The 60816-nt window shown below is 58.3% G+C and overlaps 5 protein-coding genes across 20 annotated transcripts; 3 read left to right on the top strand and 2 right to left on the bottom strand.

Moving 5' to 3' along the window:
* Nucleotides 1–472: 472 nt before the first annotated feature.
* Nucleotides 473–14988, top strand: Kif18b (kinesin family member 18B). Of its 3 annotated transcripts, none has more exons than XM_004859186.3 (16): nt 473–596; nt 7809–8135; nt 8241–8398; nt 8538–8642; nt 8720–8830; nt 8912–9109; nt 9220–9396; nt 9819–9893; nt 9991–10049; nt 10583–10757; nt 10938–11065; nt 12468–12673; nt 12785–13259; nt 13920–14009; nt 14272–14357; nt 14467–14988. In XM_004859186.3, the coding sequence occupies exons 2-16, from the start codon at nt 7817–7819 to the stop codon at nt 14535–14537; spliced, it is 2433 nt and encodes an 810-aa protein (XP_004859243.1). In that variant the 5' UTR covers nt 473–596; nt 7809–7816; the 3' UTR covers nt 14538–14988. The 3 variants fall into 3 exon arrangements, with proteins under 3 accessions (XP_004859243.1, XP_012933053.1, XP_087058595.1); XM_013077599.3 differs by having other exon boundaries at nt 13923–14009; nt 14467–14693; XM_087202469.1 differs by lacking the exon at nt 473–596 and adding an exon at nt 820–1034.
* A 2860-nt stretch (nt 14989–17848) lies between these two features.
* On the top strand, nt 17849–25114 carry Gfap (glial fibrillary acidic protein). Of its 11 annotated transcripts, none has more exons than XR_002387686.2 (10): nt 17849–19759; nt 20248–20308; nt 20393–20488; nt 21199–21360; nt 21924–22049; nt 22142–22362; nt 22611–22654; nt 22883–23000; nt 23912–24045; nt 24339–24525. XR_002387686.2 is itself a non-coding variant. In XM_021240220.2 (10 exons), the coding sequence occupies exons 1-9, from the start codon at nt 19299–19301 to the stop codon at nt 23988–23990; spliced, it is 1368 nt and encodes a 455-aa protein (XP_021095879.2). In that variant the 5' UTR covers nt 17849–19298; the 3' UTR covers nt 23991–23997; nt 24339–25111. The 11 variants fall into 11 exon arrangements, 7 of the variants coding, with proteins under 7 accessions (XP_021095879.2, XP_087058597.1, XP_087058596.1 ...); XM_021240220.2 differs by having other exon boundaries at nt 23912–23997; nt 24339–25111; XR_015447798.1 differs by having other exon boundaries at nt 22211–22362; nt 22883–23997; nt 24339–25114.
* Nucleotides 25115–25438: 324 nt separating this feature from the next.
* On the bottom strand, nt 25439–26987 carry Fam187a (family with sequence similarity 187 member A). Its single transcript, XM_004859819.3, has one exon. It carries the CDS (start codon nt 26844–26846, stop codon nt 25602–25604), a length of 1245 nt encoding a protein of 414 aa, XP_004859876.1. The 5' UTR covers nt 26847–26987; the 3' UTR covers nt 25439–25601.
* Nucleotides 26988–27918: 931 nt separating this feature from the next.
* On the bottom strand, nt 27919–30828 carry Dnaaf19 (dynein axonemal assembly factor 19). The gene is made up of 4 exons (XM_004859190.3): nt 30709–30828; nt 29581–29732; nt 29091–29226; nt 27919–28477 (listed from the first exon to the last, which is right to left on the bottom strand). Exons 2-4 carry the CDS (start codon nt 29721–29723, stop codon nt 28046–28048), a joined length of 711 nt encoding a protein of 236 aa, XP_004859247.1. The 5' UTR covers nt 29724–29732; nt 30709–30828; the 3' UTR covers nt 27919–28045.
* A 210-nt stretch (nt 30829–31038) lies between these two features.
* Nucleotides 31039–59297, top strand: Eftud2 (elongation factor Tu GTP binding domain containing 2). Of its 4 annotated transcripts, none has more exons than XM_021240200.2 (29): nt 31065–31164; nt 31414–31545; nt 33433–33541; nt 35310–35475; nt 35957–36035; nt 38183–38258; nt 38605–38670; nt 39310–39345; nt 42397–42487; nt 42869–42951; nt 45101–45267; nt 47355–47479; nt 49123–49186; nt 49449–49539; nt 50818–50953; nt 52245–52372; nt 53045–53238; nt 54164–54275; nt 54516–54656; nt 55282–55383; nt 55864–55946; nt 56587–56673; nt 56785–56911; nt 57052–57139; nt 57727–57845; nt 57937–58031; nt 58503–58656; nt 58744–58851; nt 59041–59297. In XM_021240200.2, exons 3-29 carry the CDS (start codon nt 33437–33439, stop codon nt 59134–59136), a joined length of 2919 nt encoding a protein of 972 aa, XP_021095859.1. In that variant the 5' UTR covers nt 31065–31164; nt 31414–31545; nt 33433–33436; the 3' UTR covers nt 59137–59297. The 4 variants fall into 4 exon arrangements, with proteins under 4 accessions (XP_004859249.1, XP_004859250.1, XP_021095859.1 ...); XM_021240201.2 differs by having other exon boundaries at nt 31070–31158; XM_004859192.3 differs by lacking the exon at nt 31414–31545 and having other exon boundaries at nt 31039–31164.
* The last annotated feature ends 1519 nt before the right edge of the window (nt 59298–60816 follow it).

Here is a 60816-nt window from a genome sequence, read left to right as displayed (position 1 = left end):
AGCCTAAACTGGTCTTGAACTTGCAGCATCCTCCTGCCTCACCCTCCTGAGTGCTGGGATTACAGGCGTGCACCACCACACCCAGCTTGGGCCTCGACATTCTCACTGGGCAATTCCAGAGCAGGTCTGCTGGGTCCTGGCCTCTGTCTAGGGTAGGGACAGGACGGGGTCCCTGCTCTTCGGGACCGACCCAGGCCCCGGCGTCTCCTCTGACCCGCCGTCCGGCACTGCAGGCCCACACGGGGAGGCTAGCGTGCTTCGGCCACCGCCACCGCGTCCACAGGGAGGCTCGGACGGCGCCCGAGTTCGCTTGGCACAAGCGGACTATAGAGCCAGCCGCGTCCGCCCGCCCTGGGGAACAGGGGAGGCCACACCCCCAGCCACCCTCAGTGCGCACGCGCTTGCACGTCCGTCTGGGCCGCAGCCAATCCGCGCGCCAGACGGCGACCAATGGGGCTTGCGCGCGGGAGGAGCGCCGAGTTTGAACCAGGGGCGCCGGTGAGGGTGTCGTGGGGTTGGGGGAGCGCGCGGAAACGCGCTTCCGGGCCCTGAACCCACGAGCCAGCGGCGACACCGGCAGCGGGGACCGACGGAGGGTGAGTTCACTCTCCGCGGGGCCCTGACGCGCGGCCGGGGCCTGCGCCCTCCCCGTCTGAGCGGACCCCGAGCTCTCGGCCTGGTTTGGGGCCCTGGGGCGGGCAGGGAGCCCGGCGCGCCCTCGCGGGGGCGGGGGGCTCTCTGGAACCGCTGCTTGCCCGCGTGGGAGAGTCGGTCCTGCTAGACACCGGGCTGGAGGCCCGGGGCCTCCTGGACACCAGGGGAGGCGGGACCCGCTGCTCCAGAGAGTCGGCAGCTAAGCCCTCTCCCTCTCCGCACGTCCCGCCGACAAGGGCTGGCCCTGCGTGTGCCGGGGACTGCGACACTTGAGTGCAAACGGGGATGGAAACATCTGTATGACAGAAAACCTGGCCTCTTACTGCTAGGACTCTCCTCTTGGCTCCAAACCTTGAGGGCAGTGAAGAGACAGAGAAAAGGTAAAGCCTAAGGACTTGGGTTTTACAAAACTGTTGCCGGCTCTGTATGTCATATAATGTCGCTGGGCTCGGTGACACACGCCTGTCATCCCAGCACTGGGGAGGGTGAGGCAGGAGGATGGCCAAGGGTTTGAGGCCAGCCTGGGCTACACAGCGAGACCCTGTCTCAAAAAAACAAAATAAAACAAGAGTGGCTAATACTGAGCCAGAGGACCTGGGGACAGGTTGGAATGAACTGGTTTAGTCCTCACAATAGCCTTGTGGGATAAGGGCTAAGATTCACAGCTGCCAGGCTTGGAAGGGAGGGACAGAGAAGTCAGCCCAACCAGAGAACAGCACCTGCATTTTCCCAGTGAGACTCAGTGCTGTGCTTCTTCCAGTCCGTTTTCTCTTCCTGTCACCACATCCCATGCTCAACAGCGTCACCCATTCAGTCCTTCTCTGCTTGTTACTGAGTCTCTCCACCCCAGAGAGATATTTGTCTCTCTGTCTTTGTAACCAAAGCAATTTAAGCAATCATCAGAGTACTGTACAAACCACATTCCTTTTCCACAATTAAATTATAAGTACAAATGGAAAAGAAATCTACATGTGGAAATTTTAAAAATACACTTAACTCAGACAAATAGGGCATCATAATTATAATTAAAAGATAATAGGGCCGGGGATTTAGCTCAGTGGTTCTACCACCTACCTCGCAAGCACAAGGTCCCAACTTCGATCCCTAGTACCAAAAAAAGATAAGCCAGAAGAGGTGGGGCACATCTATAATCCCAGCATTTGGGAGGCTGAAACAAAAAGGCTCACAAATTTGAGGTCAGCCTGAGCTACATAGTGAGACCTTGTTTCAAAAAAACAACAGGAAACAAAAACAAAAGCTTTGGGGGCCAGGGGTGTTGTTCAGGGATAGGACACTTGCTTAGCACACAGGATACCCTGGGTCTGGCCCTCTCCCATGTGAGTGTGCACACACACACACAAGCTTTTGGACAGGGCTGGGGATGTAGCTCAATGGTTCTGCTTTCTGCCTCACAAGCACAAGATCCTGAGTTCGATCCCCAGTACCTAGGGGGGAAAAATAAATAAAATCTACCTTAAGGGCTAGGGATACAGCTCAGTAGTAGAGCATGTGCTTAGCGTATGTGAAGCCCTGGGTTCAATCCCTAACACCACAATAAATAAACAAACAAACTACCTTCATACACATTAAAAACTCCACCAGAAATTTATAGGCAATTGGAAAAACAATTCTATTATACAGACCTTTCTTTTCTTTTCTTTTTTTGGTACCGGGGTTCGAACTCAGGTCCTTGCGCTTGCCAGGCAGGAGGCAGAACCACTGAGCTAAATCCCCGGCCCTATACAGACCCTTCACAGAACACTTCAGTCTATTTTATGATTCCAGAAATGAGATAAAAAAATTACAAGTCAATCTCTTTTATAAATGTAGTTGTAAGAAAAATCTTAATATTAGCTATCAGAGGTCAGCAATGTATAAAATAATGTTATAACCATGTGAAGTCTACCCCAGGAATGCAAGAATGGTTTAACATTAGAAAATCTATCAGTGGCCAGGTATGATGACACACATTTGTAATCCCAGGGACTCTGGAGGCTGAGGCAGGAGAATAGTGAGTTCAAGGCCAACCTGGGCAATTTAGACTCTGTCTCAAAGTAAAAAATAAAAAGGGCTGGGGATGTAGTCCACCACAGTGCTTGTGTCGCAGGCAGAAGGCCCTGGGTGCAATCCCCAGCTCTAAAAAAATGAACAAAAGAGCTGAGGATTTAGAGTGCAAGGTCCTGAGTTCGATCTTTGGTGGGGGGTCAACCCAAACCAAAGAATGCAGTTCCTCCTCTGCACCACCAGCCCAGGAGGGGGCGTGGTGGGCGTCAAGGTGAGGGAAGCTGGACATCTGGAGACACAGTGGCGCCTCTGGTGACAGAGCTGGTCAAGTCCCCTGGGCTTGCCTTCTCACCACCTGTGTGATGGGCTGAGTTCCTTCCTGTGTCCCTTTACCTTCGAAGAATAGAGCTGTAACAGTTATTCAGTGCTCATATAGCGAGGTTGCTGTGCAAGCTAAACACCATTTGTGAAGCACTTAGTCCAGAGTACTTAGCACCCAGGCACCTGGGCCCAGCATGCAGCCGATGGTGCATAATATTTGTCCTACGAAGGAGTTCTTTTTTTGGTACTGGGGATGGAACTCGGGACCTTGTGCTTTCGAGGCAGGTGGTGGAACCACTGAGCTAAATCCCCAGTCCTGTCCTACGAATGAATCAGAGCCAGGGAAGAGTCTGAATCCAAGAGTAGAAGAATTATTACCAATGCAGCAAATCCTCACCCAGCTCTTTAAGTGCCCCACACTATGGGACAGACCGTCAGAGCAGGGTTCTGCTGTCCAGGGCCTAAGGACAAGAACCAAGTGAAGGGGCTGTGGTGAGACTTGCAACAGCAGCATGACCCAGGGCCAGGTCCCTGCCCTGCCCTTCCCAGCTCCTGAAGTTGCAGGGGGGCCCCCAAGTCCTAGAAATCCCTCTGACCCTCAAGGAACTGTTGTTTGTTGGGCCTGTCCCCACCCAGGTGGGCAGAAGTGGCCACCCTGACAACAGCCTAGCCTGGGCAGTGCTCTTGCCTGTGGGTTTTAATGAGCTGCCCTGGGTTAGAACTAGGACGGGACTGCGCTGGCTGAGAACCCTGAAGATCTTATTAAAGGATCATCTTCCTTGTACTTTGGGCTGAAATGCTCTTTCCAAGTGAGGATCAAAGCAAACTTGACAAAGGTTCTTTCATTAATCTCCCATTCCCCGGGGCGGGAGCTGTTCCCTCCTTGACGTTGATGCAAAACCTCCCTCCGAGGCAGGCAGAGCGGAGACCTGGACCCTGGTGACCCAGGGCACCTGTGCGAGTGTCACCTGCATCCCGACCCCGTGGCCCCAGCACTGGCTCAGAAGAAGGGGGTCATCTCAGGCAAACACGCTCCCCCCTGGCCCTCAGCAGGCAGGGAGGAGGGAGTGTAAAGGTTAGGCAGCTCTTCTGCCGGTGCCCTTTTTAATTTCCTGCTTAGAATGTTAGGCTGCTCTGTGGCTCCGCCACTGCACTGCCCAGCGGCCTTAGCTCTCGCTGTGGTGCTGGGATGGGGGTGGCCAGGCAGTGCAGACCCAGCCACCTTTGCCTTCACTTCCCCCGGCCGGAAAGCAGGCTTCCCGGGTTGAGAACAGGGGGTGGAACATTAGGCCAGGCCCACACATCTGCAAGTGCTAGCGTATCCCTGAGGCCAGCAGGCGAAAGGGACTGTAAGCATCAGAGGGTGTTACTACAACCGCCCACCCGCCGTCAGGCTTCACTGGCAGCGGACTGGACTGGGGCAAGGTGAGCCCTCTGTGTCTCAGGTTCCTCACTGAGAAATGAGGATAATCACCCAGTCTGTGCACGGGATTGCGATGGGGTGGAAGATGATGAGTGTAAGGTACTAGAGTGATCCCTGCTGGAGTCTGTTATGCCAATCCGATTGCCAGGACGAAAATGGAATTATTCAGATGTACAAGCATTATTGTGGGGTGATGTTTTTCCCTCTTTTTGTATGCAGAAGTTAAGTTTAGAGGTGAGGGGGCAGGAATTTCAAATTAGCTCAGTTCTGGCTGTTTCCCAAGGAGAACCTGAGCACTTGTTGGAGTGCTGGGTAGAAAGCCCACTTTTCTTAGCTGGATGACCTCGGAGTTTGTGACCCATGGCAGCATGCAGCCTTCTGGGGGAAAGCTTGGGTCGGTTCTCAGCCTGGGAGCAGCTCCGCTTCTTAACCCTGTTGACCGATCCCTGGAGTTGGGCTAAAGTTCCCCAGGGGACCTGTGACTCCTGCATTCCAAAAATGTTGAAGGTGGCTGGAAGGAGGAGGAAGAGGCAGGGGAAGAAGGCTGGGGACCACAGGAGAGAGGGGGATGGGGAGCTTTTGGAATTATTACTGGGTCAACCCAGGGAACTCTTTTGTCACCCTCTAGGTAAATGGATGAAAGGAGAAATACAATGCGCTCATTTCATCAAGTGCCAAAAGTGTTTGATAAAATTCAACCCTTGGGCCGGGGATGTAGCTCAGTGGTGCTGCTGCCTGCCTCGCCAGCACAAGGTCCTGAGTTTGATCCCCAGTTCCAAAACAAAAAACAAAATTCAACCCTTGTTTCTCCACCCTTAGTGGACCTTGGAGGGTGGGGAAGTAAATAAGGAAAAGCTGGCCGTGGAAAGTGCAAGTGATATTATAGTCTGATGAAGAGGCTGGCAGAGGCGATGGCAATCCATTAGCACTAACAGGGAGTGTGGCCCCATGGCCTCACCAGGTCCTCATGCAGAAATCGCAAGCTTCCTGTATCCTGGCAAAAAACGAATTTGAAAATGTAGTTTTAACAGGAGCCTGTTCGTAGTAAACAAAGACTGTGCAATAATGAGTAATAAACCTATTGAGAAATATACGATACTCAGGTGAGGAAGATTATAGAGTTTCACTGAGGATTATAAAGTTGTGCATAAATGGAAAGTGTAGGCCTTCCATGGGCAGACTGGATGCCATAAAGATGTGGAGTCTGTGCATATTAACCCATGAATTCGGGATAATCCAGATTAAAATCTTAGCAGGATTTCTCATAGAACTCCACAGCTGACTCTAAAATCAGGAAGGAAGACAAGGAGCCTAGAGAGAGCACTGCGGTGATGCCTTGTAGAAGCTCAGGAGGCACAGGAGCTGCTCGGAAAGCAGGGCCCAGGGACCCACAAGTGTGTGAGGACCAGCTGCTTCCTGGGGCACTGCATGCTGCCGGGGGGAGTGCCCGCTTCCACAGCAATCTCCAGATAGTCAGTTCCGATTGAAAGGAAAGTTTAGAAAGCTCACATCATTTCAAAATAAATTCATCTCCGTAAAAAGCTAAATGTAAGAATAAAAGGTATTAGGCAGAAATAATAAAAGCATTTATTACCTTGGCAAAGGGATGTCTTAAATATGACATAAAAGCTGGACATATTTGACTATTTAATTATCGAAAGCTTCCCTGTAGGAGGGTAGGGTTTTTCCAGAAATGCATGGTTGGTTTAATACCAGGAAAATATCCAGTGATGTACCATTGTAGACATCAGGAGCTGCTCAAAGAGTACTGAGATAAAACTCTGGACTTTCCTAATAACAACTATATAAAATAACAGTAGGAGAAATTACTGATATGATGAAGACTATCTGTCTCGAACTCATTTATTCCTTTCTTTCTTGTTTTTTTCTGAGACAGGGTGTTGCTATGCGATCCAAACAAGCCTCAAACTCACTACCTAGCCCAGGCTGGTCTCCAGCACTCAGTCCTCCTGCCTGAGCCTCCTGAGTGCTGGGATTACCAGCATGTGCTCCCAGCTTCCAAACTGATTTCTCCACACTTGATCTTAGCCAAAAGGCCAAGAAGCAATCCAAACTGATTTCTCAATAGTGAAGTGCTAATGCCATTTCCTGTAAGATCAGAAGCAAATCAGCATCCCCATTTTCATTATTTTTCAACATTGTTTTAGAAGTTCTAGAGCCTGTAATATGTTAGACATAAAAGAACTGGTATGAATATGAATAAAACCAGGCATAGGGCAGGGATTTAGCTCAGTGGTTTTGCCGCCTGCTGCGCAAGTGCAAGGACCCGAGTTCAATTCCTGGTACCAAAAAAAAAGTAAATAAAAATAAATAAATAAAAATAAAACCAGGCATGGTGGCACACACCCATCATCCCAGCACTCTGGAAGGGTGAGGCAGGAGGATCACAAGTTCAAGCCCAGCCTGGGCAATTTAGCAGTTTAGTGAGACTATCTCCAAAAACATTTTTAAAGGCCTGGGCATGTAGCTCAGTATGAAGACCCTGGATTCAATCCCCAGTACTGCAACAATAACAAATTACATATATATAGATATATTTTTATATGTAGATATATGGAAAGGTAAATAAATATTTTTCTTTTTTCTAATATATAATTGTATACTTAGAAAATCTAAGAAGCCCTAATTTTAAAAAGTTGGAATTAAGTAGGGGTTAGAGTGATAGATACAAGGCACATACCTAAAACTCAGTGCACTTCTCCACACTGGCAGTTAGCAGCCAGAGGGGGAGATAGGGAAGGTGTTCCATTCATAAGAGCAATTAAATCCATAAAATACTTGGGAATTACATTAAAAGAACAATTAGGGAATCTACTCGAAAAGATAGAAAACTATAAAATCTTGAGGGACATAAAAAAATCTGAACAAATAGGCAATAGTCGAGCTCTTGCTGGAAGGTTTAATGTAATAAAATAAATGTAAATCAACTGCCTTTCCAGCTATAATCTCAATGCAGCTTTTTTCAGGGGGCTGATTTCCAGTGCTGCAGCCAACAAAGAGCATGACCGGCCCGGCCCGGCCTGGCCTGGCAGCTCTGGACCATAGGCAGGGTAGACAGGTGCTGCTGGGCTGTCCCTAGCCCTGCACGGGCTCCGAAGGTTGGGGCGGGGAATGTGGGAGTGGCTGGGTCCATGGTGGGACCAGCTGTGGATCAGGCTGTAAGGTGACCCCGAGGACCATGAGGCCTTGGCCGGCAGCAGGCCCAGCTCCGAGGGACACCGTGGAGCCCAGGACCGCACTGATCTGAACAGGATGCGCTGGTCTCCAGCGAGGCGGTGTCAGTGAGGGGGCTGGTGCTCAGACTCTTAGTCCCGTGGGAAGGGCCAGAGCAGACCTTGGGTGCCAGGCCCGGTCCCTCGGACTTATCTCCATCCCATCTCTGCAGGCGTTGCCATGGTGATGGCGGCCGAGGACAGCGTGGTCCGGGTGGTGGTGCGGGTGCGGCCCCCCACCCCTCGGGAGCTGGAGAGCCAGCGGCCGCCTGTGGTCCAAGTGGTGGACGACCAGGTGCTGGTGTTCGACCCTGAAGCGCCTGCCGGGGGCCTCCCTGCCCTCGAGTGGGGCGGTGCCCAAGAGGGCCCGAGGAGGAAGGGCAAAGACCTGACGTTTGTCTTTGATCGGGTGTTCGGGGAGGGGGCCACGCAGCAGGACGTCTTCCAGCACACCACCCGCGGCGTCCTGGACAGCTTCCTGCAGGGCTACAACTGCTCAGGTGAGAGAGGAGGGGCAGGCCTGGGATGGAGGCGCATGGGCTGGCACAGGCCGGGCGGGGCAGGAGGGCTGAGGGCCCACTGCCACCTGCACCCATGTCCTCTAGTGTTTGCATACGGGGCCACTGGGGCCGGGAAGACACACACCATGGTAGGGCAGAACGGGGACCCTGGCATCATGTACCTGACCACCATGGAGCTGTACCGGCGCCTGGACGCCCTGCGGGAGGAGAAGCGATTCGAGGTGCTGGTCAGCTACCTGGAGGTGAGGCTGAGCCAGGGCGGAACGGGTGGGACTGAAGCGGGACCTGCCCTCTCCGCTCCTGCCACCAGGGCCTGGGCCTGGCACGCACACCCCCAGCTAGTGCCAGGCGACCCCAGGCCACTCCTGCCCCTCTCCCCAGGTCTACAATGAACACATCCAGGACCTGCTGGAGCCGAAGGGGCCCCTCAACATCCGCGAGGACCCCAGCAAGGGCGTGGTGGTGCAGGGCCTGTCCTTCCACCAGGTGCGGGCGGGGACAGCCTCGGGTTGCGGGCTGCGTGGCGGTGGCCCTGACCAGCCGGGCCCTGGCCATCCCCACAGCCTGCCTCGGCCGAGCAGCTGCTGGAGATGCTGAGCCGGGGGAACCGAAGCCGCACGCAGCACCCCACCGATGCCAACGCCACGTCGTCCCGCTCCCACGCCATCTTCCAAGTGAGCAGGGCACGGGGACCCGGGTATAGTGCCCACGGCCCCGCCCCGCTGCCCACCTCACCCTGCCCGCTGCCTGCCCAGGTCCTTGTGAGGCAGCAGGACCGTGTGCCGGGGCTGGAACAGACCCTCCGGGTGGCCAAGATGAGTCTGATTGACCTGGCGGGCTCCGAGCGGGCATCCAGCACCCACGCCCAGGGCGAGCGGCTGCGGGAGGGGGCCAACATCAACCGCTCCCTGCTGGCCCTCATCAGCGTCCTCAACGCCCTGGCCGACACCAAGGTGAGGCAGCGCGGGCAGCAACCCCACCATGAAACCACCCAGACTCCGGACGAGCGCCCGGACCCTTGAGCGGGACCCTGTCCACCGCCCTAGCCCTACTTCCTTCCCAGGGCCGCAGGCCGCACGTCCCCTACCGGGACAGCAAGCTGACCCGCCTGCTGAAGGACTCCCTCGGGGGCAACTGCCGCACCGTGATGATCGCCAACATCAGCCCCGCAGGCCTGGCCTACGAGGACACGTACAACACCCTCAAGTACGCCGACCGGGCCAAGGAGATCCGGCTCACGGTGCGTGACGGCTGGGGACGGCAGTCTGGGCAGGGCCATAGCCCAGGAGGGGAGAGGCAGGGCCAAGACAGCACCCCAGATCCCACCCAGCGTCCCAGACAGAGGCAAGACGCAGCCTGGAGTCCCTCTTCAGGTGTGACACTGCCCTGCCTCGGAAGAGTCGGGGTGGACAGAAGCAGGGCAGTCTCCACAGAGGGAGACCTGGAGTGGTGGCCAGCAGCGGCCCAGGGTTCAGGCTTGCTCGAGGCAGCAGGACATGTTCCTCGGTGCCTCATTTTCCTGAGCACCCATGCGCTCCCTGAGGACAGCGCGGCCGTGGGTGGGACCTCCCTCCTCCCCGGGAGCCCGGCCAGTGTGCCCTGCCAGGCTCGGGCCTCCCAGGCCGTCCTCTGCTGGACGCTGCTGTCCCCGACCCCACACAGCTGAAGAGCAACGTGGTCGCCCTGGATTGTCACATCAGCCACTACACCACCGTCTGCCAGCAGCTGCAGGCTGAGGTGAGTGGCTGCTCCCTGGACCGAGGGCCAGCAGGGCCTGTGCCCCGTGCCACCTGCTCACCGCCCGCCCTGCGGGGGCTGCGCTCTGCTGTTGCAGGTGACCGCCCTGAGGACAAAGCTGCAGGAGTACGAGGCCAGAGCACAGGCCCCGGGGCGGTGAGTCCTGCCGCCGACCAGGCTGGGAAGCCGGGCCCCACTCTGCTCCTGCAGCCAGGGCTGGGGTCGCACCGGGAGGCCCTGTGTCCCATGAGGAAAGGGTCCCTAGGCCACTCACCACGTGGGTGTCACTGCTGCTTTCTTTTCCTTTTTTTTTTTTGGTACTGGGGATTGAACTCGGGACCTTCCGCTTGTGAGGCAGGTGGCAGAACCACTGAGCTACATCCCTGGCCCTGTTTTCTTTTTCTTTATGGCATCAGGGATTAAACCCAGAGCCTTTGCCCTGAGCTTCAGGCCTCCCTCTTTCACGTCTCGCTCAGAGACAGGGTCTTGCCGAGTGCTAACTCGCCCAGTCTGAGCTTGGACTTGTGATCCTCCTGCCTCAGCTTCCCAGCTCGGCTCAGGGCCATTTGTGACTCCTCAGCCCCTGGCCACTGCCCTTTGTCGCTCTGTGCTGTGGGCTCTGCTGCCCAGGGCCACAGAGAGCCCACCCCCCACATCCTGTCTCCAGCTCCTCCCCTCCACCTTCCCAGCTCCCTCTCGCTGCTCGGCGCCCCCAGTCAGCCCTGCACCCCAGGGCTCCCCCCGGAGTCTGGAACCCAACAGGACCAGAGCCCAGAGGCAGAGGCCCAGGAGCTATGGGCCCTGGAAGGGAGCTGTGCAGACCAGGGGCAGCCCCAACGCAGTTGGGACGGAGGCCCAGCCCAGGTAGGACTGGGGCAGGCAGGGCCTGGGCTGGGTGGGCTTGAGGGCTGGAGCTCTGGAAGAAACAGACGCCCCTCCCTGTGCCCGCCGCCCACCTCTGCCTTCTGTGCATGTGGTCACTCAGGGAGGGCCTCAGGAGGTCATCCTGCCTCTGCCACCCACCTGTACCTCCTCCCTCCTCAGACTCCAGCCCAGGTGCCAGAGCTGAGCCCCAGACCCTCAGTTTCCAGGATGCCCGGCCTGATCCTGCCGCCCTCGCCGGCCTCGGGGCCCAGGTCACTGCAGAGACCTCGAAGGGACCACTCTGGGCGGTGGGTATCTTCTCTGCCCGCTGGGCCGCTGTGGGAGGCAGGGGCTCTGCTCCTGGAGAGGGAGCTGGGCTTGGGGCTGTGGACGCTGCTTCCCGCTTAGCGTCCGACCCCACGTGGCGCGTTCCTCACCCGCCTCCCACCAGGTCCTCGCTGAGTCACCCGTGGTCCCCCATGTGCATGAGTGTCCGCACCAGTGCAGCACTGCATTAGGTGCAGGCCAGGCTGTACCCCCTCTGCTCCCACCTGCTCCGGGCACGGCTGGGCCTCCTCCTGGGCTGTCGCGCTCCAAGCAGTGTATTTAAAGCTCCTGGACAGAAGGCCGGTTTAATTTTATTTCTTGTCGGGAGTGTCTGTTCCCGACTCAGCAGAAATGCTGTGGCCTGAATAATCAGCGCTCATTATGTCTTCCGCGCCCGAGGGCCCAGGGGCAGCACACCAGCTGCGAGCCCTGCAGAACCCAGGCGCCGGCTCCCCTGCAGATACTCAGCGTTCTCCGGGTCCCTGTCACAACCGGAGAGGACCCGGGGCCCCACTGCCACTCTGCCTGGGCTTGGCCGTGATGTGGGGTCGTCCCCCGTTCTCCTTTCTCCTGGAGACAACAGGGGACCCTGAGAGCCAGGGGCTGCAGATCACTCCAGAACTTTCCAGAGCATCTCCATACACGGAAACACTGACAGCCACGCCAAAAATAGTTTCTTTCTGACTTCAGAATCTTGGACTCCCTGGGCCCTGAGCAGATCTGAGATCCGGTTCGGTGGTTTTTCAGGTTTTTTTTCCAGCTGTGAAGTCCTCTCTTAGTATGGAATCTCACACTGAGGTCGAACAGGAAGGAGAGACAAAGCAGTCGCTCTGTCTCTGATGCGTGTTAGAAACCTATTTTGAAGACCTCTGATTTGTTTTTTCCTTTTTCTACTGGGGATTGAACCCAGGGCCTTTTCACTGAGTGGCATCCTCAGCCCTTTTTTTTTTTGGTACCGGGGCTGGAACTTAGGACCTTGTGCTTACGTGGTGCCGCCGAGCTAAATCCCTGGCCCCATCCTCAGCCCTTTTTTAAGAAGCCAGGCTCAAACTTAGAATCCTCCTGCCTCAGCCTCCCCGAGTGCAGAGACACAGGTGTGCACCATCACACGCAGCTTGAGGTGGGCGCTCACCCTCCACCTTACTCTGCCCCTAGGGTACATGGATTTAGGGTCACAGCTAGTGAGTGGCAGAGCCGGGAGGAAACTCGGGCCTTTCGAGTGTGCAGTCCTCTCCCGCTCTTGCGCTCCCCGAGCGTGGAGGATGGTGTCACAGTCCACCGTTGCCATGGCAGCTTGGCACTTAGCAGGGGTGGGGCCAGGCGGAGGGAACTGGGGCCGGGTCAGGTGAGGCAGCCAGCCTGGTGACCGAGACCCTGTCCCAGGCTGGCCCTCCGGGTGCTGCGCCTGGCCCAGCAGCAGTACACGCTGCTCCAGGCTGCTGGCCTGCTCACTCCCGACCTGACCGAGGAACTGGAGATGCTGCAGCAGCTGGTGCAGGAAGCAGGTGCAGATTCTGGGGCCGAGAGCTGCGGGATGCTGGGCCTGGCTGGAGCGGCCCCTCTGGCTCAGGAGCTGTCCTCAGAGTCCTGTGAGTGCCACCCTGCCCACCTACGGCAGCACCCAGGCCTCTAGCGTTGGGGCTCCTTCCGGTCTGGCATCTGGCTCCCCAGTGTCTACACCTCCTCCTCCTCCTGCCCAGGGTCTTCAGGCTACCGTGGCCCTGTGACCCGGACCATGGCAAGGCGACAGAGCAGCCTCACACACACCCTGGGATTCCCCTCTGGGCCTGATGACACCCCAGCCCTGGTGTCCCGACAGCCCACAGAGAAGAGGAGGAGACGGAGCCCCACCGAGCCCGACAGCCCCCTGGTCCCGAGGCAGGAGACCAAACGCCAGCGCCAGTCCTCCTTGCCCTGCATGAGAAAGAGGCTGCTGCCTGAGCCCTGCACCCCTGCCAGGGCCCTGGCCTCCCCAACCTGCCACTCCCCTCGCCTCTGCCCAGCCACTGTCATCAAACGCCGGGTGCCCCTGGGGCCTTCGGCCCTGCAAAACTGCTCCACACCCCTGGCCCCGCCTACCCGTGACCTCAACGCCACCTTCGACCTCTCTGAGGAGCCCCCCTTGACACTCAGCTTCCAGGAACAGACTGGGCCCGGCCAGCCCTGCGTCGCCAGGTGGGTCTGGCACCCTCCTGCCTGGGGCCCAGGGTCAGCGAGGGACGGGAGGGGAGGGTGCTGGACTCTTGGAGCCAGACGTCGGCCACCTGCGTAGAGTACTAGACTTCTCAGGTCCATATGCCCAGCTTCCAGGCCCACTCCACCTCGTGCAGGCACTGGGGACCCAGCTTGGGACCCGGGACACAGCCCAGGCCCCCTGAGCCTCAGCAAAGCCCAGGCCCAGCAGCTCTGTCCCCAGGTGCCTATTGCTGCCATGGAAGCCCCAGGTGTCTCCTGCCTAGCATCTAGGATGGGGTCCTGAGAAGGTGCTGGCACCCCCACCCTCCACCTCCTTGGAAGGAGGGGCAGCAGCCACTCAGGACAGTCTGGGCCAAGAGTGACTGGCCTGGCCTGGGTGCAAGTGGCTGGAGTGCCCACCGCACCCTGAGCTGGCCACAGCGCCTGGCAGCTCAGCTGGTGCGGAGCAGGGCAGGCGGAGGCCGGAATAGTCTGAACTCCGGTTCCCAGGCCCCCAGAGGCTGACAGCTGGGTGTCCTCCAGCTCACCCTATCACTCAGCTGTGGTCTGCCAAGGGCTCCCCGCAAGCAGAGCCGCCCTGTGCGGGAAGGGGCTGGCGCTGTGTCCACCCTTGATTGGCCTCCCTCACCCTCTCCCCAGCAGGCCAGCATTCCTGTTCACTGAGCGGGGGCCCAGGCCCACGACCTCCCTGCCCCGGACCTTGACCTGCAAGAAGAGGCGCCCAGTGAGGTGAGGCCCGGGCTTGAGGCAGGGAAGGTGCTCAAGGGCAGTGGGCCCTGGGGCTGAGCCTGGCCTGCCCTGGGGCCCTTGGCTGTCGCTGCTTCCACATCCTGGGGTGGAGGGCAGCCCCCCTCCGAGGGACACGTGCCGCACTCACAAACCAGCACCAGGACTGCCCCTCCTCTCCCGCTCTCTGAGCCCTAGTGTCCAGGACCCCGCCCGTGTGCCCCCGTCCTGGGCGGGCGAGCTGTGACCTCCTGCCTTCCCACAGTTCCTCCGCCCCCCTGGGCCGAAGCCGCATTGCCCGCCTGCCCAGCAGCTCCTTGAAGAGGCCCGCGGGGGCCCTGGCCATCCCAGGTGACCTCCCTGGGGACAGGAAGAGGGAGGGACGCCTGAGCCTGCAGAGGGGCCGAGAGGGCCAGCACAGCCTCACCTCCCCTCTTCCTCTCCCTGCCATGGCCCACAGAGCCGCCCTCGAGGCTGAAGACCCAGGAGAAGCCTGCCAGGGCTGGGGGCCGCGTCGCCCGGGTGTCCTGATCCCTGGCTGCCCCCAGCCTGGGCACTCGGAGCCAGCACCCGGTCCTTGCCACCCGCCCTGTTGATTCTGTTGCCACCCTCTTCCCTCGAGGGCGGTGCTCAGCCTCCCAGCATGTTCTGGTGCCGTTCACGTGGGCAGTTTTGAGGGTGCTGCCTGCCCGGGCCACACCAGACACTGCAGTGGGGAGCAGACGGGCCTGGTGTGGCTCCTGGTAGCCCAGCGGGGCATCCTCAGCCCTGGCTTTGATCCACAGAGGAGGCTCTTCATCTGCCCAGGGCGCACCCCCTGTGCGAGTCATCCCCGCGCCTCCCTGGGTGTAAATGCCAGTGCATACGGGGTTGCACCCCGATCTCCCGTCTGTGTACAGAACAGGCACACGTGGACACAGGTCCATCCTTCCCACCGTGATTAATAAACCAGCTCTCTCTGGTTGAGAGCCTTTGGCACCTACACAGGGAGGACACTTCTACCCCGACCCCAGGGCGGAGCGGCTCCACACTCAGGCCCATCCTGGAGCCCCACCTGCATGGGGGACGGAGGGATCCACACAGCTCCGCTCTCCACAAAGCCAGTGCCGGCTGAACGAATTAACTAAACACGATTACAGAAGCCTGTGTTGACTTGCTACTGAGCACAGACACATTAAGGCTGTCTACCACAGGGTCAAGTCTCAGGTGGGCGACCACGCTGTTTGGGGGAGCAGCTGCCCACCGGCTGTGTCCGACTTGGTCCAATCCCTCAAGGAGGATGGGACAGCACCACACCAGCCAGCGCCACCGCAGAGTGCATGGCTGGAAGAGGTGAATGAGGAAGGCAGGAAGGCTCCTGGGGTGGAAGCAGCAGGCGCCTCTGCATTCATCCTGCCGCTGCTTCCCCTGTGCAGGGTGGTGCCCAGGGTGGCTGGAGCTTCGAGTCTGCACCCCTGGCAGCCTGGTGCAGCCCTGACCCTGGGTCCGCTGGTGTGGGCGAGATGCAGACTGACTTCCAGGGCACCAAGGACCTCCTCCCTTGGGCATCGGTGCTCCCCGCGTGGAGGCAGCAGGCAGGGTGCCATGAAGGGGACAAGGGGCTGCCATAGAGGTCGCCCCAACAGGCACTCCCGGTGCTGCTCACTCCGCAGACATCTGTGGCTCTCAAGTGCAGCCCACGGTCTCCTGCTGACCAGCGACGCCCTCGACCTCAGGGTCGGCCCACAGCAGGCCTTCATGGGCCTGAGGCCTGAGCCCAGCGGGGCGGCAGGATGGGCTAACCTCCGCCGGGAGCCTGTGGATCAGGTGGCTCCTGCTGGACCACCCCAGATGGTGATTGACACCCCGGCACAGTGCCCAGCTATGTCTCCTCAGGCCGCACCCTGGCTCCCCACACTCCCCAAGCTCACCCGGGCCCATCCTGGGGTCGAATCTGCTTTTTGTAGGACCCAGCTTGGTGCTGGGAGCTGGGAACAGAATGCAACTCAACCTTCCCATGGGGTGGGGGCGGCGCCGATCCCTGTGACAAAGGGAGCCAAACCCTCCGGGAGCACCGACAGCTGCCAGGGGAGAGGAGGCACCCAGCCTGGGGTCTTCTGCGGCAGCCTCTACCTCGGGGCCCTGCCCTGTCTCCAGTGTCCCCCAGGAGTGGACCCTGCTGGTGGGTGTGCTTGGGGTGTGGTTCCCAGCCCGCCTCCGGGGGGTGGTGTCCTGGTGCATGGGAAGACAGCGGGCAATAAAGGGGCCAGGGGACCCGGCCCGATCCCTGGCCCATCTGGAGGACAGGCTGGGAGCACCAGGCCACTGCCCCCGTCCCCTCACCGGTCAGTCCCCATCTCACTGTCCCCTCCTGGAGGAACAGACAAGCAGGGAGCAGAGCCAGGGAAGCAGTTAGACAGGGGGGCTTGGGGAGAGACTGAGCTTTAACCCCGCACGGCAGCCTGGATCAGGGAGGTGACTCAAGGTGACCTTGCACCTGCGGTGGGGCCAGGGAAGGAGGCGACTGTGGGAGTCCCCTCGGGGCATCCACCTGGGGTCTCCAGCCTCTGTCCAGGGTGGAGGTGGGGACATGGATGCCAACCCCACCTTGTCACCAGCCACTGCCCCATCCTAGCAACAGCCAGTCCCTTCCCAGGTTGGCCAAGAGGACATGGTGGCCCTCACTCGGCCACGCTCACTTCAGGGGTGTGAATGTGGATGGAGAAGCACAGGGAAGGTGTAGGGAAGCTGTGATGGCAGCCATGGTGATGCACCAGCATCCCAGTCACCCAGGAGGCTGAGGCAGAAGGGTCCCCAGCTCAAGAGCCTGGCGCATTTCCCTGGCATGCAGGAAGCCTTGGGCTCTGTCCCCAGCACCAGGAAACAAACGCAGGCCACCCGCTGTGTGTTTCCATAGGCGTGGCGGGCGTCCCGACAGATGGAGACTGGAGGCCCTGAAGCCCACGCTGTCACAGCCAGCGAGGAGCAGGCCTGTGCCCTCCCCTCTGGAAGGCAGTGGCGGGTGGCAGACAAAGTCTGAGTGAGAGGTGCTCGTGGGACAGCCCACCGCCTCTGCTCCCAGAAGCTCGGAGCTGCCTGCGCGACTTAGCAAGGTCCTGTCTCAAAATAAAAATACAAAAAGGGCTGGGGATGTTGCTTGGTGCTCTGGGTTCAACACTCAGGAGGAGGGAGGGAGGGAAAGGAAAGAGCCACCCGCCCAGGACGGCTTTCTCCCTCAGGAGCAGCAGCCTGGGCAGCCGAGCACTGCCATCTAGTGACCATAGGGCTCAGTCCCCTCCTGGCAGGGCTGGGGTGCTGGCCAAGGGCCACCATGGACGGACGGAGGCTCCTCACCTCAGCCTGCTCGCTGCCATCTGTGCCAGGCCCTGCGTGAGGGCCGGGGGCAAAGGGAGCCACCACTGGGTTGGAGCTGGCGAAGCAGGCAAACGCCAGGCCCCTGTGGGCTGAGGCCAGGTGGGGCAGGTCTGTCTCTGTCTCGGGCCCAGGCTCTGCCCGCTGACCAGGGGCCACCCGGCAGCTGTGAGCGTCACTCAGAGGGGCAGCAGGGGAAGCGTCGCCGTCCGACCCGGGGCCTGGTGACGGACGCATCCAGCGGAAACTATGCAGCTGTGACAGGGATGCTGGAGACAAGTATTTATTGATGTGGGAAAATGTTCACAGCAGATTGTTGAGTCAGGAAAGCAAATTGCAAAATAATTTCTACAGCATGAGCCTTTTTTTAAAAAAAAGATTTTATATGTTTAGAAAAAAATCTGGTAATGTTTATCTCCATGTGCCGAAATTACGGATGAATTCTTTTGTATTGCTTATCTGTATTCTCTTATTTTTTTTTTGTTACAATGCAATAAAAAATAGCAACAATGACTTGGGGAGACCATGCCAATGTGTGTGAGGGTGGACGGCCTGGCACAGTGAGGAGGAGGACAGAGCCGCTCAGGCTGCCCCCCGTCGGTCACTCTGTCCCCCGTTCTCTTGGGGACGCCAAGGCCGAGGCTGCCTGCTGCCTCACCAGGTCGAGGGCCCAGGGCTGCAGCGGCTGGGAGGGGCCCGTCACAGCCTGGCAACGCTGGGCCAGCCTACAGCTCCCCTGGCGCCGCCGGTGACTGACCTGGCACAGGCACAATGGCCCGGTGGGCACACAGCCTGCTTCCCGCGGCCCCGCCTCCCTCGGGCTCATTCCGGGAAGGACGTGGAGCGGGGCTTGCCTGACAGTCAGGGTCTTGGGACAAAAGCGGCGCCGCCCCCTGGGGCAGCCCCGGCCCTGTGGCGCCTGCCTGTAGGGAACCGGGCCCCACTCAGGCGCGGGGGAGGCAGGGCGTGCCTGCGTGCGTGCGTGCTTGCTTGTGCCCGTGCGTGTGAGCGTGCGGGGCTGTGCTTCACAGAAGCCCCGAGGCACAGGCGGCTGAGGCGCTGGGTGGGACCTGCACCCCTCACCTCGCACGCCTGCTGCCCTGAGCCACGGCCCCTCCCCAGCCACCCCGCCCCACGCAATGTCCAGGAACAGGAGAGGGATGGGGAGGTGGCGCCACAGGGACGCAGTCGCCCAGTGCGGCCAGGCCATTCGTGACCGCTTTGTGGTGATGTCAGGGCCTGGCTTCGGGTGCAGGGAGGCGGGCGGGGGAGGAAGGGGAGGCTGTGCCTCGCCCTACTGGGGCCTGCAAGGACCTAGGTTCACCCTCTGGCAGTCCAGGCCCAGCGCTGAGCCCCAGGGAAGCAGGGGAGAGCAGGAAAGGGGACAGGCGTGCCCCGGGGCTCAGCAGGAGGCCCGAAGCGCTCCAGACTCCACCTCCGCAGCACTGGAGGGGCAGCAAGTCAGGGGGCCCCGGGTGATGCCATCCAAGGTGGGCCTGGCCGCAGGCCCACACCCTCATCCCAGCTACTCGGGAGTCTGAGGCAGGATTGCAAGTCTGAGGCCAGCCTGGGCAACTTAGGCCCTGTCTCAAAATACAGATTTTAAAAGGGATGGGGACGTAGCTCAACGATAGAGCACCCTGGGCTCAATCTCCAGTGTAGCAAAGCAAAACCAGGCAGGTCAGAGGTCATCCAGCCCTCCGGGGACCGGGTTTCTTGAGAGGGTCTCCCTGTGCCTGGTCCCGGCCCAGGGCCAGAACCCTGCAGGGCCCAGGCTCATGTGCAGGAAGCCCTGACTCTGGGCACAGCGGCCCCACAGGCCTGGCCCCAGCCCAGCCCCACCCCTCCAGCCATGCCAGGGGCGTTGCTGGGCAGCCTGGGCACTGCCAGCCAGGCCCAGCCTCCATAAAGCCCTGGCGGCCGGGGTCTGGGGCCAGCAGGATGGAGCGCAGACTCGTGTCCTCTGTCCGTCGCTCCTATGCTTCCTCCTCCTCGGAGACAGTGGCTAGGGGCCTGCGGGCCGTGCGCCGCCTGGGTCCAGGCCCCCGCCCTGCCCCGGCCTGGGTGTCCCCTCCGCTCCCGGCCCGGCTGGACTTCTCGCTGGCTGGGGCTCTCAACACTGGCTTCAAGCAGACACGGGCCAGCGAGCGGGCCCAGATGATGGAGCTCAATGACCGGTTTGCCAGCTACATCGAAAAGGTCCGGTTCCTGGAGCAGCAGAACAAGGCCCTGGCTGCTGAGCTGAACCAGCTGCGGGCTGCAGAGCCCACCCGGCTGGCCGACGTCTACCAGGCCGAGCTCCAGGAGCTGCGGCTGCGGCTGGACCAGCTCATGGCAGGCAGCGCCCGGGTGGAGGTGGAGCGCGACAACCTGGCCCTGGACCTGGGCGCCCTGCAGCAGAAGTGAGGACGGTGGGGATGGGCCTGGGAGCTGCCCCAGACCCCTCCTGGGAGGCCCCTCCGGGGGTGGGAGGGACCCCTGGGCACGGTGCCTGGGCTGGGTCCCCTCCTGGAACCTGGGTCTGCTGGCCTGGGGAGGCAGGAGCAGAAGGCGGTGTCCCCAAGGAGCGAGCAGGCAGGACCGGCCCGGTGAGGATCAGGGTCTCTCCTCGAGCCACTTCCCTCTGCAGGGCTGTGAGGCAGAGATGGAATTCAAACCCACCCTGTGGTCACTCGGGCCAGGAAACCCCAGGGCCCAGCTGCATGTGGGGTGCCTGGCCCCCATAAGCCGAGACAAAGCCCTCACCTGTTCCCTAGGGCTGGGGCTCGAGGGCCTCTGACCCTCTCCTCCTGGCCCTCCTGGGCCTGGGTCTCCAGACAGCCATTCCAGGCAGACTTGGGGGACAGGGGTCCTCAGAAAAGCCTGGACCCACGGACGTCCCCCTCCCCAGGCTCCAGGATGAAGCCACCCTGAGGCTGCAGGCCGAGAACAGCCTGGCCAGCTACAGACAGGTAGGAGGGGGCCCTCGGAGCAGCCCCAGCCACAAGGAGAGGGCGAGGGTGCGGTCAGCACTGTGGCAACCTCTCCTACCCCAGGAGGCCGACGACGCCACCCTGGCCCATCTGGACCTGGAGAGGAAAATCGAGTCTCTGGAGGAGGAGATCCGGTTCCTGGGGAAGATCCATGAGGAGGTGAGGCCAGGACAGGGGAGCGGGCCCCACAGAGAGAGAAGGGACAGAGAGCCAGGGACAGGGAGAGACAGATGGGGAGACAGAGACAGGGAGACAGAGAGAGAGACTAAGAGACAGAGAGACTCAGGGAGAGACAGAGACAGGGAGACAGAGACAGAGAGGGGAGAGACTCAGAGACAGGAGACAGAGATGCTCCGAGAGACAGAGAGACTCAGACAGAGACTCGACTTGGGACAGAGAGAATCTGGAGAGGCAGGGCTGACGCAGGGAGTGCCCAGCCCCCCAGCAGGCCCGGACCCCAGCCCTGGAGGCCGGGAGGCTGCCTTTCCCTTCACGTCAGCCCGAAAGGCAGGAGCCCTTCTGCACCTCTCACAGACCCGAGGCCCAGGGAGCTCAAAGGACACGGCAAGGTCACCTCTCACCATTAGTCTCTCTGGCTCCATTGGCCTCCATTACAATAAGAGCCACTCATAAAAATTTTTAAATCCTGCTGAGCTCTGGCTCAACCTGGATGCCTGGGGGCCCCAGGAACAGTTACATCTCCCGAGGTCACAGGTGCAGGTCTGGCACCCACACCCTCCTGTCCAGCCTGGAGGACGATGCCACAGGCTCCCTGTGCCCCTTGGCCATACCGGGCGGAGGGTGGGTGGATGCTGGGCCACTGCTGTGCCCATGTCCCGAGACCTGAGCCCTTCTCCCTCCCTGGCCAGGAGGTTCGGGAGCTCCAGGAGCAGCTGGCCAAGCAGCAGGTCCACGTGGAGATGGACGTGGCTAAGCCCGACCTCACGGCGGCCCTGAGGGAGATCCGCACGCAGTATGCGGCCGCGGCCTCCAGTAACATGCAGGAGGCAGAGGAGTGGTACCGCTCCAAGGTACAGCCTGCCTGGCCGTCCTTCCCAGGAGAGCACCTCCAGAGAAGGGCAGCAGCTTCCAGGGCCACAGGCACTGGTCCTCCTCTCTGCGCTGCGCTGCTGCAGTCGGCCAGCCCCAGCCTCACTGTGCACAGCCTCGCCCTGCACCGGTGCTCCCCGAGCCGCTGGGACGCCTTACCCTGTAACAGGCATGAGCTGGAGCCAGGAAGCTCAGTAACCTGCTCAGCGCCACGCAGCTTCTGATGGGCCACCTGGGTTTCCAGCCCCGCTTTTCCCAGCTCAAGCTCAGGTTCTCCACGCCTCTGCCAGCCTGAGTCCTGGCAATGGAACATCTCCCATTGCCAGGGACACCAAGGGGCACCTGGCCAGGGAGACATGACTCATGGGGACCCCGTGGGCAGGGGAAGATGGGGCACTGGCGCTGGGCAGGGCTGGCCGGGCAGCGTGGAGACATGGGGTCTGGTCTGCAGAGGGGATGGCGACGTCCCAGCCCAGTCCTGTGGCCCCCACCCAACAGGAGCCCCTCCCAGCTCCTCATGTGAGCCCCCTGCCCTCCCGTCCAGTTCACCGACCTCACGGACGCCGCTGCCCGAAATGCTGAGCTGCTGCGCCAGGCCAAGCATGAGGCCAGCGACTACCGGCGCCAGCTGCAGGCCCTGACCTGTGACCTGGAGTCCCTTCGGGGCACGGTGAGCCAGGCAGGCTGGGGGTGGAGCAGGGGATGGCATCCCAGGCCAAGCGGAGGCCCGAGGGACCACCTGCGGCTCCGTCCACCCCCCAGAACGAGTCCCTAGAGCGGCAGATGCGCGAGCAGGAGGAGCGCCACTCGAGAGAGGCTTCCACCTACCAGGAGGCGCTGGCCCGGCTGGAGGAGGAAGGCCGGGGCCTCAAGGAGCAGATGGCCCGGCACCTGCAGGAGTACCAGGAGCTGCTCAACGTCAAGCTGGCCCTGGACATGGAGATTGCCACCTACCGGAAGCTGCTGGAGGGCGAGGAGAACCGGTGAGCCCAGCCCACCCCGGAGAGGGAGGCCACGTCACGTCACCGGCCTGTGCTGACAGGGCCAGTCATCCCACACCCACACCAAGGCTCCCCCACCTCCCAACAGAGCCAGGCTCTCTCCCCACTGCACTGCGCCTCCACGCCCCTTGTCCTCTGCAGAGCCTGTGTGCCCCTCCCCTCCCCGGGTGCTGCTGGGGAAGCTGGGTGACCTGGGGCAGCAGCTCCGCTCACTGGTCCGTGTCTTCTAGCATCACCATTCCCGTGCAGACTTTCTCCAACCTGCAGATCCGAGGTCAGTCCGGCCTGGGCGGGGGGTGAGGCCCATCCTGTGCAGACCGGGCTGGGGCTGAGGCAGGACTGTGCTGGGGACCTCAGACCCGACCCTACCCAGGAGGACCCAGCCACGGCACCTCCCAGCCCTGCAGGGACTCCCAGCTGCTCTACTTCGGGGCGGGCTGGGGTGGGAGCCAACCTCAGATCGTTTGTGTTTCTGTTCTTAACCAACTGCTTGTCGCTGCAGGAGGCAAAGGCACCACAAAAGGGGAGGTCCGCAAGGTCACCAGATACCTCAAAAGCCTCACCATGCGAGTTATCCCAGTGCAGGCCCCGCAGAGTGTAGGCAGAGCCACCGGCTCTCGGTTAGCTGCCCCTTGCAGCTGGAGAGGAGTGGGGCTCGGGGCCACGCTCCTGGTCCCCCAGCCCCCTCCCAGGTGTCCCTTAGAGGACCAGGACAGAGTCACGGTTCCCAGGAACCGCGTGACCAGCCAGGACCCAGCCCAGGCAACTGTAGTGTCGCCTCGAAGGCCTGGTCACTGTGAACGTGGTCCTGCTGGGTGCCCGACGAGCAGCTCACGGGCCAGGAGCGAGCGCCAGCCCGGCCTCCTCCTGTGTGGTGGGGAGCCCAGGCCACCTGGCTCTGCTGTGTCCGCCCGGCGGCCAAGGTGCTCAGGCCGGGCCCACTCAGCCTGGCAGGTTGCTCCCCTCCAGCTGCGGCTCTCACAGGAACAAAGCTTCCTGTCCCTGCTCTTAGCTGCAAATGTCACTGACAGTGACTTGTATTTTCCTCTCAAGGAGGGGCTGCGGCTAAATTATGTTTGATTGTTCTGCGGCCCTCAAACATTCCCATCTTTGGGGATGGAGTATTCAGGACCAGAGGCAGGCAAGCCAGGACCTAGCTCAGTACCAAGTCCAGCCGGTTGGCCAGGCAGGCAACACCGCCACACGACACCAGGGGTCACCAGGCCCAGGCGAGCGATGGGGGCATAGGAAGGAGCTGAGTGCTCAGTGCCCCTCACTCCCCTAGGCGAGCGGGCACTGCCATCTCTGTGGCCAGGGAGGAAGCCAAGGCTGGGTGGGGTCACAGGGCTGGTGAGTGGGCACAGGCTCCCATGCACCAGATCTCCAAGGCCGCTGCTCTGCCCTGTGCACTGGGCTGTCAGGTGCCAGGGCTGGGAACAGCAGCGCAATGACAGCAGTGGAGGGGCCGCCGGGTGCAGGAGCAGCTGCCTGGGGTCCTAAGAGCCCATGGAGGCCTCCCCTCTGCCCGCAGAGACCAGCGTGGACACGAAGTCCGTGTTGGAAGGCCACCTCAGGAGGAACATCGTGCTCAAGACAGTGGAGATGCGTGACGGGGAGGTGAGCAGCCCCGCCCCGGCCCTGCCAGCTGGGCTGTCTCACCCTCAGGTAGGGGGCCCAGCGCCAGCCTGGCCCAGGGGAGGGCAATTACAAAGCTGGTGGCGTCGACTCCCGGCTCTGAGGCTGTGGGAGGAAGCCGGGCTCTGTCTACCAAAGGAATTGGGGAGAGGGCGCCTGGCACTCCTGTCCCCCGGACAGTGGCCCTTCCTGCACCAGCAGCTGTGCCAGGCGGGCCCTGCCATGTCGCTGGGCAGTGTGACCGTGGCTCCCATCAGGAGCTGACTGGGGATGGCTGGGACCAGGGCCTGTTCAAGCTCCTCACAGCCTCCCGTCCCCTGCAGGTCACTCAGGAGTCCAAGCAGGAGCACAAGGACGCCATGTGAGCCAAGCGCTGAGGGCTGCCCCCCGCTCCACTGCCCAGGCCTGCCTGGCTGGCCACCTCCAGCCTCCTGGCCCTATCCTGCTGGTTGCTCTGTCACACTAGGCCTGCGCAGCATGCAGCACCCCGCACCCCGCTCTGCAAACTAACAGGCGCCCTTCCCATGGGGCAGTCGGAGGGACGGGGCCAGTGGCTTGGTTAGAAAGTGGGCGGGCAGAGACACAGCAAGTCACATCCTGTTGTTATAGCAACTGTCAGTAGAGCTACAGCTAGAGGAGAATTGGGGAAGCGCAGGGAGGGTCGTTCCTAGAAAGGGTGGAAACCTGCCCTGGTAGAATGGCTGGGAGCAGTGGACGGAGCTGCTGCCCTGGTGGTCGTGGGACAGAGCCCTGGCCTGCCAGGCCCTGAGTGTGGGCTGGGGGCCGAGCTCCAGGCAGAGGTGGGGTGTGGGAGCACTGGGAGTGGTCATGTGGACAGGGAGGGATGGTGGGCGGAGCGAGGCGCTGTTGGCCCTAGGAGCAGGTTCAGAGAGGCCAGGGCCCGAGGCCAGCTGGGCTGCGAGGGGGCACGGGAGGGAAGGGGCCAGGACTCCGGGGGTTGCAGAGGAAGTGAGGAAGCTGCTCATCTGACGGGAACCCAGCAAGGGGCTGCATCGGGGTGCAGGGTGTTGTCCCCCCCCCCCCCCCCCCGCCGCACCGCATTGCCCAGGAGAAATAAAGACCCTGCTGCGCTTTCTGTGGTCTCTGGTCTGTTCCTGGGAGGGGCGGGGCCACGGCACAGCTGGGTGGAGACCCTGCATCGAGCCGGTCAGATCTCAGCACCTCACACCCCACCTGTGCTGCTCAGCCAGAAGCCCAGGCTCGCCCTCCGCCCTCCACGGTCCCTCGAAGGCCCTGGCCCTGTCCCCCTCGTCCCCACACCTGCGGTTGTCACCTGCCACTCCCAGAGGGGGCTGGAGGAAGCAGGGCCTGCCCTCCCTCCTCCCTGGACCTCAGGGCCCCTCGCAATCCCCAGAGGCACCATCGACCCGGTGGGCACGGGAGAGTATTACTTTATGTTCCCTTCCCGGGCCTGAGCGAGGCACTGGGGTGTGTGTGCCCGGCTGCATCCCTTCCAGCCTTGGTCCTGGATCAGGCAGGCCAAAGACTGAATCTCAGGAGTGGGTGGTCACCGACAGGGCTGCCCTTAAGTCCTCACCACAGTCCGGCCCAGGCACCCCCCCAGGCTAGGGGACAAAGTCGGGACCACAGCGGAACCAGCGGCAGCAACAGTGGCAGAGGTGGACGCTCACGAAGACCGCCGCTAAGAGCAGGTAGCCGAGCAGGGCGAGCTGCAGGGCAGAGCGGGTCTCGGGGTCCGAGAGCCGGGCTGGGTGGCGCCCCTGGGATGTCACGGCCAGCCGGATGCCCGCCACCCGAGCACCCTGGCGCCAGCAGTAGTAGGTGCCACGGTCGCCCAGCTGGGCAAAGCGGATGTGCAGCTGGTGGCCATGGTCGATGAACACCCTCATGGAGCGGTTCACGCCCTTCAGGTACTGGGTGAGGTATAAGGGCTGGCGGTCCTTGTCCCAGGCCACTGCGTGCTCAGGCCGGGCCCCGGGGCAGGAGAGGACAAGCCCATGGCCCAGTCTCTGCTGGTGGAACTGCACGGGCACCTGGGGCAGCCAGGGCCTGCCGCCCAGCCTGGACATGTAGCTATAGAGCGCCAGCACGCCCTCGCCCACCCGGCTCCTGTTGGCACACGGCACCCAGCAACTCCGCACCAGCAGCTCGGGGCTGTGGGCCGCGGCCATGGCACGCAGCTGCCTGGGCACGGCGCGTGAGCCGCAGGACAGCACACCGGGCAGCGTGGCGCGGTACCGCGGAGGGAGGCCGGAGCTCTGCAGGTAGCACAGGCCCAGGCGCCACTGCTCGCCCTGCAGCCCACAGCGGTCGCAGGGCGTCCACTCCCAGAAGGCAGTGAAGACGCGGAGGGCCCCGTGCTGCTCGTCTGCAGAGGGCTCCTGGCCCTTGTCCTGGAAGGCGGCCACCAGCCCCTCGCTGCTCTGGACATCCACATCATAGGCATAGAAGTAATCGCCCTGGCGGGTGCCACAAAAGTACAAGCCAGAGTCCTCGGGCTGCGCGCGGAACACCAGCAGGCTGAACATGCGGATGGCGAAGCGGGCCAGCACGCCGCTGCCCGCCCGCACCTGTGCCGCCTCCGTCAGCAGCCGCCCGTCGAAGTCCGTGAGCACCTGCGTGTGGCCGCTGCCCAGGTGCTTCTGGTGGAACCAGACCACTGAGGGCACCTGCTCAGGCTTGCAGTGGCAGGGCAGCTCGAAGCTCATGTCCGCCAGGTAGGCGGCGTTGTCAAACATCAGGAAGGCGGGGCAGGGCGTCTTCTGGAAGACGTTCTCCTTCTCCATGACCTCGAAGGCCTTGAGCGAGGCCCAGGCCCACAGCAGCAGCGTGGTGCTGGCTGGGCGCATGACGCAGAGGGGCCCCAGGGAGGGACAGCCCAGGCAGCGGGGCTTATGGGGCTTCTAGAAATCACTGCCTGGCGAGAAGAGCACCTTGTGGCCGGAAAAGCAGAAGGTGGCTGCAGGGGAAGCGGCCACACCCAAGGCACCTCCTCCCCAGCCGGGCACACACATCCTCCCAGCGTTCCGGCCCGGTCATTCTAGAACTGCCTCACTCCGCGCTCTTCTCAGAACCCTGGCACTGACTGGCCAAGAATGGGCTGAGCAACAGAGTGGCGGAAGGGCTCGCTGTTCCAGGCCTGCCCGCCTGCCCCGTGAAACTCTTCCCTTCCATCGCCTGGGCGTTGAGGGAAGCCAGCCCTGTCCAGCACACCTGGCCTCGGGGACACTGGCCATTCAGAAGCCAACGGCCTACGGCTGTCCCAGACCCACCCTGCCCAGGGCCTCAGTCCCTAGGGGAAAACTCTGCACCTCAAATAAAGTAGCTTTTGACCACTGGCTTTGTGTTGTAAATAACCTGGTTCAGAGCTAAGGGATCAGTGTTTACCTGCCACAAAAGGCAAGTAAGTTTGCCACCTTCTTTTTCTCTTTTTTCACCGTGTACGGGGTATCGAACTCAGGACCTTGTGCTTGTGAGGCAGGCGTGGTGCCACTGAGCTACATCCCCAGCCCCGCCACTTTCTTTTTCTGTTGAGCCTGTACCTGGTGTCACCAGCACTGTTGGCAACACACCCATCCACCAGGCCAGCCAGCAAGGGGCTGGGCTGACCTAGCAGAGGGCAGGAAGCAAGAATGCTTCCGGGGCCCTTCGCTGTCCTGTGGATCTATACAGTTCAAAATACAGAAGCCGAGTGCGGTGGCACATGCCTGTAATCCCAGGAACTGGGGAGGCTGAGGCAGGAAAACCAAAAGTTTGAGCCCAGTCTGGGCAACTTAAGAGAGACCCTGTCTCAACATTAAGAAATAAAAATAAGACTGGCTTAGGACACAGCTCAGAGCAAAGGTCCTGGGTTTGACTCCCAGTACCAGAAAAATAAAAATGGGTGGTGGGGGGGAGACACTGAGGAACTGAGAAGTGGCAAAGACTCAACTCCAGCTTTTCTTTGAAAATTCCAAGTTAGGGCGGGAAGTGGGTGTGGGCTTCTCATTGGAGTCCTGCAGACACCGAGCAACACCGAAGGAGCGGCCTGCCAAGGGCGGCGGGGGCATCAGCAGAGCTGGTACAGCCCCCAGAGCTCCTGCAGCAGCCCCTGCTCCTGCTCTGCACCCTGCTCCTCCCCACTGAGCGCCTCCTGTCCAGGCCCGGGGGCGCCTGTGGCCTGCAGCTTCTGGAACAGGGCCCGGCAGCACTCGTGCTCTGTGGGGCTCAGCAGGCTCAGGTTCAGGGGGAAGCGGCCAGTGCCCGCCAAACTGTGCAGGACCCCCAGCACCGCCGCCCGGTCGGCTGGCCTCATGTGATTGGCCAGGGTCACCAGCAGCTCCCCGAGAAGTCCAAACCCCACATCTGTCTGGAAGAGGCGGCCTAGCGCGGGACCCCCGAGCTGCAGCAGGGCCTGGTAGCGTTCTGGTCCACTCCGCAAACGTCGCCGCCAGTCGCGGTAGAACTCTGCTGTGGTCCCAGGCTGGAAGGGCTCCTCCTCCTACATCAGAGGAGGGAAAGGGGCCCACGCTTTTCTTGCTGCCTGGGATGGTGAGGGTGGGGGCGCTGCTCTGGTTCTGCTCTCTGAGCACTGAGGGCCCAGTGGGATGAAGGAACGAAGGATGGGACAGGGTGGGAGGACCCAGGGCTCCAGGCTGTGGTTTTCTCATTTGCACTGGGGTCCTCCTACTCATGAGGGGGACAGAGTGCTGGCCATCTGGAGTGAGTCAGGGTTCACTCTGAGAAGGATGGAGGAGTGGGCTGGCAACCGCAGGAAGTGAGTGTCAAGGTCCGGACAGGCTGGGCCTCTCTCAGTATGGCGGCAGGACTGCCATGCCATCTGCCACCCGGCCTGAGGCAGAGCAACCCAATGCCGATCTGAGAATGAAGACCGAGCACTGATGGGGGGACCTGCCTGGCCCCACTTCCTGACTCTTCGGCTCCTGCCCATCAGCCCCGCCCTGTGCTGGTTACTTTTCTTTCTGGGGGTGGAGGCCGAATCCTGACTCTGTTGTCTTCTGGGGGTGGAAATAAAGAAGAGGTGTGTGCCTTATCCGAAGGCAGAGCTGGAGCTGTGGGGCAGAATCCTCCTGGGCTAGAGGGACGTCGCCTACCTGGGGGATCTCAATGGCCACACCTTCTGGGGAGGTCCTTCCCCCAACAACACAACAGCTCCAGGGCACAGTTCTCTTGCCCCCCGTCTTGTCCTTCCGGTCCAGGGGCTTTAGATGTGACGCGAGGACGATGCTCCTGTGGGCAAGGGACAGGACCCGGAGGACGAACTTAATGCTGTGTCTGTGGGCCCGAGGCAGCCAGACCTTTTGCCTGACCTATGTGGAACCCAGTGACAACAACAGCAAGGCCAGGTGGATGCCTTTAGGCCCTGGCCATGTTCCAGGCCCTGGGCTCAGAGCCTTACATGCAATCACTCATTTTTGGGTAACAGCAGCCCATGTGACAGCTGAGGAACTGAGGCCCAGCGATTAAGGCGCTTGCAGGAGATCACACAGCAGCAGAGGGAGGGCCAGGCAGACGCCCAAAGTGCCTGGCTCCCAAGTGCCGCTGTCGACCCCCAGTGCTCAAGAGGAATGGTGGGGAGCCAACCTGAAGTCTTCGTAGGAGGGCACCCTCTGTTCCACGGCCCGCAACTTGGCAGCGTTCTCCCGCATATACTTCTCATCAGCATCGAGTGCTGCCTGAAGCTCTTTCTCCAAAGCTTTGAAGTCAAGGATGCTATTCTTTTCCATGGCTCAGGCCTGAGGGCAAAGGGAGTGCACACCAGTGGGGGTACAGTACACAGACAAGAAGGGGCCTCTGGACTGCCTGCCAGAACACAGAATGACCCCAAAGCCCTCAGACGCTTGTCTTGGGGAGTGCAACAAACTTCCAGCTCTCTATTTTACAGATACAAACTGAATTACATAACCAGTACTTACACAAGGTGTGTCCTGCCTTTCAGGGTAGAGCCCTCCCTTAATTTTGTTCCATATCTCTGAAAATACTTAGGGGCTGGAGGTACGACTCACTGCTAGAGCACTTGCTTAAGACACACGATGCCCTAAGTATAACAACAACAACAATAATTTGAGGAGGCATTTGGGCTTCAGAATTCAGTGCCTTTTTTTCCACCCAGCAAGTTGTTGCCAAAGAGGACCTCACACAAAAGCAGAACTTCTGTTAGATACTTCGCGCCCAGGGATACAGTTTCGGCCTTTATTAAGTGTCTCTAGTGGAGAAGGATACTGTCCACTCAAAACAGAGGCAAGGACTGAGCAGGAAATGGGAGTAGCGGCAACAGAGGAAGGAGCTCGATCCCCAACCCCCAATTCCTCTGTCCAGCCCAGGGCCGGAGGCATAGGTGCCTAGGTAGCCCCGTGGTCTCACCCCTGAGACTGCACACACAGCCTTTCGCTACCTGAGGCTGACTGGCCTTTTCTACAGGAAATCTCCATGGCTCTAGTCTGGGCTTTACTTGTGAGATCTCTCTGAACCTCAGACTCCTGGTGAGTTGAGCTAGATTTTGTGGTTTAGTCATGCACAGCCCTAGGGCAGGAGGTCTGCGATGAATCCCACGGCCACCCCTACCCCAACTGAGGAAGTCAAATGCCACGAAGGCCTCAGGCTGGCCAGCAGCTGGACTCCGGTGTCTGCGCTGCTGTCAAGTTCTGGACCCTTCCCAGTCATCGAATAAACAACGCTTCCGTCCCCCCCACTCAGCCTCCAGGCCCTCACCCCAGCAGTCCCAGCCTTGTTTTCTTTAGGGATCCCCTGATACGTGAAGACCAGTGGGTAGCCCAGCTGATTCCACCGCCAGCGGCTGTGGTTGCCTAGCAACCACTCAGCCAGCCTGTCCACGTGACGGCCGAAGGCCCCCACCGGCATAGGGTGGTCCCGAGGCGCCTGATCAGATTCATGAATCATCCGGTCCAACTTTCTTTGGCGCATCCCACGCCTTCGTTTGGGGGCCCACAACACCCCCTTCAGTCCTTGTCTCCTCGCCCAGCATTCTTCGGAGCGGGTCTTCAGGCACAGTGCTGGGCGACAGCGGAGTCCTTCCTGACTGCGGGCGCAGGCGACAGCGGGTCCTTCCTGAGGAGGGCGCAGCGTCGTCGCGGCGGGAGGCGCAAGCGCGGTCTCTGGCGGCGGACTCAAGCGATCCGCGGAGCAAGCAGGACCTGAGCGGTGCGGGTCGGTGGCGCGTGAACATTGTTCGGGGTGGGACGGGAAATTAAGAGGCGTCAGACCTGGGGGAGGCGTTATATCCACTTCACAGATGGACCAATTGGGGCCTGGGGAGGGAAAGAGAATGAGCCCCCCCCCCCCGCACGCCGATCCCGGCGTTTCCTCGATGTCGTCCATCGTTAAAATCCTGTCCCCGGACGGGGCTGTCCGGTCCCCTCTCACTCCCTCTTCCATCTGTGCCTTCTGTCTGCGCAGGGTTCATTGAGCTTGCGATACAGCGCGAAGGCGAGACCAAGAGCCACTCGTTTTGTTGGCAGCTCTCCCTGCGCCGTGTTGGAGTCATTCATTCATTCATCACATATTTACTGAGGGTCTATTTTATGCTAGGTACTGTTTTAAGGAAACAAAACAAAATCCTTGCTCAAATTGTAGTTGGGGAAATGAACAATAAACTAATGAAGAGGTGTCTGTCGGCTGCTGATTAATGTCCATAACAGACAGTGCAAATGGGGGTTGGCGAGTGTATGAGAGACTTCTTCGAGTGACGGAGAAGGTGGCATTTTAGTAACGCCTTGGGTGAAATTAAAGTAAGGAGGGATAAGTATGGGAGAGAATGGCAAGTGCAGTGGCCTGAGTTATAAAATGAGATTGGCTTGTTTCATGAACAGCCTTCTGCAAAAGTTTCGGTGATCACTTAATGGGAGTCTTAAGGGAGGGAAATGAGCAGAGCTGTGATAGCTTCTTGGAAGTAAAAAGAATCTCTAGACATAGGAAAGTTTCCGTAATAATTTACATTGAGGGCCGGGGATTTAGCTCAGTGGTTCCACCGCCTGCCTCGCAAGCGCAAAGACCGGAGTTCGATCCCCAGTACCACGCACACACACACAAAAATTTACATTGAATGACAAGTCCTTGGGTCTCTAATTTTCTGCATTATCTACAGTCAGCACTCAGCAGGTGGCATTGAGGGAGATGGAGGTATTAAATATCTAAACCTTCCATCAGAAGACATTTACTTAGTTTCTACTTATTCCAGGTGCAGTCTTGAACATTGGCAGGAGAGCATACAAAACACAGGGTTCTTATATCCCACCCTGGCCTGAAATAATTCTAGCTAACACTGATTGGGACTGGAGGGGAATGTGTCAAGTTCCTTGCACAAGATATTTTACTTAATCCTCATAATTTTTCTTTTCTTTTTTTTTGGTACCGGAGATCGAACTCGGGACCTTGCGCTTGCGAGGCAGGTGGCGGAACCACTGAGCTAAATCCCCAGCCCATAATTTTTTTTTTTAAACAATGAGAAAGTTTGTTTGAAAGAGTAAAAGTGAAAAATGAAGGAGAAACTAGCTTGGGAGTATGAGCTTGGGCTGAGTAAAATAGGAAAAAGCAAGATAAAAGCACCCCTTGGAGGACACAGGGTGGACCATTACCACGAAAGCCTTGACAGCCAATCCTCATACTTTATGCAGTGAAGATCATTTGCTCCGTTTTCCAGCTGAGGAAGCATGTGAGAAGGAAGTAGATTATCTGAAACTACATGCTGTTAGTGATGAAGACAAAATTTGAATCTAGATCTTCCAACTCCAGAGGTTTGATGCACAACCCATCTTCTGGTCTGGTGCTCAGAGGGTGCGATTCACTGCTGTTCAGGAAAAAATTAATTCTGGTAAAGGTGCAAAAGGTTATAGCAGCATAGAAAAATAAGGAGTAGAGCATCCAGGAAAACTTGAAAGGGGTGGCATTTGAACTATTCTGTGAATAGGATTTAGGTGGTTGAAGTGGAGAAAATCCACAAAGTATTGGTCAATTACACAGGGAAGATAAGTAATTTTACAATGAAAAGGCAGACACCACCTCAATCAAGGGATCAAAGTCAACTTCACCACCAGTGGGACAAATTGAAATCATGTACACTCAATCCCCACTACCACAAAAAAGAAAGAAAAGGAAAACTAAGGAGCTGTTCTAGATGCAAAGAATAGAGACACAAGAACTACTTATAAATGCAAATTGTGCTATTTTTCTGATTTTGACAATTTTATTGGGATTATGTAGAAGAATGTTGATTGAAAAAGAATGGGAAGAGAATATGTAAATAGAGACTTGAGTAGGACAGAGAGGTAGGCAAAGTACAAGCCTTTCAGAGGGTCAGTCAAGAGTCATACCTGGAGAAGGGGTGTGTGAAAGGCCATGGTTACCAGAAGCCTGGAAGGGCAAGGGTGTATCTCGGCCCTGGTGCCAGAATCTAACTCTTCTCTCTTTGAATCTTAGCATCATGGATACTGACTTGTATGATGAATTCGGGAATTATATTGGACCAGAGCTTGATTCTGATGATGATGATGATGAATTGGGCCGAGAGACCAAAGATCTTGATGAGGTAAAGCGAATACATTGCTATTTTCATCTGTTTGAAAAGAAGAAATTGTCAGGTGTGGTGCATGCCTATAATCCCAGCACTCAGGAGACTGAGGCATGAGGATTCCCATGAGTTTGAGGCCAGCCTGGGGTACATAGTGAGATCTTATCTCAAAAAAACCAAGATAAAAAAAGAAGAAATAAAGTACTGTGTTTCCGTAATACCACGTGTGCATCTCTGACATTGCCTTCTCACTTACTGTGGTCTTACATTTCCACCAAAAAGCTTAGCTATTAAAGTTCCAGAAAAGGATTTAGTGTAGTTTCATAGATGGGGTGACTTTGTAATCTGAACTCAGATTTATCTGGCAGTAGTCTCATTTTATTTATCTGAAGTGTCTTTTGACAAATGTGAATAATTCCAGTTTGGATATGATCCCCACCCCACCCCAGAAGTGCCGGTTTTTAAAGATCATAAGAACAGTGGGAAGGGGGGTTGCCCCATCCTCTCATTCCCTTCAGAGGGGTGTGGAGGATGAAGTCCAGAGTGGTCTGAGGCTTGAGAAGGGCAAAAGGTGTCTTTTCTGTTTTCTGTTTATTTCTTAAAGTCCAGCCCCATTGTGTATTTGGGGAAACTGAGGCTCAGAGAAGTGAAGCGTCTTTTCCTAAAACATTGAACATGGTCAAGACTTGAACTCACTTTGATTGATTGATTCAGTACAGGAGATGGTACGCAAGGCTTTGTGTGTGCTCTATGCCCATTTTTACGTTTTGAGACAGATATGTGATAGAAGAAAGGAAAGTCAGGAAGGTTCTAGAAAAGCCAATTTCAACTTATACTTGCCTATAAGTCATGTGATAGTCTATTAAATGACAGTGATAGCACTTCAACAACAGTTCCATCCAATGTTGCTAAAATGTCAATTATAAGAAAAAATTTGACTTCAAGATATATGTTGTCTTAGTTATCTTAAATACTAACATTATACTTTTCTGCCACCATAATTTTTATTAGACTCTCATTTTCACTTAGTGAAATAGGATACAATATACCATTAATCCAAAAACATTACATTATTAAGTGATCAAATGTTGAGAAGCTGTATTAAGCTTTCTATCTAGTCTGACAAAGTCATGATGTTCCCACCCGGCCTTGCATTTGTGGTATCCCTGTCTCGCTCTCATACTTTTAACGGTGTTCAACACAGGATGCTCACAAAGCGGATGGGCTCCTCACTTAGCAGTGGACTAGTCGGGATTGAGCTGATGTTATTCTAGGGACAGCAGAAAAGCAGAACTGGCTGCTAGTTTCTGTAGCACGGAAATGTTCTTCAACCACAGTATATGCTGGAAAAGGAAAGTTGAAGCCATCTGGACGAGTGAGGAGCTGTCAGTTAGCTTTTGGTGCTCAGATCTGCAGGCCCTGGTGACTCAACCTGGCTGGGCTGTGAGACAGACCTTGTGGAGGAAGCTGAGCCACTGCTCATCTTTCAGAGACTGAGTTGGCGTGGCGGTGCAGGTCTGCAGATAGGCACTCTGGGAAGCTGAGGTGGAGGGTTGAGAGCTCCAGCCCAGCCTGAACCAGTGAGAACGTGTCTCAAAACTGGGGTATGGTGGGGGCAGAGTTCTGCCTCTGGCTCCTGGCTTTGCCTTTCCCCGAAGGGAAGAGCATGTGCAGGGTGAGCCCTTTGCTCACCTGGCCCCGACCCGAGGCCTCCCGCGGGAAGAGCCGAGTCCGGTGAGCACTTGTCAGGCTCTGCAGCCCTCTGGCCCCGCCCTCTCTGCTCCAGGTGGACGAGGACGAGGACGAGGACGACGTGGGTGAGCACGACGAGGAGCACCCCGGGATGGAGGTGGTGCTGCACGAGGACAAGAAGTACTACCCGACGGCTGAGGAGGTGTACGGCCCCGAGGTGGAGACCATCGTGCAGGAGGAGGATACCCAGCCCCTCACGGGTGCGCGGGCAGGGCGTGCAGGAGAGGGTGTGGGGCAGGAAGCCTGGCCCTTCCCTGGGCTTGGGGGCCGTTTCTGGGTGAAGATGCAGCTGACTCTGGGTTTCTTTCTTTCTGTTTTTGCCTTAACTCTGTTTGAGTATTCATTAAAACCTTTGTTTGCTCCTGAGCAAATGCAAGCGTCCACTGGGCTTTTGCACCCGGTCTCCCCCCCTCTCCACTGCCCGTGTCCATCTTCTGGAGAGCAGCTGCGTGCTGGGAGAGTGAGGCGGGGCTCTGAGCGGATGCGGGCCTCGCCCTAAGCCTGCCTTCCCTTCCGCTTCCACCACAGACCCTGAGCCCCGGGCCCTCACCCGAGCTGCCTCACATCCCCGCCGACGGCATCCTCAGGCGTTGTCTGCACGAGTGAGCCCTGAGCGTCTGTGGAATGAAGCCTCTGTCTCTGTTTTATGTTGACCGCGTATTGTGGCTTTGTTCCCTCTAGAGCCCATTATTAAGCCTGTGAAGACCAAGAAGTTCACGCTGATGGAGCAGACTCTGCCTCTGACGGTGTATGAGATGGAGTGAGTTCTGCTCGGCCTCTGGTGGGCTGATTTTCTTGGGTTGGAGGCCCGGGGTGGAGAGGCCGGCCGTGGCTGCAGCCCCTCCACCTGTGTAGGGCCGGGACCTTCACATCCAGGCCTGAATTTTCTCTGGCCTTTGTCCAGATCTTAGCTATTTCTTCTTTCTCTAAAACTTTCTCTGTGATCATCATCATTATTATTAGATTATTTTCACACTGGGATTGAACCTGGGGCCTTCACATGGAGCTACATACCCAGCTGTTTTTATTTATTTTGGGGTTTTTTTGGTACTGGGGATCGAACTCGGGACCTTTGCAAGGCAAGCAGCAGAACCACTGAGCTAAATCCCTGGCCCTGTTTTTATTTATTTATTTATTTATTTTGGTTTTTTGGTACCGAGGATCGAACTTGGGTCCTTGTGCTTGCGAGGCAGGCGACGGAACCACTGAGCTAAATCCCCGGCCCCTGTTTTTATTTATTTTGAGGCAAGGTTTTACTAAATTGTCCAGGGTGGGCTTGGACTTGTGATTCTCCTGTCTCAGCCTCCCGAGTAGCTGGAATTGCAGGCGTGGACATGGCCCTGTGACTCTTTAGCTGGGTCTTAGAAGCCAGCGTTTGAGACAGAATGGGGAATTAGAATTACCAGTGTCGGGCCCATGCCAGTCTCGACTCAGGAAGCATTTGGGGCCCTGTGAGCTCTTTATCTTGACGGGGAGGCGGGTGCGGGCAGATGTGTGCCTAGGGTCATTCAGGCTTTTCATCTGAGGGGCTCTTAAAACCCAAGGGAGGGCCGGCAGTGTAGCTCAGTGGCACCGCTCCTGCCTGGCAAGCATGAGGTCCTGAGTTCAATCCCTGGTTGTGCAAAAAACCCCAATGCCTGAGGGAGTGTGCCTAAGCCGGCCATCTGCGTGTAGGTGCTGTGACTCCTCCCTAGGTGAGAAAGCTGCTTTTGTTTGCTCATAAAATAGGACCTCTTGTAATTCAGCAAACCCAGGGCCCTTTCTAAATGGCCAGCTTACTGGGTCGTCCAGACTTCTTGTTTTGGTGCTGGGTACAGGGGTTAAACCCGGGCCTGTGCACTGAGCTGCTTCCTCTGCCAGGTAAGTCACTGTGCTGCCCAGGCTGGGCTCAAACTTGGAATCCTCCTGCCTCAGCCTCCCAGCATGCTGGAATTACAGGTGTGTGTCATGCCTGGTTCACTCAGACATTTTGAAATAGCTTTTCAGTACCCTCAGAACTTGCTTCATATTCCTTTGCATTCTCAGCTGGGGAGTTTTAATCTCTGATCTTTGGGAGCAGAGCTGAGCACCCAGAGGCTGCGTGCTGTGAGTGGTGCGGGTCTGAGCGTGAGAGGTGGTGCTGGCTGTGCTGGGTTGGGCGTCCCAGCTGCCTCGAGGCCGCAGCCAGTGTGGTTTTCCCAAGTGCTGCGTTAGCACTCTGACGGCCTCTGCACGCAAAGCTCCCAGTGCTGCACTGAGCCCTGCGTGTCTGCGGACCATCCGTGCAGCCTAAAGGCTTGGTGTGGTGCCCCCCTCCCCATAGAATGCAGGGCCGTCCCCGCCCCTTTTGCACTTTACTTTGAGACAGGGTCTTGGTAAGTTGCCAAGGCTGGCCCCAAACTTGAGACCTTTTGCTTCAGCCTCCCAAATGACTAAGATTATAGATTTACTCTGCCCTACCCACCTAGCCTAGAGCATTTTAAAGGGACGGTTCTCATGCTCTGTGTTAGTTCCAGTATTTGGTTTTGTGTTTCTTTTTAAATCTCAGTATTGCTCAGTGTGGTGGCACCTGCCTGTAACCCTAGTTCTCGGGAGGCTGAGGCAGGAGGATCGCAGTGAGTTTGAGGCAGCCTTGGCTACATAGTGAGCTCAAGGACAGCCTGAACTACATGTCAAGACGCTGTCTCAAAAAACCACAAACCAACCAATCTTTTGCTGCTAAAATCGCGAAGATACTTCATTGCAGTCATGTCCCGCAGATGGCTCTGTTTTCTTCCCAAAGCCAGCCCCATGCAGACAGTGCCATTCTGCTTCCGCGCCTTCAGTCAAGCTGAAGGTTGTTCCTGCCTAAAAATACGTGGACCACCTTTGCACCACTCCATGTGTGAAAACCTCTGCCAAAGCCCCTTCTCTCTTTCCGCCTTCTAGTTTCTTGGCTGACCTGATGGACAACTCGGAGCTCATCCGAAACGTGACCCTCTGCGGCCATCTCCACCACGGCAAGGTGCACCCCAGGCTCCCTGGACTGGTTTCCCGGGGTGGCTCTTCCCACATGGGGCTATACCTGAGACCGGGCGAACCTGAGCCATGCCAGCGTCTGGACAGACCGGGGAGATGGAGCCTCACTGATCCTCCAGGATCGTGTTTCCTAGGGGATGCCTGTCCAGGAAGGCTTTTGTGTTTCATTTAAAAACACTCCCGTGGCTTCCTTGCTAGTTTTTGCTGTTCCGTAATCCTCCTTGCGCCCCTCCTCCTCATCCCTAAGTTACAAGGTGCATTGGGAGCGAGGGGAAGGACACCCTAGGTTTGCCTCTGTGGTTGGTAGGTCCTGACTAGCTCTTTCCTTTCAGACCTGTTTTGTGGATTGCTTGATAGAGCAGACGCACCCAGAAATCCGAAAGCGCTATGACCAGGATGTAAGTGGGCCTGGTTCGGGAGAGGGAGCCCTCGGGGCAGAGGGGAGTGTCTCCCTCCAAGCGTGGTACCCGGTACCCGTGGTGGGTGTTCTCATCGGGTCTCTGTTAATAGCACGCAGGACAATCACTCCCTTTCTCAGCAGCGTGCAGTGTGTTACCCCGTGGTGTGTTAGGTGCTCTGTTCTGCACTGGGGGTGCCTCCTCAGTCATTGTAGCCTGACCTTCATAGTCTCTTCTTTCCTGTCACCAGATCATTAGCCTTCTCTATAAATACCACACAGTTGGGCCTTGTTGTTTTTATGGTAAATTTAAACGCCTGTGAAGGAGGCTGACCGGGGCGCCGAGTCTCAGTGCAATACGTGTTTGGTCCTGGTCAGATTGCTGGCCTGACACGTGGCTCCTCGAAGGCTGGCACATCTGCCCACAGCACCCCCAGGAGCCAGTGCGTCGATGCTGTTCAGCTGTCAGCCAGACCCGCTCGGCAGTGCCGCCCCCACCTGTGCACCCCAAAACAGACACCCCAAAACCCGACGTGTCTGGCCCTCCCGAGGCAGAAACTGGAGTTGGGGGTGGGGGACTGGCAGCTGGTCTGGGGAAGGAGACTGAATTCGTGCGGTAACAGTGCTGTGTTTTTTCCAGCTGTGCTACACTGACATCCTCTTCACCGAGCAGGAGGTGAGTGCGCCCTGGGGAGGCAGCGCTGCGCCCAGACCCAGTGCTGTTCAGTGGGAAGCCTTTGAGGACAGTGCCTAGGTCTGTTTCCCTGCTCAGCCTGCCCTGTGCCTCTTCCCTGTTATCCCCTGGTGATGCAGAGTAGGATCAAAAATACAGTAAATGTTTAAGTCCTTAAGAAAAATTTTATTACAGTAACAGACACATTCCCATGAATCCCCTGCAGAACCCTCCCTTCACTTCGGACACACTGTCCCATCACCCTTGCCATTTTCTTTTTTTTTTTTTGGTACCGGGGATCAAACTCGGGACCTTGCGCTTGCGAGGCAGGCACCTGAACCACTGAGCTAAATCCCCGGCCCATCTTTGCCATTTTCTGCAACAGTTCTGGAGTCCTCTTTTCCTCAGTGCCTTGAGCTGCGGTATGTAGCTGCCTCAGTGTCTTGATTCAAAACATTTCCCTTCTGGGCCAGGGATTTAGCTCAGTGGTTCCGCTGCCTGCCCTGCCAGCACAAGGTCCCAAGTTCGATCCCCAGTACCAAAAAACAAAACAAAAACAATATTTCCCTTCCGTGGTCATCTTGACTTTGGGGAAGAGCCAGAAGTCACACGGTGCCAGATCCGGTGACTAAGGCGGATGAGGACACAGCGTCTTGGTTTTAGGAGCTGACTTTCTAGCGTTTGCTGTATCTCTGATCACACCTCAGAAAGACCCTGAGGAAAGAGGATCCAGAGCTGCTTCTGAAAGGGGCAAGAAAGATGGGATGAGTGTGTTCAGAGGGGATTAATGCAGTGCTTTTTACTAGATAAATTTATCAAAAAGTGAGTTGTAGGGCCAGGACTGAGCTCAGTGGCTCCGTAGCCTGCCTTCCGAGCACAAGGTTCCGAGTTTGATCCCCGGTACCAAAAAACAAAAAGTGAGTTGTGACCCCCTTGTCATTGGTCTGAGAGCTGGAGAGGACAGGGACCCTCCTGTCCCTGGCAGGATTTAGTGTGGCCCAGAAAGGCCCATCTGAGGGCAGTGTCTGCCATGTGCCTGGCTCCGTTCTATTCTGCTTGGTGCCTCTGGAGTGCATGCTGCTCACCTGCCACCGTGGGACTGGCACTGCACGCAGCACACAGCACGTCTAAGTCCATGCCCCCCCCCACCTGTTGGTCCACTTCCCCTTTGAGAAAGCTGTCTCCCTGCTTCCTGTTGTCTGACTACTTTTATTTTGCTCCTTCCTTATAATTTGGGTTTCTCACATGAGAAACCGAGGGGCCGGGGATTTAGCTCAGTGGCACTGCACCTGCCTCGAAAGCACAAGGTCCTGAGCTCGGTCCCCGGCACACACACAAAAAAGAGAAACCATGGATATTTAAGCTTGTGTGATTATTTGTTTGTTTGTTTGTTTTGGTACCGGGGATTGAGCTCGGGTCCTTGTGCCAAGCAGCAAAACCACTGAGCTAAATCCCCGGCCCTTGTGTGAGTTTTGGTTTTTTTTCTTTTTTGGTACTGGGGATTGAACTTGGGTCCTTGTGCTTGCGAGGCAGGCAGCAGAACCACTGAGCTAAATCCCCAGCCCTCCTTGTGTGAGTTTTAAAACGAAGTCATTCTTGGAATCCGTAAGATGACTTGGACCGAGACCCAGGCTCTCAGTTTCCCTGGGAGCCTCTTAGAGAAGGGGTTCAAGTATCTGAGCTTTTCTTTGTCTTCTCATCTGGATTTTTATTCCTCTCTTCTGGCTCCTTGTGCCCCCCCCCCTTTATGTCTGTCCCCTTTTTCCTAAGTGATCACATGGAAGGCTCAAATATGTTAGCATTATTAGCTGAAGGGACTTGGAATGGTACCAGCACAGGATGAATAATCAATGAAGCTGGCTGTGCTGGTGCATGCCTGCCATCCCAGCACTCAGGAGGCTGAGGCAGGAGGATCACAGTGAGTTCAAGGCCAACCTGAACTACATAGTGAGATCATGTTTCAAGAAAAAAAATCAGTGACTGTTAGCTGTTCTTGTTCTTTAATATATATTTGAGTTTTTTAAATATTTATTTTCTGTTTTCTATATATATATATTTTAATCCTAAATGGTCACACATGCTTGTACTCCCAGGTACTTGGGAGGCTGAGGCAGGAGAATTGTGAGTTAAGGCCAGTCTGGGCTATATAATGAAACCTTGTCTAAAAACACCCCCCACCCACCCCAATTTTTGTTTTCGGATGGTACCAGGGATTGAACTCAGGACCTTGTGCTTTCGAGGCAGGCGTGGCACCACTGAGCTAAATCCCTGGCCCCTAAAAACTTTAATAATATCCTTGTCTCCAGTATATGAAGAGAATAAGATTCTAGGACCCTGGACTCTCTGTTAAGGCCTAATAATTGCTTACTGTCCTTTAGTTACTTTTCTCTCGTTGCTGAGACGAAATATCCAACACCCAAAGTTAAAGGGGAGAGGGATTATTTAGCTCACAGTGTGTAGAGGTTTCAGTCCATAGTCAGCAGCTCCAGGGCAGGGTGGCCTGGCAGGGGGCATCGCAGAGGAGAAACCGTCCATGGCAGGCAGAAGGCAGCAAAGCAAGCACATGACCAGCACAAGCAGCAGCCGCAGCTTCTTTCTGCCCTTTTGTGCTCTGTCCAGGCTGCTTGGTGTAGGGCAGTGCCAGTCCACACGGTGGACTGATGTGGTCACCACACGCCCCTAGTCCCTGCATCACACACTCTGGGTCCACTGCTCTGAACCTATAGCCTGTGCCAGCATGAGGCTCTGCGGGACGTCACGACACAGTCATGACAGCTGTTTTGCTTTGCTTTTTTCCTTTTTCTCTGTGGTGCTAAAAATCAAACCCATGGCCTTGTGCATGCTAGGCAGGCACTGTATCACTGAGCCACCCCTCCAGCTGTGTCCATTTTCATTTGCACTTTTTAATGTACTGCAGTGTTGGAGGTGTTTGGTCCTCAGGGCTGGTTAGAGGCTTGGACAGAAACCCCCAGTGCAGGGAGGCCGAGGGGGAGAACTGCCAGCCACACAGCGTCTGGCACAGGCTGGGCGGTGACGGCTGTGTGTGCCTTTCAGCGAGGTGTGGGCATCAAGAGCACCCCCGTGACAGTGGTCCTGCCGGGCACCAAGGGGAAGTCGTACCTCTTCAACATCATGGACACCCCAGGTGGGCCCCACTCCTGCCTCCAGGGCCCGTGTCCTTTTCGGGGAGTCGCACAGTGGGTTTCCCTGCCCTCCAGTCCGAGGGGTCTTCCGTTAGGGTCCCCAGGCTTCTCACACAGTGGCAGCCGCCCTCTCCAGAACCCTGCTTCCCACTTTGGTGCCCTCTCCAGCCCTGTGCCCTGTCCTGCCCCAGTGCCCGGGCCACTTCTACCCTCCGCCCACCTCCGTGGGTCGTGCTGTGCCCTCTGCGGCCAGGCTGCCATGCAAAGCCTCTAGGAGTGTGACTCAGGAGGCTGGGAAGGGGCCGTGGTGCAGAGCTTCCAGCACCCGGGTTGCCCTGCGCCCTGCGCCACCCAGGGGCAGCTCACTGGGCATCGCCTTTCAGGACACGTGAACTTCTCCGACGAGGTCACAGCCGGCCTGCGCATCTCCGACGGCGTAGTCCTATTCATCGACGCTGCGGAGGGGGTGAGTGCCCTGCAGCCGGGGTCCTCCTGTGGCGGTCTGCACGCTGGCCGCGGCCCCGCGCAGCTAGGAGTGGGGACATGGGCGCCCGTGTGGTGAAGGCTCCAGATGGGGCACAGCTGCAGGTCCCCTCACTCCCTGCCGCTGAGGCTCGAGTGGTGGGACCCACAGCGGCCCAGGAAGCCCCAAGACAAAAGGAGCAATGTAAAGGAACAGGAGGGAGGAGCCGTAGTCATGTGGGTGGGCTGTAAAAGTTCAGGAGCTTTCTGGGAGGTTGGGATTGAAAGGCCAGGGTTTCTTTTACCCTGCAAGTGGGAAGGAAGATGGCTAACTTGGTCGATGCCATTGTGTCATCCTGGTGGGAGTCAGCAGGGGGAGCCAGAGTCGTCTCTAAATGAGCTGGGAATAATTTCACACAGCAGAACGTTGCATGGGTAGTACAAGGAATTCACCGTCATTTGGTTTGTAATTCTCTTACACACGCGCCTGTGTGTTTCCACTTTGAGCTATTTGAAAGGAAAATATGTGAGAATTTATATTGTGAGAAGGACAGTGCGGTCATGACTCGGGAAGTTTTGCTGTGATGCAGTGCTGTTGTGCTAATAAAGCTTACTCGTCATCCCAAGGGTGCCCTTGATAGTTGCACCCCAACCCAGGATGGTGTGTGGCATGGAGGACTTGTGTGTTCAGGCTCTTCGTTGGAACTGCTCCCTAGCCTTTCTTGGTCTCATGATGCTGGCATTTTGGAAGAGTACTCATTCGGTGTGGGTTTGTTTCCTCACGATTAGTGTCATGTCATTTTGTCAGGAGTACTGCCTAAGTAAAGGTCCTTACCCATCCCATCGGGAGCATGGTCGTCAACCTTGGTCACTTAGCCCAGGTAGGCCAGCTGTGTTGCTCCAGGGTAAAGTTAATTTGTAGGGTGGTAACTGAGTATTCTATTCCATAACAAACTTTACCTGTGGTTTTACCACCCTTTGATGCTTTAGTTTTTCTATGATTGTTGGAAATAGGTATTCATCTTTCTTTTTTTTTTTGATACCGGGGATCAAACTCGGGTCCTTGCGCTTGCGAGACAGGCGGTGGAACTACTGAGCTAAATCCCCGGCTCTCTTTCTCTTTTTTAATGGTGCTCAGGATTTCACCCAAGTGATGATACTTGGGTGCACTGAACTACATCCCCAGCCCGTTTTTTATATTTTTATTCTGAGCCAAGGTCTCACTAAGTTTCCCAGGCTGGGCTTGAAAGCAGGCCTCCTGCCTCACCCTCCCCAAGTGCAGGGATTGCAGATCAGGGCCACCATGCCCAGCTGCTCTGCCTTTTGTGGCTGGAATAGTATTGTTCATTAGCTCATGCCCAGCATGGCACACTGGGCTCTGGAAACCCACTTCTGCCCTCACGTGTCAGTGCTCTCCAGCCCCGCCCTGTGGTCTCCCGACCTGGCTCAGTAGATGCCCTCATCTTGTACTGCCCTTCGTCCCATCCTGGGGTCAGCTGTTCTGCCAAGGCACTCTTCTCCAAGTGAGGCCTCACATTCGAAGCAGAATCTGGACAGTGAGCCAGGCGTGGTGGAGCACACGTGTCATCCCAGCGCTCTGGGAGGCTGAGGCAGGAGGAGTTCTAGCCCAGCCTGGGCACCTTAGTGACCTTGTCTCAGAATAAAGATATAAGAAAGGGCTGGGGGTGTGGGGAGGAGGCTCAGTACTACAAAAAAAAAAAAGGCCCAGTGGAGCTCTTCGCTGCCAGATGCAGCAGTCCCAGGCCAGTGCAGCCGGAAGGCCCTGGCCATCTGCCTGCAAGTATTTGCACGCCTGTGTGCCAAGAGTGTCTGTCCAGGGCAGGGCTGAGCGCAGTGTGAGTGCTGGCCCAGCTTGTGTGAGGCCTGGGTTCCATCCCCAGCACCGCAGACAAAAGGAAAGAGAAGAAAAGGGCACTGTTCGTCCTCCCAAATTCCCGATTCCTCCTGGCACCGTGGCTGTCCTGTTCCGCCTGGGCTCAAGCAGGCTGGTACAGGCTCTCCAGGCGCCCCTCCTCTCAGACCCACATGCCTTCTCGTGCGCTTCGGCACCAGTGCGCGCAACACCTACTTGCTGGCCCTTCTTGATGCCACCTCCCTCCACGCCACATCCCACCTCTGAGCTTCTGCCCCAGGTGATGCTGAACACCGAGCGGCTGATCAAGCACGCGGTGCAGGAGAGGCTGGCAGTCACCGTGTGCATCAACAAGATCGACCGGCTCATCCTGGAGCTGAAGCTGCCACCCACCGATGCCTACTACAAGCTGCGCCACATAGTGGATGAGGTCAACGGGCTGATCAGGTGGGCGCTGTCTTGGGGCCACTGGCCGTGGACTGCTGAGTTGACTGAGTGCCCGGGGCAGCTGTCCTGCGTCTCCTGGCATGTGCCACAAAGTGTGGCGGGCTACCAGCGGCAGGCACATCAGGTCTCTGCAGGTCAGCACCATGGCCCTCATCAGCTCGGGGTCTGGTCTCATGTCACAGTCACTCTGGCTCCAGGGTCATCTCTGGGGTCTCACCACTGCCGGCTGTGTAGAACTGGGCAATTACTGATGCTCAGTTTTCGCTTCCGGGAGAAGTAGTGTGTGCCCATTGGGTGTTACGAGAATCCCCACAGGTCCATGGTGAGGGCCATCTGCTGAGGCTCACTGGGGCGCTCTGCCTGGGTCTCCGAGCGCAGACGAGCAGTCAGGGCCTCCCTGTCCCACTGTCCCTGAGCCGCATCCACTGCACAGCCCCCAAAAAGTTGGTTTTTTACAAAATGCATTATTTTACTACTTCTGCTTTTTAAGGTGTATTAAGCACTTGAAAGACCAGATATTTCAACAAAGTACTTAGCATTGTCACTTACAGATACACAGTAATGAGGACTAAAATGCACACACAAAACAGAGGTTACAGTGTGAGCCACGTCTCCCACATGTGGCCAGTCTGCTGTGGACTTTCTCGCCTTCTGCTCCGTGTCCTCTGATCACAGGACAGATGCGGGCCAGCATCACTCCTGTGTCGCTTCTCCAAATGCTCTAAGGAGCTCCAATTCAGAGTCACTTCCAGGAAACGTTTTTTTGTTACTTTTTTAAACATATGGGCGTTTCCAAGATGTGTGTTTTTTTCTAACTACTTTTTTGTACATCGGCAATTTCTTTACATCTTTATTGTCCACAGGCAGCAAGTTTTCTTTTAAAAAGTTAGTGGGAGGGCCGGGGATTTAGCTCAGTGGTTTCGCTGCCTGCTGTGCAAGTGCAGGGACCTGAGTTCGATCCCCGGTACCAAAGAAAAAGAAAGAAAGAAAAAAGTTAGTGGGAGGCTGGGGATGTAGCTCAGCAGCGCTGTGCTTGCCTGGCAAGTGCAAGGTCCCAAGTTTGATCCCTGGTACAAATAAATGAATAAGCATATAAATAAAAGCTTGGGGGAATGTTGAGAGCAGCTTTCCATATTATATACACAGGCCTTCTAAGAACGGCCAGTAAATCCTCCCAGTGAGTGACAGGGATTTCTAATTAGCCAAACAGGGAATACTACTTTACCCTTCTCTCTGGCAACTACCCATGGCCCACCAGCTGTGCCACCCATCCTCAGCCTGGGCTCCCTCGCCTTCCAGCCTCTTCAGAAGGAGGTGCAGTCTCCTCCTGGAGACCTGGGTCACACCAGTCACCCCGGACCCAGATGTGTGCAGTTCTATGGCCCGAACTGAAAAAAGTTCTGAGCTGGGCACAGTGGAGCACACGCATACTCCCAGTTACTCAGGAGGCTGAGGCAGGAGGATTGCTTTGGCTCAGGGGTTTGATGTGTTTGTTTTTTCTATTCTATGCTAGGAATCAAACCTAGGGCCTCGTGCCTTCTATGTGAGTGCTCTTATCACGGAGTTACATCTTCAGTCCCATGGGCCTAGGAGTTTGAGACCAGCCTGGGTAGCATGGTATCTCACAAAATACTTAAAAATTAAGTTTTGGGCTTACAGATATAGCTCAGGGTTGGAGCATTTGCCTAACATGTCCAAAGCCTTTGGTTCCATAGCCAGCACTGCAAAATATAAGTAAAGTTTCAACATGAACGTGTAAGGCAAAGCCCCCCAAGACACAGAATCAAGATGCATAGGCAGTGGGAGTGGGGAGAGAGTCGCTCTTCCTCTGTCCAGCAGTCGGATGTGTCTGTTCTCTTTGCAACACTGAGATTTTTCCTCGCGCCTCCCCTCGGGCCACCCCTGTGCTCCCTGCGTCCCCGGCTCGCAGTGTCTCCCCGGTGGTTGACTTTCCCAAGGTGGTGCAGGCTGTTCTGGCTCTGAGTGACCCCTTGTCCCGGAGTTGGAGCAGCCCTGGGTCCCTTTCTCAGAGTGGCAGTGGCTGCGCTCACCCAGGCCAGGCCTGGCTCACCCTCGCTCTCCCACAGCATGTACTCCACTGATGAGAACCTCATCCTCTCCCCGCTGCTGGGCAACGTCTGCTTCTCCAGCTCACAGTACAGCATCTGCTTCACGCTGGGCTCCTTCGCCAAGATCTACGCCGACACCTTCGGTAAGCGGCCTGCTGCACAGGGAGCCTGGTCTCCCTCCCTGTCCCATCTGGGGCTGTGGGGGCCCAGACCCTTCTCTAGGCTGAGCGGTTATAAACAGCAGAAAAGACATTTAACACTTACTGCCCAGCCAGAAGTGGTGGTGCACACCTGTAACCCATCCCAGCTTCTTGGGAGGCTGAGGCAGGGGCATCACAAGATCAAGGTCAGCCTAGGTAGTTAGCAGGACCCTGTCTCAGAACAAAGTCTGGAGAGGGCTGGGCATGTAGGTCAGCACTCCTCGGCTCCATCCCGGTACCGACCCTAAGGAAGGAGGCCGTGACAAGCAGTGCATGGAGTTGGTCTGAGCCAGGCTCCAGTAGGGGCTTGAGCATCTCTTGGCCTTGTGTCCGCTAACTGCCGTGGGGTGCCTGGGTTTCCGGCAGGAGGGGCCCTGTGCCATGGGCCACTGTCGGTTTGTGAAGGAACCAGTGTAGGCGCCACTGTCACCCCGTGCAAAGCCGTGCGTGGCCTTCCAGAGGTCAGCACTGAGGGGCAGGTCAGGGATCACAGGCCCGGCCCTGTGTTTCCCACACAAGGCACAGAGCCTCTTGGAGGATCCTGACTGCTGAACGCACATGCACCGTCACCGTGCCTCGAGCCTCCTCCGGCTCCCGGGCCTTCATCCACAGGTGCCCAGAATCCCCCAGGGCGGTTTGCTCCAGGATCTGCAGGGCAGGGTGGCAGAGGAAGCAGGTGCTGTGGGCCGGGGCTGGGACTTCAGGGAGCAGGGCTTGGGGTCCCAGGCACTGTACCCTGCAGGTGGTTAGGAGCTGCGAGGTCAGGGCGTGTCCCACAGCTGACAGACGACTGTGCAGGAAGGGCCGGCTGGGTAGACACTGCCGACCAACACAGGCCCACACTGCTCGTAGGACGGCAGTAGGTGTGGGGCTGTGCAAGAGGAGGTGCCCGGGAGGTGTGCGCTCAGGAAGCAGCCAGGAACCCAGGACGGGGAGGCCCTGGAGTCCAGGAGCTCCATGTGTCGTGCTCGAGGCGCAGGTGGCATTGCACCTGTGAGGGACGGGGCTTCCGGCTGACCGAGTAAGAAGGAAGAGGGGGACGTGGACGTGATCCGAGTGGGGACAGGGCCTGGAGCTCGAGTGAAAGTCAGAGGGGGCTTGGTGCTGAGAAAGGGGGGGTGCGCTGGGGCCACCTCGGCTGCTGCTGGCGTGGGAGGAGAGGCTGTGTCAGGAGCGGTGCCTCGGGTCTTCGAAGCTGCAGGTGCTCAGCTCCTCCCGCAGGGACCTGGCGTGACTGCACCATGAACTGGGATAAGGTGAGCCCAGCTCACTTTGGTGTTTTCTCTCGGAGGCCTGGGGGGTCGCCTGCTGGGTGCCGGGCTCCTGAGCCTTGGGCCTGGCCCACCCCAGCCCTCCTGCGGAGGAGACCTGAGTTCCCACCTGGGCTCCAGCACAGCCATCTGTTTTGCCCCCATCCTGTCCCTGGTGCCTCAGTGCCCCTGCCTGCCTGGCTAAGCCAGAAGGAAGTGTCTGGGCCCTGGAAAGAAGATGCTAGGATTCCTCAGAAAGAAACCGCCTGGGCACTTGAAATAGAATCTCAGATAGCACTGTGCTAGGTAGGTGTAATCTTGTGCCTTTTCCTACAGGTGACATCAATTATCAGGAGTTTGCTAAAAGACTCTGGGGTGACATCTACTTCAACCCTAAGACGTGAGTAGAGTGCAGGGCGGGAGGGTGTTTGGTTTCCCAGCAGGCCTGGCAGATGGAGACTCTGGGTGCTCCCTCCCGAGGGGCGTGGCTGGGAGAGCACGCAGCAGTGTGAGCCCTGGGCCCACCCTGCAGTCTTTGGAAGTGGAGATCACAGCACAGGGCACCCCTGGGCTCCCACCAGACTCTGACCCAGGCAGTGTGCGTCGGGCTGGGTGGCACCACCTCCTCCTCCCTGGTCACTGGGAGTGCATCTGCTCCATAGGCGGAAGTTCACGAAGAAGGCCCCGACCAGCAGCTCCCAGCGGAGCTTCGTGGAGTTCGTCCTGGAGCCCCTCTACAAGATCCTGGCGCAGGTGAGCACGCCTGCAAGTCGGCCTTCTGCCCGCCTGCTCCATGCTGTCCTGCCAAGCCTGAGATACCCGGTCACCAGCAGCTGGTGCAGTGTCCTCTCTGGGGTCCACGCCACTGATTTCAGCAGTGTCACTGGGCTCTGGGGAAGGTGGGAGACACAATGTGACATGCCCGATTGCACCTCGCTAGTACTTGTCACTGCAGTCATGGAAATTAGTTACGGGTCAAACCGAAAGCCTCCTCGCCCATACACAGCATAAGAGAGCATTATTGTTACAGTATTATTTATAACTGAGTGAAAAGACAAAACGAAATAAGTGAAATTTTCGTTTGTGAAGATCTTATTAAATGAATTCTGGTATGTCCCTTAAAATATTTTGCAGCCATCAAAAGAAATGGCTACCTGGAGCCATGTGTGGTGGTACACCCCCACACTCCCAGCTGCTCAGGGAGTGGAGGCTGAGGGTCGCAAGCTTGAGCCCAGCCTGGGGAGCTTAGCAAGATCCTTTCTATGTAGATGATTGGTTGATTGAGTGATCCATTGGGCTGGGATGTAGCTGAGTAAGAGAGCACCTCCTGGCATGCATGAGACCCCGGGTTTGAGCCCCAATCCCACAAGAAAGGTAGAGATGGGGAGAAAGGGAGGGGGCGGAAGGGTGGAAGGAGAGCAGGAGGCCTGGCTGCTGGGCTTGGCGGTGCCCGCTCTGGGCGGCCGGGTGTGGTGTGGCGGACTTGAGATGCTCCTGGGAAAAGTGCGATCTGTGCTGCCTGAGGTGCGGGCGGGGAGGGGGCGTGCGCGACCTCTGCGGGTCCTGACCCCTGCGGGCTCAGCCGGCACACACCTGGCCTCGGAGCTCCTGGCCCGCGTCCTGGGACACCAGCCCCCAGCGTAGCAACAGGGCCGAATAACGAGACAGCAGTGCGGGAAACAGTGTCTCCCATCGGGCTGGAGCAGATTAATAAAAGCAATTTATGGAATCTGCCTGGTGGAGACTGCGTCTGCCGGGATGGTGTAGCCTGGCTCTGTCCTGCAGGGTGCACGGGTGAAGGTGGCCTTTTTTGGTTCCTTCCCACTGAGGCCTCTAAATCTGCCTCCCTGGGCAGAGGGCGCATGCTGCGTCTCTACCACCAGGGGGCAGTGCTGCGGTGTGCCAGGGGCTTCTGAGGCAGCGATGCCCATGGGGAAGGGGTGCTGTGGCTCCTGATGCCTCTGGGAGGGCTCAGCGTGGCAGCCTCTTGCCTTGTCCCCGCGGCTGACCCCAGTGCCCTGTGTGCCGCAGGTGGTGGGTGACGTGGACACCAGTCTCCCGAGGACCCTGGATGAGCTTGGTATCCACCTGACCAAGGAGGAGCTGAAGCTGAACATCCGGCCCCTGCTGCGCCTGGTCTGCAAGAAGTTCTTTGGGGAGTTTACAGGTGATGAAGCTCAGCCCGGTGTTGTCTCCTTCACCCCACTCAGCCTCTGTCTCAAGAGTGCTCCCTACCTGTGTTGAGCAGAGTTCTGAGGTCCAGGCCACCCTCAGGCTGCAACAGGGGCCCTGTGTGCCCTGGCGCCCTCCTCAGTGACAGAGCACAGCCTCTCCCGGGACCAGAAGGGCTGGGTCCGTACCCACAGGGTCGCACGGGAGGGTCAGGGCTGCCTCTGAGTTCTGGCTGGGCCCGGGACAGCATGAGGTCAGGCTTATGTAAGAGAGCGGGGGTGGCTGGAAGAAGACTGAATTTGGACTGTGCACAGGCCCTTTTGTGGCTGATCCAGAAAAGGTGGCGACAGAGCTCTGAGTCCAGTGAGGACTGAGTCTGAACGCAGGCACAGAGCGTACTTTGCATTTTTAGATATGATTTTCTGGTCCTGAGGATTGAACTCAGGACTCATGCGTGCTAGGCGGGTGGTCTCCCAAAGCTTGGACACTAAACTTAGTCGCTCGTGCTGGGGTGGCCCAGGCTGAGACACCTGGCACCAACTGGAAGGCTGGCACAGTCCCCACCTGTCATCCCAGCTACTTGGGAGGCCGAGGTAGGAGGAGGATTTGAAGTTTAAAGCCAGCCTGGACAACTGAGCAAGACCTTGTCTCAGAATAAGAAAAAGTTAAAAAGCAAGGTAAAACAAAAGAAAAGACACATCCGTCTCGACGTGCTAATGAACATCGTCTCCCACCCTTTTGGGTTTTGGGGGGTTTTTTTGCTCCCGGGGATGGAACTCGGGACCTTGAGCTTACAAGGAAGGCGGCGGCACCACTGAGCTAAACCCCCAGCCTCCCCTTTTGGTTTTTGAGACAAGGTCTCTAGCTCAGGGTCGCCTTGAACTCATGATTGTCCTGCCTCAGCCTGCTGAGTGCTAGTATACCAGCTGTGCCTCTACCCTCAGTGATTTTTCTCTGGTGTAGTTTATCGAGCTTCAGGAACAGGAGAGCATAGTGAAGAATCAGCTTGGGGAGCATCCTGTGGAGACACGGGGAGCAGAGCTGGGCGCTGGCCGACCTAGCACTGCGGGTGTCTGGCCATGTATCGTTACAGCTCCTCAGCTCTCAGCTGAGTTGCAAGGCACCCGCGTCCCGAGCCCCTCATCCCGAGCCTCCCTGACCCCGGTGTGTGCTCCATCTTCTGGCCTCGCCTCACGACTGCGGCGCTTCCTGAGCCCGGCCCCGTGGGTGTGGGAGCCGAGGTGTGAGTCTGGAGCCTGCTCTGCAGCATGGCCCTCTCTCCCCAGGCTTTGTGGACATGTGTGTGCAGCACATCCCGTCCCCCAAGGTGGGCGCCAAGCCCAAGATCGAGCACACCTACACCGGGGGCGTGGACTCCGACCTCGGCGAGGCCATGAGCGACTGCGACCCTGACGTAAGGAGCACCGCCCCGGTTCCCTCCCATGGACACTGACTTCGGGGCTCGGGGTGGTGCTGTACCCCCATGAGCAGAATCTGGTCCAGATTGGAAGTACCAGCTGTGTGGCCTTGGGAGTCTGCCCAGGCTGCCCGGGTGTCACAGCAGGGCCGGGCCATGGCGCTGGGATGGGTGTGTGGCTGTTGGACAGTTCAGTGAGTTAGGGGATGTTCCTTAGGTTAGCACACGGCGGCTCAACCTGTCAGCCCTGGGGTTGAAAACTGCCTTTCCAGAGCTGAGGTGCTTAGGGTGAGGCCCAGGTTTGATCCCCAGGCACCCAAACACAAGACAACACACAGTGCTTCCCAGCTGTTCCTTGGGCCATCTAGGCTCCCCTTAGCCGCGTGTGGCCTGCTGGGAAATGTGAGGGAATGTAGGACAAGTGATCTTGCCCGCAGTGGCAGCTGCCGTCCCAAACCTGCTCTTCCCCGGCTCTCGACCCAGCAAAGCAGACATGTTGCTCCCCCACACAGTGTCTCCTGCGGAACCCCACATGGGGAGGCTGGAGTGTGACATGGGACTCCCAGAGATCCCCCTCTCCCTCAGGTCTGGGCTGTCCTCCCCGAGCTGGGCATAGCTGGCAGGGGAGGTGGCGGCCAGCATTGCCCATGGCGTCCTGTGCTCCTCCAGGGCCCGCTGATGTGCCACACCACCAAGATGTACAGCACGGACGATGGAGTCCAGTTCCACGCCTTCGGCCGGGTGCTGAGCGGCACCATCCACGCTGGACAGCCCGTAAAGGTGCTGGGAGAGAACTATACCCTGGAGGACGAGGAGGACTCGCAGATCTGCACTGTGGGCCGCCTCTGGATCTCGGTGGCCAGGTACTACGGCCTACTGGCCGGGCCTCTGGGTCTGAGGGGCCAGTCACCACGGCAACAGGGGCTGCTGGGCTCCGTCCAGGGAGGGACATAGCCCTCCCTCAGCAGGTGTGTGACTTCCAGTTCTCACCCAAGGTCACTGGGGCCGAAGAGGAGCTCCTGCTGGGCTAATGCCAAAGGCTTGGCTTTTGTGTTTGGGTGGCTAGAATGAATTCCATTCTCCTGTGTCCCCAAAGTCACAACCTTCATGTTTCTTCCCCCCCCAAATTGCTTTCTAACCTATACTATCTGCCCAAAAGAGAAGGCTTGAGCCAGCTTGCTGGGATCCACCTGTCTTCCTAGCACTCAGGAGGATTGCAAGTTCACGCCCAGCCTGGGCAACTTACTGACTTAGTGAGTCCCTGTCTCAGAAAGGGAATGGCAGTGGGAAGGCAGCTCAGTACCAGGGCCTGGATTCAGTCTGCAGTGCTTAAAAAAAATAACTCCCCTGGATCCCTGGAGCAGCCATCACCGAGTCAGCTGGCCTCTGGCTGTCCACTCCCAAGCTGCGACCCCTCCTGTGCTGTCCCCTCCTGTAGGTGCTCTGCCCCAAGATGGCCCTTTTCCCCCTCCATCCACTGGGTCCTCTACAAGCCAGGAGGAAACCAGAGCACTGAGCAGGTGGCAGCGTCTCTTGTCTTATTGCTGGCGTCCCCATCCAGTGAGACTGCAGGCAGCGGCTCTGCACCCAGAGCCTCTGGTCCAGCCAGACCCGCCTGAAATGTCCCCTTCCACGTGGCCTCATTCTGCACGGCCGTAGGGCCGCTCTGCTCCCATCCCTTCTGCGTGCATTTGGCACCCACCCTGTTCCGCTCAGTGCAGGTGTGCAGTGGCGCTCCACGAGGCGTGATGGAACGGCTGCCCTGCTGAGCCCCCGCTGTCCTTCCAGGTACCACATCGAGGTGAACCGCGTTCCCGCTGGCAACTGGGTCCTGATCGAAGGGGTTGACCAGCCCATTGTGAAGACAGCAACCATCACCGAGCCCCGAGGCAATGAGGAGGTAGCGTTCCCAGTGGCTCCAGTGCAGGCTCACAAGCTACCAAGGCTTGTGGAGCCCCAGGCAGTGGAGCCGAGGGGCAGCCTTGGTGCCTGTGCTCCTGCTCCTGCTCCAGGCCCAGCATGCTCTGCCTTCTGATTCTGTCCCTGTGGTATTTTCCAGTGGGCATTGTGTGCCCAGGGCCCCCAGGCAGCATTTTCCAGGCTGGAGGGCCCTGGCCCTTACCTGTGCTTCGGCCCCCAGGCTCAGATCTTCCGGCCCCTGAAGTTCAACACCACGTCTGTGATCAAGATTGCCGTGGAGCCCGTCAACCCCTCAGAGCTGCCCAAGATGCTGGACGGCCTTCGCAAGGTGAACAAGAGCTACCCGTCCCTCACCACCAAGGTACGTCAGGCCCACGGGGCTTCCTGGGAGCTCCCGGGCAGGGCAGGCCCGAGTGTGAGTTCCCCGTCCTCACATTCCTCTGGGAGCCCACTTGGTATCTTGGGAAGTACTCCTAAGCCTGCCAGCCCACCTGGTTTTGGTTTTGGGTTTTTGAGGCAGGGTCTCCCTTTGTGATTTAGGCTGGCCCTGAACTCACTGTGTAGCCTAGGCTGGCCTCAACCTTGCAGCAGTCCTCCTGCCTCAGCCTCCTGAGTGTTGGGATGACAGCCGTGCACCACCACGCCCAGCTGGCCCACCTTTCTGAGTAGCTCCAGGTCTCCGGGGCTGGCTTGTATCTATGACACAGTGGAGTTGTCCCTAGATGGCTAATGCCTTGGACGTGTCATCCCAGCACTCTGGGAGGCTGAGGCAGGAGGATCCCAAGTTCAAGCCCAGTCTGGGCAACTTTGCCACTCAGCAAGACTCTGTCTTAGGATACAAAGGGCTGGAGATGTCGCTTAGTGTGGAGGCCCTGGGTTCAATCCCTAGTTCAGCCAAAACAAAATGCTAAGGTAGGGACGAGGCTGGTGACTGCATGCCCGGTCACACTGTACTGGGGTCCTGTGGCCCGCGCTGCCTGTTGTAGGTGGAGGAGTCGGGAGAGCACGTGATCCTGGGCACCGGTGAGCTCTACCTGGACTGCGTGATGCACGACCTGCGGAAGATGTACTCAGAGATCGACATCAAGGTGGGCACCTGGCACAGCCGCCTGCCAGCACCCCGAGGCTGAGCGCACTTTCTGCTGCCACTGTGGGCACAGCCCAGCGATGAGCCTCAGTGTCACGCCTGAGGCCGTGGGTCTCTAGTGAGGGAGAGAACTGGGCTGAGGGGGAGCGGGGCTGGCACTCCTGGGTCCTGTGCCCCACGGATCACGCACATCTGGGCCCTGTGTCCTGGGCCAGTCAGCTCTGAGCCGTGCTGCCCAGGTGCTGCAGTGAGGAGGACCAGGTATCCCAAGCATCGTTGTACAAGAGGGGTGGTGCTCAGCCTGGGGGCCCTACGCACCCTTGGCCCCTCCCCTGACCCCAGCTCCTTTCTTGCTCTGGTTGCTCATGCTGGCCGAGGCCGGCTTCTTGGGGAGGCAGAGCCCAGGCCCCCGTCTTTTCGGGGGCCAGAGCTTTGTCCTTCAACAGATCAGGTGTTACCTCCAGGACTCATCTCCTCCCAGGTGGCTGACCCAGTGGTCACATTCTGTGAGACAGTGGTGGAAACGTCTTCCCTCAAGTGCTTTGCGGAAACACCCAATAAGAAGTAAGCTGGAGGCCGGGCCTGTGGGTGTGGCAGGCCAGGGATTGCCAGTTCCACCCCAGGCTAAGCAGCTTAGCAACTCCGCGAGACCCTGTCTCAAAATTAAGAAAGTCTGGGCATGTGCCTGGTGCAGAGGCCTGGACCCGGCTCCAGCATGCAGACCAGAGGGAGGGAGCCCAGCCCACCCCACTGCAGAGGTGGAGACCGCTGGGTGGGGCTGAAAACCGGGTTTTCACCCCTCTGCTCACCCCTCTGCCTTTGCCTCCGCCTCCCAGAGGGCTTTGCAGTGCTGGCTCTGTCACGTGACCATCCAGCAGCTCCACTGTGGAGTGATCTGTGTTGTGGAGCTCACACGTGCTAAGCACATGGTCTGCCGCTGAGCTGCACCCATCTCTGCCTTTTAAAAGCAGGGGGCTAGGGCCACGGATTTAGCTCAGTGGTTCCGCTACCTGCCTCACGAGTGAAAGGACCCGAGTTTGATCCCCAGTACCAAAAAATAAAGCAGCCTAGAATGGAAGATGTATTCGGCCTTGCTCTGCCCGCCTGGCCCCATGCTGGCACCGCCTCTCCTGCCCCCTCACTGCCTTCCCAGGAGGGCCCTGCAGTTCTGAGGCTACCCCCACACCCATGTCCTTTATGCCAGGAACAAGATCACCATGATCGCCGAGCCGCTGGAGAAAGGCCTGGCCGAGGACATCGAGAACGAGGTGGTGCAGATCACCTGGAACAGGTGTGCATGCTCTGTCCCCAGCTGGGGTCTCTGGCGCCACTTGCCCCTGGGCAGACTGTCAGGAGCCAGCAGTGCAGAGCTGCCTGACCCAGCTTTCTCCTCCCCGCCCAGGAAGAAGCTGGGCGAGTTCTTCCAGACCAAGTATGACTGGGATCTGCTGGCCGCCCGCTCCATCTGGGCCTTTGGTCCTGATGCCACCGGCCCCAACATCCTGGTGGACGACACCCTGCCCTCGGAGGTACACAGAGCCAGCAGGAGCTGTGGCCCACGCTCGCCTCTGGGGAAGAAGCCACATGTGTCCTTTCTCTCCCAGTGCTGGACTCGACCCCAAGCTCACGGGCTCCGTGGGGCCTCTGAGCTGCCCATGTCTCTCTGCAGGTGGACAAGGCCCTCCTAGGCTCCGTGAAAGACAGCATCGTGCAGGGCTTCCAGTGGGGGACCAGGGAGGGGCCCCTCTGTGATGAGCGTAAGTCCCCACCCCAAAGGCTGGCTGGTTGCACAGGGCCACCCGAGTCCCAGGCCAGCCTCTCCCTCTCCCTGTCCTGGGCCACCATTTGGTACATCCTAGAAACAGTCATTTCTGGACTGGCACCTGGCCTCGTTCCTGAGAAGGGTCTGTCCTGGGTATGTGTGAGGGGCACTGTCCATAGGATGAGGACAGGAGTGGTGGCACACACTGGCACCTCCGCACTCGGGGAGGCAGAGGCAAAAGGGTCACAGGCTCAGGCCCAGCCTGGGCAACTTGCTGGCTGTGTGAGATCTAAATGAGATGTAAAGAAAGGGCCGAGGATGTCGCTCAAGGAGAAGGCTCTGGGTTCAACCCCTCCTACTGCAAATACAGAGACCCAGATGGCACTTTGTGGGACCCAATGTGCAATTCTCCAAGCCTGTTCTGAGACCAGAACGCCTTCCAGTCTCCAGAAAGAGCAGGCAGCCCCCCACGCCCCTGGAGCAGGCTCTGCCGCAGGCCCTGGCGCCGGGTAGTTTGGTGGCCGAGAGACACTCCACCCTGCTGCCCTGGCCCTGGACAGCGGCCCTGTCTTCTCCTCCCAGTGATTCGCAACGTCAAGTTTAAGATCCTGGACGCGGTGGTGGCCCAGGAGCCACTGCACCGAGGCGGGGGCCAGATCATCCCCACAGCCCGGAGGGTGGTCTACTCTGCCTTCCTCATGGTAAGGGCAGCAGGGTCGGCCGGAGGGCGGAGCTCCCGCAGGGGCAGGGGCGGGGCCTCTGCTCAGGTCTGAGCCCCTTTCCCTGTGGCAGGCCACGCCTCGGCTGATGGAGCCGTACTACTTCGTGGAGGTCCAGGCACCTGCGGACTGCGTGTCCGCAGTGTACACCGTCCTGGCCCGGCGCAGGTGAGCGGCGTGGTGTGTGGGAGGGGCTGGGATGGAGGGGAGGAGGGTCCCCCAGGCCTGAGCACGGTGGTGGCGGGGCTGTTGAGGACAGCGTTCTCTGCCCAGGGGCTGCCTGTGACTACGCCAGGAGCCCGAGCCTGGTCGCCTCCCTTCTGCATTCCCCTTGCCCGCCCTTGCTGGTACCTGGGGCTGCCGTGTACTCGGGAACAGCAGAACCCAGGCTGCTCCAAGGCTTTCTGTGTCCACACTCGCAGCTCAGCCCTTGGTAGGGCCAGAACTGGGAGCCAAACCCAGGGTCTTGGCAGAGCCACATCCTCAGCCATTTTTTATTATTTTGAGATAGGATCTTGCTAAATTGCCCAGGTTGAGCTCCAACTCCAGACCCTCCTGCCTCAGCCTCCCAGTGCGCTGGGATCACAGGTGTGCAGCACCACACCCAGTCTGGGGCCCGCCCTTTTCTTTGTGTCTCAGGGGGCACGTGACTCAGGATGCGCCCATTCCGGGCTCACCTCTCTACACAATCAAAGCTTTCATCCCTGCCATCGACTCCTTCGGCTTTGAGACTGACCTCCGCACTCACACGCAGGGCCAGGCCTTCTCCCTGTCTGTCTTCCACCACTGGCAGGTGAGCTGCGGCTGTGGGTGTCCTGGGGAAGAGTCCCTCCGAGGCCCGGGTTGTCCACCCGCCCTGCTGAGGCCCTGTGCCTTCCAGATCGTACCTGGTGACCCTCTGGACAAGAGCATCGTCATCAGGCCCTTGGAGCCGCAGCCGGCCCCACACCTGGCCCGGGAGTTCATGATCAAAACCCGGCGCAGGAAGGTACTCGTCCCTCTCTGGGGCCCCCCGCTCCTCAGCTCCGGGGAGCAGGGCTCTTCCTGTGCCGCAAACTGAGCACACTTTATGCACTGTGGAGAGGTGTGGTCCACATTCCTCATGTGGCCAGAACGGCCGGAGGACCTGGCCTCCTCCCCGCACAGGGCCGCAGCACCTGCTCTGCCCTTTCCGCAGGGCCTGAGCGAGGACGTGAGCATCAGCAAGTTCTTCGATGACCCCATGCTGCTGGAGCTGGCCAAGCAGGACGTGGTGCTCAACTACCCGATGTGAGCCTCAGAGCCAGGGAGCAGCGAGCAGCAAGCATCGAGCAGCGCACTGGGCCCCGCCTTCCTTGGACCGAACTGGCTCCTCCCCAGGGACTCCCTGACTTATTTCTCAGCCTTCCCACCCTAGCCCCGTTTGTAAATGCAAAGAGCATTGCGACCTCTGCCCTCCCTGTCTGGTCTACAGTGAGTTCTGGGTGGATGTGGTCTCCCACGTTGCCACTGCCGCTCCCAGCTGTGGCCTCTTCCTGCCAGGTCCCCAGGGAGCGGCCGGCAGGAGGGGCCCTGCCCTCCCTGAGGGTCCCACAGCCGCGCGTGCCGTGTTCCCTCCCTGCCCTCTGCCCACAGACGACACCTGGGTTTTGGGCACTGCTTTATTCGGCATCCACGGGAGCCTGTAGCCGGGCTGCAGCCCCTGCGTCCCCCCAGCACCCTGCGCCATCCTCTTGCTGTAGTCTCTGTAAGTGGAGTACACGGCGCCTGCAGGGAGGGGGGAGTGCCGCTGGCACGGGTCCCTGTTCCCATCCTCTGCTGTCCCAGGGGTCCCTGCGCTTCCGGCCCCTTGAGAACCCCACCTCCCACTGCTCTTCTGCCCCAGGGCCCACAGCTGCTCCAGGCACTTGGCCACGCAGCCGGCGGCCATCTGACCGTTCACAGGGCACAGCATTCTCTGAGAAGCCTCGGCAGCCTTCGTGCCCAGGCTGGAGGTGGCTGTTGCCATGCACCTGGGAAACTGCGGCAGTGCATGGGATTATTCCACAGCCAGCAAGTACCTGTCTGCTTTTTTTTCAGTATATGTGCTGCCAAAGTGAGCACAGTTTGCTTTTTTAAAAAAAAATAAGGGCCTGGGATTTAGCTCAGTGGTTCCAGCGCCTGCCTCTCAAGCGGAAGGTCCTGAGTTCGATCCCCAGTACCTAAAAAAACAAGGCTTGAACTAATAATTCTCCTGCCTCAGCTTCCTGAGGCTGCTGCTCTCAAATCCAGAGAGGACAAGAAATCAGCGCATGTCCCGCTGTGATTTTCTCACCTGCTGGGCAGGTTGTCATGAGACTGCCGCACAGTTTCTGGTGAGCAGGGACAGGAGGCACCCATGTGGCCCTGGGTCATGGGCCTCTGGCTGCAGGGTCCTCCCTGCCCCGGCCAGTGCTTACCTAGCATGATGGCGCCCACGGCACACGCCTGTGCGGCCACGCGCGTGTAGATCAGGTGCATGGACAACTTGCTGGAGATCCTGTATGTGGCCACCCCCAGGCAGCCCGCCAGTCCTGTGGGCAGAGTGACGGCCTCGTCCCCACGCCAGCGCCCCAATGGGAGCCCCGTGGAGTTGTCACGGCTCTGGTCTCTGGGTCCCCATCCATGTGCAGAGCACCTCATCATGCCCACATCCTATGGCCCTGCATGGCCGCTCCCCAGCCCGGCACTGCTCACCCTCAGTCCTGAGGCCAGTGTGGGTGCCCGGTGCTCAGCACAGGGTAGCTGCCACCTCCCGTGCGACCCTGCCAGTCTACTGCGAGGTGGGGCCCTCGCGCAGTGGGGGGCTGCCTGACCTCTGACACCCGCCGCGCCGAGGCACTGCCCACTCAGCCACAGGTACCAGTGGTGACTCTTTGCTCTTCCTGAGCAGCTTTTCGGACACACTGTCAGCACCCTCGGGTGGCGCCCACTGGCCTTTGTCAGCAGACCTCCT

Source organism: Heterocephalus glaber, unplaced genomic scaffold (genome assembly GCF_053883595.1).
Source record: "Heterocephalus glaber isolate CG9 unplaced genomic scaffold, H.glaber_assembly_v1.0 deba00001773, whole genome shotgun sequence".
NCBI lineage: Eukaryota > Metazoa > Chordata > Mammalia > Rodentia > Bathyergidae > Heterocephalus > Heterocephalus glaber.
This window is presented reverse-complemented; position numbering and strand designations above follow the sequence as displayed.

What these genes read in the sequence shown, in the direction of transcription:
- Dnaaf19 (XM_004859190.3), bottom strand. Translation starts at nt 29,723, where the DNA reads ATGGAAAAGAATAGCATCCTTGACTTCAAAGCTTTGGAGAAAGAGCTT. An exon ending in CCCTCCTACGAAGACTTCAG is followed by an intron (nt 29,227 to 29,580) that starts GTTGGCTCCCCA and finishes CCTTGCCCACAG; the next exon opens with GAGCATCGTCCTCGCGTCAC. An exon ending in TGGCCATTGAGATCCCCCAG is followed by an intron (nt 28,478 to 29,090) that starts GTAGGCGACGTC and finishes CCTCTGATGTAG; the next exon opens with GAGGAGGAGCCCTTCCAGCC.
- Gfap (XM_021240220.2), top strand. Translation starts at nt 19,299, where the DNA reads ATGGAGCGCAGACTCGTGTCCTCTGTCCGTCGCTCCTATGCTTCCTCC. An exon ending in TGGAGTCCCTTCGGGGCACG is followed by an intron (nt 22,050 to 22,141) that starts GTGAGCCAGGCA and finishes TCCACCCCCCAG; the next exon opens with AACGAGTCCCTAGAGCGGCA. An exon ending in CTGGAGGGCGAGGAGAACCG is followed by an intron (nt 22,363 to 22,610) that starts GTGAGCCCAGCC and finishes CGTGTCTTCTAG; the next exon opens with CATCACCATTCCCGTGCAGA.
- Kif18b (XM_004859186.3), top strand. Translation starts at nt 7,817, where the DNA reads ATGGTGATGGCGGCCGAGGACAGCGTGGTCCGGGTGGTGGTGCGGGTG. An exon ending in GCTCCCACGCCATCTTCCAA is followed by an intron (nt 8,831 to 8,911) that starts GTGAGCAGGGCA and finishes CTGCCTGCCCAG; the next exon opens with GTCCTTGTGAGGCAGCAGGA. An exon ending in GGGACGGAGGCCCAGCCCAG is followed by an intron (nt 10,758 to 10,937) that starts GTAGGACTGGGG and finishes CTCCCTCCTCAG; the next exon opens with ACTCCAGCCCAGGTGCCAGA.
- Fam187a (XM_004859819.3), bottom strand. Translation starts at nt 26,846, where the DNA reads ATGCGCCCAGCCAGCACCACGCTGCTGCTGTGGGCCTGGGCCTCGCTC.
- Eftud2 (XM_004859192.3), top strand. Translation starts at nt 33,437, where the DNA reads ATGGATACTGACTTGTATGATGAATTCGGGAATTATATTGGACCAGAG. An exon ending in AGACCAAAGATCTTGATGAG is followed by an intron (nt 33,542 to 35,309) that starts GTAAAGCGAATA and finishes TCTCTGCTCCAG; the next exon opens with GTGGACGAGGACGAGGACGA. An exon ending in AGCCCCGAGGCAATGAGGAG is followed by an intron (nt 54,276 to 54,515) that starts GTAGCGTTCCCA and finishes TTCGGCCCCCAG; the next exon opens with GCTCAGATCTTCCGGCCCCT.